This window comes from Lissotriton vulgaris, chromosome 1_1 (genome assembly GCF_964263255.1).
Source record: "Lissotriton vulgaris chromosome 1_1, aLisVul1.2, whole genome shotgun sequence".
In the NCBI taxonomy this organism is placed as follows: domain Eukaryota; kingdom Metazoa; phylum Chordata; class Amphibia; order Caudata; family Salamandridae; genus Lissotriton; species Lissotriton vulgaris.
In genome coordinates, this window is record NC_141685.1 from 126,758,860 (window position 1) to 126,830,948 (window position 72,089).

At 46.9% G+C, this 72,089-nt stretch overlaps 1 protein-coding gene across 1 annotated transcript; it reads right to left on the bottom strand.

Annotated features, from left to right (window-relative positions):
* Positions 1 to 47,538: 47,538 nt before the first annotated feature.
* LOC147737745 (uncharacterized) lies at positions 47,539 to 49,316 on the bottom strand. Its single transcript, XM_086943170.1, has one exon. The coding sequence runs from the start codon at positions 49,314 to 49,316 to the stop codon at positions 47,679 to 47,681; it is 1,638 nt and encodes a 545-aa protein (XP_086799296.1). The 3' UTR covers positions 47,539 to 47,678.
* Positions 49,317 to 72,089: the final 22,773 nt, after the last annotated feature.

Below are 72,089 nucleotides of genomic sequence, written 5' to 3' on the forward strand. Positions count from 1 at the left end.
ATACCTCACGAGGGACAGGATATCCTGCTGCGTACTGTTGAGGATGGACAACACGACGGCAGTGCAATATGTCAATCAGTTAGGCAGTACCTGTTCACGGGCTCTGGCAGAATTAGCCAAGGCCTTCTGGCATGACTGCCTCCAACTACAGATCTCGGTGATGGAGGAATACCTTCCAGGAGCAATGAACATAGTGGCAGACTGGAACTCCAGATACCTCAGGGACGCAAGCGACTGAAGGCTCTGCCCTAGAGTATTTCAGGCTCTCATGTCATTTTGGGGTCCTTGCCAAGTGGACCTCTTTGCCTCGAGATGGTACACCCAACTTGTGCGCTATGTCAGCTGGAGACCGGATCCGGAGGCGGTGAATGCCTTCCTGCAAGACTGGTTGACAACTCAAGTCTATGTCTTCCCTCCTTTCCTATTTATTCACTGATTGGCGGGCCAAGCCAGGCGTCAACGGGTCTCTCTGGTGCTGAACACTCTGATTTGGCGTGCACAAGCATGGTTCTCTTCCCTTCTGGAGCTTGCATGGGCCACGCCGGTATGTCTTCCAACCATTGCCAAGATCTTGACAAATCACCTGGGCCAGCCACACCCACTGGTCCTCGAGGGCCATCTTCATCTCATGCATGGCGGCTTTCAGATGACACTGGCAGGACTTTGCAAATCAACAGGAGAGAGTAAGGGTTTTTCAACCAATAGGTGAGGTGGGAACTCCCCGTCCCCTGAACTCCCGGTCCCCTGCTTAAGTTTTCTACAACAAATGGAGGAGTACCCAGGTCAGTCACACTGGTCCTGAAGAAAACCAACAATCGCTAAATGGTTGAAACATGCAGACCAAACTTCTTTTTAAAAATCACATAGCACACTTCGCTATTTTTAAACACTACACGTCTTAGACACCGCAGCCTACCTAATTAGGCATAGGTGTCACATTCCTTTTTATGGGGGTTCAATCACTCGAGAATAAAGTCTTGTGGTGAGTAGTATTGGCCCCTTTTTAAATTACATATCACCTTAGAATTTCTGCACATATAAAAAGAAAAACAAATACCCGCTCCACTGTAGTCAGGTGTCGCAGCACACCCTGTTGGCACTCGGCCTTCAGGGTGGGACCCCGATGATGAAGCATGTCACCAACTAGGTTGGTGAGTGAGGGGTCTTCTAAAAGGACATGCTTTGTCCTGTGTAAGGTTGGGGCACGTTGTGCTTCACTGAGCTATAAGCTCTAGGCACAGAGGTTTTCTCTGTGACACTACCAGGGGACACTGGCAGGACGTCAGACTTTCACAAGGGGCTGAATTCCTCATCCAGCAGGCGTGGGCCCCAGGAACTACCAGGAGGTACTAAGTGGCTTGGAGATGATGGGTTCGTTGGTGTGTGGAGAAAAACCTGGATCCCGTGGGCACCAGCGTTACCTGTGAACTTACTGGCAGAACTCTTGTAGTGCGGATACAGTTCGGCCTGCACACATTGCTTTGTTAGCATAAGTGCGTTAGTTGCTCAAACGCCATTTTGCTGCTTTTGCACACAGCACTACATATCTCAGTTTTTATAAAAACAAACTGCTTGCTTTCATTCACATGAGAACAGTCTGTTTTTCACATCTCTAGACTCACACTGCGACCTCAAGTCTGTACACTGCGTGCAGAAGTCTTCAAGGTCATAATAACAATGTATGCTGTTGATCCAGGTTGATCGGCCCACGCTCTAGACACAACACGCACACAGCTGCAAATATCTGAAACTGCTTTTAATATTACATTGCAGGCATGTTTTCAGGCACTTGGAAGAAACCCTTCTATCAACAAAGAGCTGTGCTGATCTGGAATGTGATTCACTTCACCTGATTTTGGAGGTATGGGGTTCCCCGTTTTAACCTAGAGATCTTCTATTATTATAATACATAGCTCCTAGCCAAGGGAGGGTGGTACACAAGGCACTATAGAGCTGGTTCCACTATCATTATAATATGATTTTTCCCTTTGTATTTTATGGAATTGTAGTAATGCTGATTGTATTGATTTTATGCATCTTTTTACTTATGTTGGGAAAGATACTGCTTCTTAGAGCACTTAGTTGAAATAAACATTTTAAACTATACCGTGTCTCTGATTACTCAAGTTGTGTACTTTTATGAGAATAAAAACTGAAAGAGTGTTCTTGATTCCCACAATCCTGAGAGGTTCCTAAGTCGCTTGTTCTGGGTTGTCTAATCATTGGTAACTTTGCTGTAGTACGGAGAACGAATAAGACACAGATGCAAGTCGGATTAGGGTTCTGGGCACTGAGGTGGGTTTTTGGTACACCGTAATACACTGAGGTCCTGGTTTCCTGCGCATACTTCTGTGCACGAGCAGAATCCCAGCAACATGGCACACCTAACGTTTGGTCTTATATTCGAGACAATTGCTTAGTGCTTGTATCTGTCCACAATACCCTCACTACTGTTTCCGGTTAACAGGAGTGACGGATTAACCTACATATACAAATGTGTTATAGGTTCATTCAAGCTTCAGATTTATAAAAAGGTTCACGTTTTGAATTACTACCCTTTTTGTGCTACAATTTATATAAATTGTTTTTCTTCTCTGTGTTCTTATGGGCGACATTGATATAGCTCGGCATAGTCACGCAGCGCTCCGGCATCATTTGATGCAGTTTAGAGTGCCTGACAATGATATGTCTGTCATCTCTGTGGTGAGTGCCGATGCAGCGTTCCCTTCTGACCTTTTCTACTCTTGGGTTATGTTTCCTACAGTAAATGCGGATGATCATACATTCCATACGTACTCTCACACTGTGATACCTGTGAACTATTCTCCATATAGGACATAAGAGATTCTGATTTAGGCATGGCAGCATCGTGCTTGGTTGAATGGCGCCCTCCCCCACACCGTGACTCCGGTTCGGTTAGGTCCCTTGTCAATTCCTGGGGCCACTTGGCCAGTCTTCCGGGTTCACACCACATCCACATTATCTAAATGTCCAGATTAACGACTTGCGTCAACTTTATACCTCTTTGATTGGGGTACATGGGGCTTTAGTTCAATAAGTTTCTCGCAATGTCCAGGTGGGGGCACCTGGGGTTGCGGCGCAACCAGTTGGACCAGGCGGGTTGTCAATTAGTCCAGTCATGGTTAATTAGGTAAAGGGCAAGCGCCCCCAAACTAAGGACGATATGCCTTATTGGCTTGCTGAGAAACTTGACCAACTGGAAGCAGTATTTCCTAATACCACTCCTGTGGAAAAACACAGGATGCTCACAATTAGTTTGCAGAAAGACTTAGTGCCAGAGGTAACAGATTGTGAGAATTGGGGTAAAGTATTTGCAGCAGTATATGCGAAGTGCTTCGACACACCGTCTATGACTGTCCTGCCCTCCGTGATCAAACATGTTCAAGATGAGCACGGTCCGGAGGCGGGTGTCGTGTTGGGAATGAGGCTTGTTGGAGTGTTTGACGTAGTTGCTGATCTCATCCTTTCGAATGTAAAGGGAGCTGCGGTTAACTTTGAGGTGTCAAATGCTTTGCGCCTTGTCCCAGACGTCGACAAACCCTGAGCGTTACCGAAAATTATTGTGGAGGCTTATAAGACCATTGGCCGCAATAGTTTGGGTGTTTTACTAAATCAGCAGCACAACCGCAAACTCAGACGGCAAAGTCTACTAAAGACGACCGTCCAAATTTTCCAAAACAGAATTGGAAGAATAAAAAACAGGGGAAGCAGCAACAGAAACAAGGGTCACATCCTGCGTCACCTATACCAGTGTCTACTGAGCACACTTATGATTTGTGCGGCTGCACGAGAATGAGGTCTCCTGATAGATTTCAGGTTCCTGATCAACGTTCTCCTCGTTCTTCACAGGAAATATCAGGCATGTAAGCCGGTGGAGGAGAACGCAGCAGAAGTTGGGGCGCCCAACAAGGTCGTGAGCAGCCCCGCCCGACTGATGGTAAAGGCAAGCAGGACGACTTTCCATGTCAACGCCCTCAGTTTCAGAAAAAGAAAGTTGCTACGTTAACTGCAAGGTATGCCACAGATAGTGAGAACACAGCTTCGGAACCTGACATGGGCATTAAAAGACTATATGACATTGTTCTTTTGATAGAAGGTGACATACAACGTGTAATAAAAGGAGTAGTTTCTGTCCTGTAACTCCAGTTCTGTAGTAGGGGTATCTCTGTTATAGTCATAATCTAGTGAATAGTCCCGCTCATGTGAGCGGACCCCGCAGCAATCAAAGATAATCTCTTAAGGTGTCAAAAAATGCAAACTGCATAGACACTTAAGAGAGAATTTAAAGACAGATAATGCAGCCTATACAAAAGGCCACACTGTCCAGTACTTCAACTGGAAATTCCACCAGAAACCACAAACAGCACAGCCTGTACAGCCTTTTCCTCCAAAAAAAGCTTTCCTTTTCAGCAGAAAGCCTCTGGAATGATAGAGAGGAAGAAATGGACAGACAAGCCCCATAGGCTGCCATTATGTGGCTTAAACAGGATACTGTGCCTTTAAGAGAAACTTCTAGAACCTCTCCCAGTATCCCAGAATGCACTGCAGGTCCCTTTTACCTTCAGTTCTTTTTGAAGGCGTAGCACGCCAGACCTGTAGCACTGCATCCTATAATATCTGTCTCCGCCGGGGAGGAGGGCGGGCGCTTATGACTATAACAGAGATACCCCTACTACAGAACTGGAGTTACAAGACAGAAACTACTCCTTCTGTAGTAGGGGATCTCTGTGTATAATCATAATCTAGTGAATAGAATGGCAAGCCCATCCCCACAACAGGCGGTGGAGACCAAGAAACAACCACTAATGCGCAAACAAATTCCGCAGCGAAGCCTGTCCAACCTGAGCATCTGCCCTGGCATCAGTGTCCAGACAGTAATGCTTAGCAAAGGTATGAACCGACTTCCAAGTGGCCGCCTTGGAAATTTCCGCAATAGGAACATTACGCAACAAAGCTGTCGTAGCAGCTTTGCCTCTGGTGGAATGAGCCTTAGGCTTACCTCCTAAGGTCTTATTCGCTTTTTGGTAACACAATTGTATGCAGGACACAATCCACCTAGAGATGGACTGCTTAGAGGTCGCAAGACCTGTCCTGACCGATCCATAATTGATAAACAATTGGTCTGACCTACGAATATCTTTGGTCTTATCAAGATAAAATTTCAACACCCTCCTAACATCCAGGGAATGCAAAGACCTTTCCGCTGGAGATGAAGGATTCTGAAAAAACGTAGGCAACGTTATGGTCTGGTTTACATGGAAATCAGAGACAACCTTGCGAAGAAATTTAGGGTGAGTACGCATAACAACCTTAGCAGCATGAAATACAGTATAAAGTTCTTGGCAACACAACACCTGAATTTCACACACCCTGCGGGCTGATGTGATGGCCACAAGGAATGCCGCCTTCCAGGACAGGTGCTGCAACAAAGCCTTATGAATGGGTTCAAAAGGCTCCTTCATCAACCTGGACAGCACCACATTCAATTCCCATGAAGGCGAAGGAAGCCTGACAGGAGGGAACAATTTCTTCAAGCCTTCCAAAAAGTCTTTGATCACAGGGATCTGGAAGAAGGAAGTCTGTGAAGTCAACGCAGCAAGATGAACCTTAATGGAATGAACATTAAGGCCAGACTGCGCCAAATGGAGAAGGTACGGAAGGATGACATCTTCCTGACATTTTGGTGGATCAAAGTTCTTGGACTTGCACCAGATGCAGAATCTCTTCCACTTGTAAGCATAAGACGTCCTAGTGGAAGGCCGCTTTGCCTCCTTTAGTATGTCCATACAATCCTCTGGAAGATTCAGATGGCCACATTGCACTATCTCAGGAGCCATGCCGCCAAACTCAAAGACGAGAGGTTCGGGTGCACCATCTGCATTCCGGGGCGATCAGGATCATCCATGCCCTGGACTGGGACAACTTGACCAGTACCGCTGGAATCAGGGGGATGGGTGGAAAAGCGTATAGAAAGCTGTTCGACCAGTCGATCCATAGTGCATTCCCCAGCGTCCCCTGCTGGTAGTACCTGGAGGCGAAGTCTCTGCATTTTCTGTTTTCTGTGGTGGCTGTGAGAAGTTGACCTGATATATAATGTTCACTAGTTCTAGTGAGCACTTTGTATCAGTCCAAACAACCCTTATGGTAATTGGTTGTAAGTCAACCTTATAGACCAGCTATCCTAGTAGCGTGGACAAGAGCAGTCTTTTGGCTAAACTCTGAATGGCATGTGAAGCCAGCTGTTTTACCACATATAACCTTTGAATACCAAATGAAAAGACACCACACAAGATGTTATAAAAATAAACTGTCTATTTATTTAGTAACAATACCTCTGAACTCTTGATGAGGTCAGAGGCCTAAGCACATGACAATACTACAAAAGAAATACGAGTTTCCACAATAATTACACGTGTGCCTTAGGGGCACGACAAACCACATACTGTAAACAATGGAATGCGAGGAAAGAAAATACTGTAAGGAGATCGAGAGGCTGGAGGATCGCTGGGACTACGCTACAAACTAGGTGAGTAAGGAGCAAGAGGCCCACGGGACCCACGTGCAGAGAGGAAACTCTCACGCGGGATGCGTACCAACGCCTATGGATGCTACAGTTCAAAGAAGTAAGGATTCCGGACGAACCGAAATGGATGGAGGAAAAACAATAGTGGACCTAGAAACTAGGAGAGGGAACACAGACTTCAGCACCTAGAAGCTTTAGTTACCTAACCCACAGGCTGCTGCGGGTGCATAGGGCTGAAGTTGTGTCGGGTTTGCTGCGTTGGTCCTGATGATGCCTGAAACAAGAAGTTGCTGGCAGGCAGCCAGATGGAGGAGTCCGGTGGTTCCAAGGATGGAACGGGAAAGAAGAAGTCCTGAAAGGGAAGGGGACAGAGTCTCGGTCACTAGCCAGTGACGGTGCTGGAACCAGGAGGGAACCAGGTGCTGTCGCCGCGATCAGGTGAAAGAAGGGACGCTTCTCTCTGCAGCTGCACGGACCAGGAGCTGTTCTTCACGACCAGGCTGGAGGCACGAGCTGTCCCACGAAGTCTGCTGCTGTTGGCGGTGTTGAGTCGTCGATCTGGTCAACAGGCCTTGGCAAATGCAAGCCACGCGGTGGAGCAAAGATGGCGTCTGGCGCGGACCAGGAGGGTCCGGGGTACTTCCCTTTTACAAGGAAGCAAGGGCCAGTCTGGGGGACCGGACTAGCAGAGTCGAAATCTTCGGGTCGTCGTCTCAGAGGTCACAAGCCAGCCGGCTAGTGACCAGACAACCAGGGAAGCAGGAACCAAGCAAAAGAGCCCCATGCAGATCACGTGGATCCTGGGGGGCTGGTCTTTGATGCAGGGGCTGCTTCGGTGTGGGGCTTCTCAGACCCCGGTGCACTCACATGAGGATCCCTCGGCGGTCGTGCTGGAAGCGCTGTGCAGGTTTCTTCGAGATGGCTGTCTCCAAGTTGCTCGTCGCACCCACGGGTCCCAGCTGTGCTGTGGATGTAGGTAGAGGTCAGAGGCGTCTGGAGGTCCGGGTCTCGTCCAGCTGGGTCGTCTGTTTCCGGGATGGAAGGACTTGCAGAAAACCGCACAGGAGCTTGATGGTGCCTGCAAAGCAGGATGGTCACTCCCTGACCATAGGGGAGATTCTTCAGTTCTGATGGTCAGAGGGCTGAAGGTCAAGAGTTTCTTCGTGGAAGTTGTCAAGATTAATCTAATGTTAGCTGAGACCAGCTCCTACCTTTATGCGACTAAAGGGGGCTGCACTACGACTAGGTCCCTCACCTGGGTGGGACCAGGAAGGGGGGTGGTTACACCCCCTTTCCTTTGTCAGGTTTCGCGCCAGAGCTGGGGCATGAGTGCCCCAGCGACTGGTTTGAACCGGTGTATGCAAGGGACACCTTGTGTGCCCCAGGCATGTCTCATTCTATTCAGCCTGGTCCTCCCTAATACACAAGGGTCCGTCTGGGGTGGTGCTGGCACCTCCCCGGACAGGAAACCCTTTGTCCAAGCCTCCCTCGCTGGAAGGACTCCCAGCAGCAGGAGGTCAGACTTGTGTCTGGTGGCAGCATCCATTTTGTGATGCTGAGGCTCTGGTTAAATTTAACTGGGTTTCTGGTTCTGGACATGTCGTGTCCCTCTAGAAGGGTGGAATGCTACCCCCGTCGCCAGAACTGGCGAGGGGGTAGTATTCCAAATCGTATGACACCTTACTCGACATGTTTTGATAATGCTATACCAAAGTTGGCAATAACCGCGAGGATTATAATGCACTTAAGAGTATATGGTATAGCGTTATCGTGGAAACAGCTAAAGGACATGGTTCCAAAAGCTGCAGACAGGCTCAGCTCATGCTAGAGCACAATCTCACATATTTCCAAGCACTCTGCCTCCAGGATTGATGAGGCCTACCATAGGAGTGACTTATAGGAACATATGTGCCCACTTTAGGTTAGATATAGGAATACTATATCTATAGCAAATGGTGATTACACCACCTTGCCCCAGCTGTCTAGCAGCCAGTTGTGTCAGTTTTGGATGGCCAGCCAGGGGTGGCATAATACATGCTGCAGCCCCTGGTAGGCCCTGGGTACACCTATGCCCTGGGTACCTAAGGTACACTGTACAGGGGCTGATAAGGTGAACCAGCATCCAATCAAATTATGTACCTAGGGTACCTGGAGTCCATTTTACAGAGAGAGCAGGAAGCCTGGGGCCCTGGTTAGCAGGATCCCAGGCCAACTATGTTGAAAAACCAGCTAAACACTAGGCAAAAAGTTGGGGGCAACCATAATCAGGTATCCACCTTCCTACAGTGGCGAACAGATCTATGTCTGGAGTTCCCCACCTTGCGAAGACCTCTCCTAGCACATCGTCGTTTATGACCCATTCGTGATATTCCTGAATCAGTCTGCTCAGCACGTCTGCCTGAACATTTTGCACACCTGGTAGATGAGTGGCCGTTATCGTCAGTCCTCTGGCCAGAAGCCTTCGCCAGATCGTCTGCGCCTCCTGAGACAGAGTGCGCGATCTCGAGCCCCCCTGTTTGTTCAGATAATACATCGTGGTCGTACTGTTCGTCTGAACTAGCAGAGAGCTGGTCTGGAAGGACGGAAGAAAAGCCTTCAGGGCCAAGTGAACAGTGCTGAGTTCCAGGAAGTTGATGTGGTACGTGGCCTCCGTCTGGGACCACGTCCCTTGAATCTGTAATTCTCCAGAATGCGCTCCCCAGCCTTGGAGAGACGCATCCGTCACGATGGTCTGCGTGGGAATGTCCTTGTGGAAAGGAATCCCTCTGAGGAGATTCTCCGCCGAACACCACCACCTTAGAGACTGAAGAGCATGAAGAGACAGCCGTATCCTGTCGTCCCAAGATCCTCTCTTCTGATCCCACTGGTCCTCCAAGCACTCCTGCATAAGTCTCATGTGCAGCCGTGCATGAGGTGAGAGGAAGATACAAGAGGCCATCGACCCCAGTAGAGAAGACACCGTCCTCACTGTTGTAGATGGACCGGTCATAAGAGCCGAAGGAGACACGCTTGCGGACAGCGTATTGATGGAGGCTCCCAAGTACTGAATGCACTGGACCGGAGTCGGGACAGACTTGGACATGTTGATGTGCAACCCCAGCTTGTTCAAGAGAACGCACGTCTTCTGGAAGTCCGCTTGAGCTTCCGTGAAGGAGGATGCCTTGATTAACAAATCGTCCAGGTACGGGTAGACAAACACCTTGTTCTTTCTGAGGTGTGCCGCTATCACTGCCATGCACTTCGAGAATGTCCTGGGCGCTGACTTTAGCCCGAATGGAAGTACTGTGTACTGATAATGATTGGTGCCGACTTTGAACCGCAGGAACTTCCGGTGTTTCTGTGCAATGGGCACATGGAAGTACGCATATTGTAGGTCTATGGCACACAGCCAATCCCCTCGTTGCAGCTGAGGATAAATCTGATGCAATGATAGCATGCGAAACGTTTCTCTGCGAATCCATTTGTTTGCTTGCCGCAAGTCCAGAATGGGGCAGAACTCGTTATTGTCCTTCTTGCGAACCAGAAAGAACCTCGAGTACAGACCCCTTCCTCTTTGAGACCGAGGTACGTATTCTATCGCCCGTTTCCTCAACAGGGTATCTGCCTCCGCCTGAAGCTCTCGCAGCTGGAACTGCTGCTTACCGGCGGAATCGCTGGAGGCGGGCTCGTGAACCGAAGACTGTATCCATTGCAAACAATATTCAGCACCCACTTGTCTGAGTAATTTTTCTCCACTCTGCCAGAAAAAATTGAACGCTTCCCCCACCGGAGTAGGTAACTGATGCAGGGGAAGTAAGCGCTCAGGGCCTCGACCCGGCCTGGCCTTTAGTCGCTGCTGCCGACTGCTGGCCACCTCTGCCCTTCTGGCATTTCTGGAAGGGTCTTCGGTACTGCTGCTGGTGTTGTTGCTGCTGCTGTTGTCCCGAAGATTGGCCACGACCCTTGCTCTGTCCTCCGAACCGCTTTTGGAACGGTCGGTAAGGCTTCTTCGCCTCCTTGGGCTTTTCCAGCCCCACAGCCGTGAGTGTCTCAGCCTCAGCCTTCATGCGGGCCATTTCATCATCCGCATGCTTGCCGAATAGGGTTTCGCCAGAGAATGGAAGGTTGGCAACCCTTTGCTGTGCTTCAGGCTTGAGTGAGGTGAGGCGAAGCCAGGCATGCCGTCGCTGGTAAACTCCATGTCAGTAGCCATGCGCAGCCAAGAGGGCAGAATCAGCCGCAGCACTGATGACCTGATTCGCCACCAACATCCCTTCATTCACCACTTCCAAGAAGTCCTCCTTCTTGTCCCGAGGCAGCAGGTCTGTAAACTGCTGAAGGGATTCCCAGAGTGAATTGTCATATCTTCCAAGCAATGCTGTCGCACTTGCAGCCTTCATTGATGTTGCTGAAGCTCCACAGACCTTTCGCCCCGCCGAGTCCAGCCAATTAGAGTCTTTATCTGCGGGACCATGGACGATGGCGAGGTGGCATGCAGCTTCCGAGCCGCCGTGACTATAAACGAATCCGGCGGAGGATCCACCCTCGGAAAAGCCGGATCCGAGTCGGGAGCCCTGTATTTCTTCAGGAGGCGAGAGGGCGCCGCCTTAGTAACCGCCGGGTTAAGGAATAGATCCATGGCAGGTTCTTCCAAGCCCGGCACCAGCGGTAGCAACGGTCGAGACAGGTGTTTTTTATGTAAAGTTTCGAAAATCACGATGTCTTGGGTGTGGGCACCGTCAATGTGATGCCTAGCTTCACCACACCTCTCAAGAGGACGTCCTGGAAGGACACCAGATCATCCACCTGTGAGACCCTTGTATCCGGAGACTCTGACAAGGTCGGCAAGTAGTCCCTGGAAGACCCCGTATATGAACGGGACCTACGTCTCCTGTGACGTCGCCTAGAGCGTGACCTGTCGCGACTCCGCGATCTTCCCCTTCTTCTGGAGCGAGATCGCAAACTCCCTCCTTTCCGCCGCTCCACAGGCCTCCGAGGAGGCATCTTCCTTGGCCTCTCCAAGGGCTCTGGCTGAGGCGTCCCCTTCGGAGGTGTAGGAAATCGGGGTAACGACACCGATCTCGGAGGAGCAACTGGAGGCATATCCTGTGGCGGAAGAGGAGGTTTGACGGGAGGAGCCTCCTTCGGGAGAGGAGGAGGTGGTGACTTCGGACGATGAGGAGTAGGAGGAAGAGAAGGAGTAGGTGTCCTAGGTCGAGGTGGTGTATAAACCACTGAGTACACCGAGTCCGGTGACTTCTTCGGAGGAGGGGACTGTGACCCAGCCCCTCCAGTAGGTGATCGCCGTCTCCGGCGTCCTTCCCCCGATCCAGCGTGACTCACGGTGCCAGAACTCCTTCTGCGCCGCTTAGGAGAGCCAGAAATCCTCTGAGACGCCGATCTCTTTCTCCTCGACGTCGAGCGTCTCTTCTTCGACGTCGAGCGTCGCCTCCGCGACATCGAACGTCGCCTCCGCGACATCGAGCGCCTCTCCGACGTCGAGCGTCGCCTCCGCGACGTCGACCTCCTTATCCTCGACGTCGACATTGCCTTCGACGACGAGCGTCTTTTCTTCGACGGCGAGCGTCGATGGCTCCTCGACGTCGATCGTCTCGACGCCCTCGACGACGAGGATCCCCTCGACGTCGGGCCACTTCTCGATGGCGACCGGCGGTGTCGCCTTGAAGGCGAGCGCCGATGCCTGCTGGACTCTCTTCGGCATCAATGCCTCGACGCTGACGTCGACGACGAAGAATCCGTCGGCGGGAGGAGGAGCCTAGCGACGAACAAGGATGGCCGCATAAGCTCGCGGCTCCGTCGACCTCCGCCTGTTGCTTGAAGATCCTGTCGATAATCCTGTTTTCACGCCTCACCCCCGTGCGGGTTAACCATTGCTGATACTGGCGGTGTGGTCCCGGGAACTTTACCACCCGGATTGGCGGAGTTGTGTCGTGCGGAAGTTCTTGGCCTAACGCCGTCCGTGAGCCGGGACCTCGAGTACTGGCCCTGCCGGGTTACAGTGCAACAACAGCGGCTGGGGGACCCAGACACGGTCCGGACGATTGACGTGGAGAGCAACCTGTCCCTGAATTGGTGGAGTGCCTGCGGTTCTAAACGCAATACGGAGGTGCATTAATCCTGAAAGTGGCTGTGTGGTCGGGGGTCCCCTTCCCGGCGGTAGCCCGCCCTGCCGGGTTGGAGCCCCCGCCCGAGAGGCCCCATCGCTGCTCGACAGTGCGCCTCCTGTCCCCGCCTGCCCTGCTCGCACTTCGGTCCCCGGGGGAATCGGGTACTCCGAAGGGCACACAGATGTCTGGAGCTGACCAAGTGGAGACGGTGCGGGGTGAAGAAGAGCCGTCTTTGAGAACCGTGATGGCCGCCATTAGGGAACTGCAATCCTATACGGTTGCTCTGCTCCACAAGACGATCGCGGATAACACCGTAACTGACCGATCGTGTAAGGACCCTGATCTGTCTGGTGCCCCTGAGCTGGCTGTTTCTCCTACGCTAACCCCGGAACCAAAAGATCGAGACCCCTCATGTGTCGAAGCCTCAATACCATCGCCCGGATCACAGGGTGTGGCCGGACCCGTTGTTCTGGAGAATCGCCCACCATTATTGATGCATCCGTCTATGGTCGTGTTCATGGTCCTGTCCCTTACTGGAACTATGGATATTAAGACCCGACGGATGCTGCAAACGTTTTCCGACCGTGTGAGCTGTGTCTTGTGGGAGCTTGAGATGTTCGAACTTTTGTTTGACGGCGGCGAGTGTCATGGCGGCTGATGATTGCGGAGGACTGAGGATTTTGATCGGACTCGCCACACGGATTCGTGGACTGGCTGGGACTTTGATTCATCCGGGAGATGTGCTAGTGCAGTTTGTGGAACTCAGTGTGCACATTCGCAGGGGTCAAGGGTGAGACTGATGATCGATTTGGACTTTTGGGGTGTGTGAAGGACCGGGGATCCGCCATTTTCTTGCTGTCGGGTGGTGGGGCGGTGTCAGACGTCTTCCCTGGGTGCTGTCGTATATAAATTTATTGTGTGTTGGTTGGATTCAGGACTGGGGCTGTACGTTGCAGGCGGGGGGTAGTGTGGCCGGGGGCATGTGTGATTTTTCCCCTCCTCCACTTTTTCTTCTTTTTTCTATTTTCCTTCCTTACACTGATCCCTTTTCTTCTATATTTCGGGTTTTTGGAAGTTGGGCGATAGGCACGCTGCTAGGGGGTAGGCCGTAGCCATCTGCAGGGGTGCAGGGTGGGGGTTGGGGGGTGGGGTATTATTGTTTTTCCGTTCTTTGTTTCTATGGCCCCCTTTTTTCTTCTTTTAGTTTAATTGGACTATCTCTCCTTTTTCTTTTTCTGGGTTTGGGATCAGTGTGACAGGTTATCGTTTGGATTCTCTATGCTATGCTGTGACTTTCGCCGTTAAGTTTCTCCTGTCATTGGAATCATTGCGCGGGCATTAGCCGGGTGTATTTAGCGATGGAATGCCTGCATATACTGATTGCTTATTTTATTGTTGTCGTTTATAATGATGGACCTGCTTCCTCACCCGCCCATTGGTTGAATGCGATTTAGACCCTGTCGCCGGCTCCCTCCCATTTCTCTGTTTCTATTTCTTCGTTATTATACTGAAATTCACTATTTTTTCACCGTATATATCCTGTATTAATCATAAAATTAACCTCTTTTATCCGGTGCTATTGTCCGTGTGTGCCGTAAACATTTGAGTTTCTAATTTGCTGCCGTGCCTCCGGGATGTTCGGCTAAATAGCTGTGTGCACCCTTTGTATAAATAAAGGTTTTCAAAAATCTTTAAAAAAAAAAAGAATCCGTCGGCGGTGACTTTGACGGCGGCTTCGACGTCGAAACCCCTGGTCTTCTCGACCCAGAGCCCTGGGGAGAAGGGGAACACACCACAGCCATCCCTCTCGACGCCATCGATGCTGACGGAGACCGGGAACGTTTGCTGGTCTTCCTGCCTCTGGGGAGCCCTCCAGAGGCCTCATTAGAAGCAGAGGGAGCCTTCCCAACCTGGCCAGACCCACCTGCAGCCTTCCGACGCCTTTCCTCCAGGCCTTGCAGCCTGTTCTTCAGTCTTTCCTTCAAAGTCCTCGAGGAAAAAAGATTGGCAGATGTTGCAATCTTCAGGCACATGTGCCTCAGGAAGGCAGATCACACAGACCTCGTGTGGGTCCGACTTGGCCATCTTCCTCCCTCATACTGGGCATTTATCGAATAAAGCAGGCATTTCAGAGCCCTGCAATGCCTAATAAACACACAGGAATGAAAGGAGTTAACCAAGTTCACAATAACTAACACTTTTAAAGTCCAAAAAGTGCTAAAATAATCCCAAAACCCCTTGAAAAGGGAGAGCTCAAGCTCAAGGGTCCTGCTAGCAGGAGCCAGAAAAAAGAACTGAAAGTAAAAGGGACCTGCAGTGCATTCTTGGATACTGGGAGAGGTTCTAGAAGTTTCTCTTAAAGGCACAGTATCCTGTTTAAGCCACATAATGGCAGCCTATGGGGCTTGTCTGTCCATTTCTTCCTCTCTATCATTCCAGAGGCTTTCTGCTGAAAAGGAAAGCTTTTTTTTGGAGGAAAAGGCTGTACAGGCTGTGCTGTTTGTGGTTTCTGGTGGAATTTCTAGTTGAAGTACTGGACAGTGTGGCCTTTTGTATAGGCTGCATTATCTGTCTTTAAATTCTCTCTTAAGTGTCTATGCAGTTTGCATTTTTTGACACCTTAAGAGATTATTTTTGATTGCTCCGGGGTCCGCGCACATGAGCGGGACTATTCACTAGATTATGACTATACACAGAGATCCCCTACTACAGAAGGGATTTTTGGGGAAATTTTGACCTCTACATATGACATTCTGTTAGCTGAGGCAGACTGGCACCCGCCTTTCATTTTGGCCCCTCCAAGAGGGGAGGAGGTGATCCTCCCTAGTTTTTTGCACACAGCGCCCAAGGAACAGGCGCAGAACTTTGCAGAAGAGTGGGCTCTGGTGCTTGCACCAGCGTTGTATTGTACTCAGGTCGTGTGGGATAAACTTTCTCCCAGCCACGAGATTCCATTGCGGTCTATGCCACAACCACAACCCGAATATCCCATGCGGGCGATAGGCTAAAGCTCCTGTTGCAGAAATCCTTGAACAATTAGAATACCAACGTGTGATAGAGACATGTGTGTCACACATGAATAATCCTCTTTTCACTGTTACTAAACCTGATGGGTCATACCGCCTGGTTTTGGATTATCGACATTTAGATTCACAGTGTCGTACATGTGCGGTACAGAACACCCACAGTTCAGCTCTCATTGACAGTCTGGTGCCAAAAAGATTTAAGACCACACTAGACATTTCCAACTGCCTTTTTAGTAATAACCTGTCCTCTGTTAGTAGTCAATGAACAGCGTTCACTTGTGGCGGCAAACACAAACAATTTAAAAGATTGGCCATGGGTTATAAAAACAGCCCAGGCATCTTTGCCGTGTGTGTCTTCTGTATGTTAGATGGCATTGACCCTGATACATACTCATATGTTGATGATATTTATCTCACAGATGACGAATTATGGCCGCATCTGTGTCGCGTTGACCGCATCATAGTTATGTTCGCGGACTTCAGTTATAAATTTAACTTTGCAAAAATCACATATTGCAGAGTACACAGTGTTGTTCCTGGGCTATGAGCTCAACAATGAAGGTAAGGGTCTTGCACCTCACTTCCTGGAGAAATGTGCACGTTTGCAATCTCCTACAACACTGAAAAAGCTACAATCCTTGCTGGGATGTTTGAATTTGGGGGCGTACTTACATTCCCGATTATGCCCAGCGTATCAAGCCGCTATATGCTTTGATAAAACCAAAATTTACCAAGTCATGCTGGCTTCCTGAACATTCAGCTATTCTGCAATCTTTTCAGTCATATCTTCTTGAATCTAAGTACTTATTGACTCGTGATAACCACACTTACCTGGTAATAAGAATTGTGCCAGGTGCCGTGGGTTTCACGTACTTGACGTTTAATGAAGGAGACACAGTGCCTATCGCATACAAGTCGCACTTGTGCACCGGCTGAAATGCGATTTTCTTCTGTTGAAAAAGTCTTGACGGCTGTGAAGATGGCGATTCTAAAAGAGAGAGCGCTGTCACAAGGAAAACGCATGTTGGTTGTTACACCTTTCCTGCACTTGAAGCAGTCAGTGTACCAGATTCTAAAGCTTTACATCCTCGTTGGATACAATGTGCCACCTCGCTGACATTTCGGGATGTCACATTTATCTTAGACCCCTCATTGCAGACTCAGGAGTTCTTACAGTATGAGTTTGTTCATTCTGCTCCCTCTGCCCATGCGCCCACTTGATGATTACCATTGTATCATTTACACTGACGGTTCTTCGCAATCGGCGATAGCCTCTAAGCATTCTTATTCAGCGACCTGCACAATAGTGGCTGGTACCATAGTGAATGGTGAATTAAAGTCCGATGTCGTGCACATGCAGACATTAGGAGTCTGTACCGCCCAGACTACTTTAATTGTGAGTGACTTCTACTACTGTGTTCAGTCTTTCAATGAAGATGTATTCTTTTGGACGGCACGCCGCTCTTGTGGTGACATAGACTCTGCTGGGACCCTGTGCTGGTCATGGGATGAACAGCTCAAACGAGCGGGGATCCCGTTGCTATTTGCCCCTTTCATCCCATTATCTCAGAACCCAATGATGCCTTGCATAAGGGACAGTATGATTAAGGCTTTAGCTCAGTAAATGATTCTTCAAACATTCGAAAGACCTATACCCTGGAGATGAATTCTGACCTCCCCTGTGGCACCCGAGGGTCAACTGGTCCCGTTTACTGAGATCTTTTTGTATCATAGAATACGCACAGCATGTAGTGCCCTCTGTGAGGAATTCCTGAGGGTGCCGCCGACCCTGCCTGCATTCGAAAATCTGCTGAAATTCCCGTCTCCCCATACACTTATTACACGCCTCTATTTCCGCATGCAAGACACTGCTCCGATAGTAACGCCAAACTCTTTTAAGCATTGGAACGAGAAACTAGAAACACCACTGACTGAAGCCCAGTGGGACTATTGCTGTGGCAGCTGTCTGAAATTTCCCCGAATTATGAATTGAGGCTGATCCACTTTAAATATTTGCATAGATACTGCAGGATCCCAGTGGGCCTCCACCGGATGGGCATTCGCGATGAGGATACCTGTTGGAGATGTGGTTGTGCTTCATCTACGTTCTTACATGTTGCATGGCAATGTTCCAAGATAGCCGACTTCTGGGTGCAGATTTTCAAGTCGGTGAACAGCATATTGGGGGTGTCGCTGGCCCCGTCTCCCATCCTTAGCCTATTAGGGTACGTAAAGGACATTCCGCCAAAGTTGCGTTAACTGCACGCACTCCTCCTACTGTTTACTAAGAGACAGGTTGTAGTTAATTGGGGCAGACAGCGAGTGCCTTCCCTTAAAGATTGGGTTACAAACGTCACATATGGGCACGCACAATTGAGGACATTTTTGGAATTGATGCCACCCTCATCCAGACCCCGCAATATATGGGAGTCGTTCTTAACGTGGAATGCTGCCTTACAAATAACGACTGAAGTAACAGATGCGGAGGGCACGCAAAGTGCTCCCCAGACGCGATATATCCACACCCAATTTCAATGCTAGAGCACATGAAGAGATAGCTCCGGCCAGAGGCCACAATGTACAACTCTAGCAAAGGCCGTATCTGGGAAGATATGTGTAACATCATTACATTTGTGTTAATAATTGTTGAAATGTATGCAATATTCCTAGCTTGATTATTATCATGCCTGAGATTTGTTGTAGGTGGGTACGATGTGAGCTATTATTAGCATATTGTACTGAAAAGACAGACTGTAGACGCTCCTTTTCAATCCATTTCGTACTGGCTTGTTGGAATGTAACGGAATTGTTTTGTTGAAAATGGCAATAAATAAAATAAATTAAAAACTGTGTTAATAGGTCCAAGCTGTGGCAGTTTATGTCCTCCATTGGCATTGACAGTAACATCATTTTATTTCTGAGGGATCTTCAACGTGATTAAACTGTGGTTGTCCGCTATTCAAAGGACCTGAAAGTGTCCAGTCAGCTTGACATCAAGAGAGGGGTGCTTCAGGGGTGCATTTTAGCACCGTTTCTTTTTAACCTATATATTAATTCCTTAGAGAAGGCCCTTTTGGCCACAAATGCGGATTGTCCCCAGGTAGGCAAGCTTAGCCTGCCAGTCCTCCTATACACAGACAACGCAGTCCTCTTGGCGAGGACAGCTAGGGGCCTACAACTTCCTCCGAAATATTTTGCCCTTTTTATGGAGGACTTGAACCTTTTGTTTCATCATGCCAAGTCGTTCATTATGCAGGTGGGACCTCGTAAAGCTAAGCAGTTCACTTTTAAACTCTGACTTTCATCAATACCGAAGACCAATGTTTTCTACTATTTGGGAGTTGTGTTTGACGATTCCTTGAGTTGGTGCCCTTTGCTTACTTGGAAGAAAGGGGATCTAGTGAAAGCTTTTGCAGCTGTTTTTAACTTTGCCAGCAGAGTGTGAGGGAAGCCAATAGGGGCTCTTTTGAAGACATATGAAGACAAATATACCTCAAAGGTTAGTTATGGGAGTGAGATGTTGGGCCACATTGGGGTAGGAGCAGTGCAAAGTGCTGAAAACTCTTTCCTCCGAAGGGCCCTTTCTGTCCCACAAAGTATTTTGTTTTATGTCATGCACGAAGAGTTCGGAATCCCTTTCCTCTTAGATGTACTAGCTTTCCGTCCCCTGGCTTTGTGGCTTAATATTTGGGCTAAGCAAGAAAATACACTCAGCAAAGACATCCTACAGGAATGCCTTTCACTTGACCGTGTCTTACGCATCCGATGGCTCAAGTATATAAGAGTTGGCCTCTCCAGGGTGAGTGCAGATGTAAGAGGGACCTTTCTCTGGTCAGAGTGTTTTTTAAGAATGAGCCACTGTGATAGAGGGAAATGAGCGGTGTAAGGCTAGTGTGCGTAAGTACACCGTGTTAAAAACTGTACCTACCAGCAAACCTTATCTTCTAGGGCTTAAAAGCAGCCAGTCATTTTCTATTGACCAGGTTTCGGCTCAACCTCATCCATTACCTCATGGCACATCCTCGCGGCTTCCACATAGGCCAGTGCCTCCTGCCCTGTGGCTGCAACAGCGATTCTCCTCAGGACATGATGCACTTTATAATGTTTTTTATAGTTTTTATGCTGTCCCTAGAAAGTTATTTATTATTCCTATTCTCAAACAAGCATTTACAATGCAATGGTCTCGGCATTGTTAACGTTAGAGCTATTGACATTGCTCGTGACATTATTTGTATTTATGTTTTTGTTTTTAAAACATAAATAAACGGCATTGTCATTTACAATGCCAATAGCTTAATCATGCGCAAATGCAAGACCTATTGCTTTTGCACCCACACACAAAAAAGCCACCCACACACACATACAGAGCCACCCACACAGTCATTCACATAGAGCCATCCACACACACACAGAGCCACCCACACACACACACAGAGCCACCCACACACACAGAGCCACCCACACACACACACAGAGCCACCCACACACACAGAGCCACCCACACATAGAGCCACCTACAAAAAAAGCTAGCCACCCAGACAGAGCCCAACACAGACAGAGCCCCAACACAGACAGAGCCCCAACACACAGAGCCACACAGACGGAGCCCCACACACATAGACAGAGCCACACACACACAAACAGAGCCACATACACACAGAGCCACACACACAAGGCAAGAAAAACGGCACAATCAGGGGCAGAAGGCAAGAAAAACGGCACAATCACGGGAACATAGGCAAGAAAAAGGCACAATCAGGGGGCAGAAGGCAAGAAAAGCGGCACAATCAGGGGGCGGAAGGCAAGAAAAACTGCACAATCAGGGGGCAGAAGGCAAGAAAAAAACAGCACAATCAGGGGGCAGATGTGAGGAACAGCCTCAAAAATGAGTTTCACTTTACACCCTCATCAACATTAATTTATTTTTTCATTCAGTAAACAGCACTACTTTTCTTCTTTTCTGTGGTGTGTTAAATACATGGTCACTCGTACATTAATGATAATCTCTTTCGAATAATCATTGCAGTACATCAATCATGCTCTACAAAAAGAGTACAGACACCTATACTTGTTAAGGATTTAAAAGAAGGAGATATAAATGAAAAAAAATAGTGATAATGATCAAAGAAGAAAGTACAAGTGCACGAATGGCAACTAATCACACTGCCTTAATAATGAAGACCCTGAGCCAGCCATAGCAAGCTTAAGGTTATCCTCATCATCTCACATTAGAATCACAAAAGGCTACAAAGTCATCAAAAAGCGGGCTCTCATTCCCTGTCGCCAAACCACTTCCCTGAAATATCTTCCCCATCACTTCTTAAAGGGTTCGTCACATGTCTACAGTAACAATACTGAAAAAGCCAGCACTTTTAACTTGGCTTCCAGCGAAATCAGAAAATTCGTAGAGACGTAAGAGTGAAATTGACTAATGAGAAAGCTCAGAGGGGACTCGGAAACCTCCACAGAAAAGCTCTCACCCAAAAGGAGTGAAGTGGCAATAGGTAAAGTTGAATGATAAAAACCCAAAGCAATGAATTCAAGCTGAACAGAATGAAGACCAATGGGAAAACAGAAAAGAAACACATTTAAGATTCATCTTCTTCCGCCACTCTTTATCTTTTAATTCCATAAAAAGGTGCAATTTCCTCAACTGTGTGCTTTTCCTGCATTTGCATCTTTTACTTCACTATGCCTCACCTAACTGCCAGGTGCCACAGTATGCTCATTGAGATTACAATATGTTTGAAGAAAACAGGAGAAGGAAAGGAAAGTCCATGAATGAAACTAATTAGACAAACTCTGAGTCAATGTATTCATTTAGCAAGGAGGCATTACTGCAAAGAAAGAATGTGGCAAAATGAAAGCTCCACTAAATAGAGCTCCTCTTTTGTGGCTCCTTTTTTGAGCGGACGTTTAAGAAAAACTGGAGGCAAAAGAAACAAGGGGGCAGTCTGGACTCACCGGGGGCAGGTGCAGGGTGGGTGCCGCATGCCGGGCTTGGGGGCAGCTGCAGGAGACAGACAGCTGCGGGTCAAATCCAAAATCCAGCGGTGAGGGGGCCCAGGCAGAGACACCACCAGCAGCACACGCGGCGATCCCGGCAGCGCTCAGGGTGCAGATCCGGGGGGCGAGAAGGCAGGTCCCGGGGTAAAATGGCAGATTCTGGTTTAGCGCGTGTGCTGGAACAAACGGACAGTTTAAAGGGCCAGGCCAGATGATGGGGCAGTGGTAAGAGCGCTGAGATAAAAGGGCAGAGGAGCAGCGCCGGGCTGGGTTTCTTCAGACGGAATGAAGCGGTTCCAATAAATCCACAAGTATAAAGTCGGAGAGGAGGAATAACAGGACCGAACCTGAACATCGGAGCTGTTCCTCACAAAAAAAAAACAAGCATGACGAACGTGGGGGGGGGGGGGCAGGACAGCAAGCACGAACAAGGGGGGGGGGGCAGGACAGCAAGCACTCACCTGAGGACGATTTCTTCCGGCGGCGGTCGGGGGAAATGGCAAAACAAAAGCGCCGCCAAAAAAAACAAACAAGTAAACGCCCACCTCTGAATGACGAAAAAAAGGGGCGGGCTTAAAAAAAAGCAAGAAACGCCCACGAATCTGCTCAAGCCGGGGACAGAACTAAGTGAAACACATCTCTTCCAATGGCTAGCCTTCATTTATGAAGAGAAGGCGGGTTCAAGCCCCAGTACTAGGGAAACAAGATCTCGGCTGTGCGACACTGCTGCGCAGTGTACGCTAGGCCGAGCCCTAAAAAGCGGGTTTTAGGCATGTGAGACGAGCTCTTATCTTTTTACAACTCCTCTCTTATAACACTGTTTTGCATATGCTATACTTTTTACGGGTCGCTGTTAGACCCAGGTCAAGCTGCGATTAACTTCTGTACTGTAATTCATGAATTTGTATTTTATGTTTTGATTAACTTGGACATATTATATTTGTCAATCTGCAACTTGGAAGATGTTTTATCATTTTATACATGACTTTTATGGTTTTCCTTTATAAAACCGAATAAAGTTTGTTGATAATAATCACTAGGTATTCATTTACAGGGTAGCATAGTATCCCTCACAATAACCTCAGGAGTCACAGTTCACACAATGTACATGCTTTGTTCCCCCTACTTCCAACCTTACATATACCCCCAATCACCTGCCCAAACCTCCCCCTGATGATGCCAATGTCGTCCTCCGTCAACCCACAGACCATATGTTTGGCCCCTTTGAAACTGCCCATACAATAAAAATGCTGCAGTTGTAAATACATATTAACTGCCATTTGTTGTGTTTGAAACATTTTATTGAATAATAAAACCTAATAAACATAATCTGATTATTAAAGCAAAACAGAACATCAGTTGCCATACACATAAGAGACAAACAGTGTACATAAAAATCAACATACTGTAACACAGCAAAGTTATGTAGAGCACAATTCCTAATTTCGGGCAATCTTTAAAGTTCAACTATAGAAACGTTCATAAAGAACAGGAAAGAAAGGTGGTAGGATACAGAAATGTCATTAATGTAATGCTTTTACATATAGAAAAACAAAATTAATTATTGTGTAATTTGAATTCAATTTGAATATTTTAACCTCCTCAGCTTTATTTGACTCATGATTACAACCTGAATGCTTTCTGGAAAGGAACCGCCTCATGGGGTTCAAAAGCACATCTTTTCCAACAATAGGATTACAATGATAAACTTGAATTTCAATTCAATTAATTGATTTAGGCCTTTTTGGAGATCAGCAATTTTAAATATATACAAAATCCATACACTTTTGTAAAATTGTCACCTAAACTTGAATTCAATCCACCTTTTGATTAAACACTTCCCATTTCAGCAACCACCACAGGACCACTTGTTGTTATCTTCCCAATTAGTGATAATGTTTCAGATGGCAACAACAATAAATATGTTTAGAATTTTACCTCTGAAAGGAAAAACATGCCATTTCTGAATCATGGTGCACAATAAAATGTAGGAACAGAAGGGCGTCTTTAGGTATATCATTCATTAAGGTTTGACCAGGCTTGAAACTAGAGTTCATGAACTTTTGGACATTTAAATGTCATTTTAAAAGAGCTCAAACAGACCCAGCACGAGCTCCACGAAAAACTGAAGATGAGTGAATTGTACTTAGAGAAAATGTGCTGATTAGTAATCTATTGATGTAAAATGCAGTGGTCAGGCAATGCTTGTGGATCTAATCTATTCAGATTTTAACTCCATAGTTTGTTCAATAAATTGACTAGGCATAATACTTGAAAGTCCATCTCTCAGATCAGTTCTATTACAGTTTTATTTGCGATAACACTAAAAGAGATCAATGATAAATAGATTTTAAAAGCCATGGATAGAATTGATCCTTGGTCTAAATCTAGATTATTGTCGGCAATAGAAACCAGTATACACAGATCAAATCTAAAATGATTGAATATGTTTATTATAGTGGTTTAGAGTAAACCCAGAAGACACACTTTGGTCCTAAAACTCAGAAAATGTATCTAAAGATTATGATTACATCCAATTTATGTCCAGTGACCGCTTTACATGCTTTCCTGTTTAAGTAACAACATTTGCAAATATACTTAACAAAACATTAAAGCTGGATGTCAGAAATTCTGTCTTTAAGTATTGTGTAAGAGTTTTGTGTGATGATTATTATTTGATCTGAAGCAACACTATCACTAAATAGGCATGTGCACAGGTTATCATTCAACTAACATTATTAGCAAACTTAATTTGGAGAGAATTGAGAAGAATTGCCTCATGTACCAAGGGTTTTATTGTTCAAAAATTCACTGGTTCAGTAATTCACAAAGTTTGCAAATGCTAAACCCCTTTTTGAAATGTACTAAGCCCATTTAACAATCCATAATTTGGAAGGGGAATGTTAATAGTGTCCTTTCTGAATATGTTATACATCCTTAAGGTATGTATTAAGCTTTGAAACCGTATGTGGGCTGAAAAAGAGTAACAGGAGGTAGTAACCCAAGGGGACATTTGTGAATCTGAAAGTAAAATGGGGTGCATTAAAAATGCCTTTATTCAAAAGCAATCACAGACACAGTAGTGTGCTGACTCCACAAACAACCACTTTTACCAAATGGATTATTAATACGTGAACCTCAGTATTTCCTATATTGCTGAAATTTAGTCTCTAATATTTTTGTCATGTGGTGTAAATATTTGTTTGTGTTATTTTATTTCCCATTTCAATATTGTCATGAAATGTACCTATTTTTTTTGTCAAACATATTGAAATATCTTTATCACAATTTTTGGGGCATTCTAAAAAATGTTTTCACTCTAACTTAAAGTTTCCTATGAAAAATACTGACGCGCAGTCCTAGTTTCTCCTGGATCACTTAGCTTTCTCACTAAACCAAGCACAATATTGATTTGAGAGCAGTGGTTATTGTAGTCATACGCACTGGGGTTCATTTTAAAAAGACACATATAGGCCTTCCTTTATCTTTAGAAATAATACTTGCAAACATTTGTTAAATAATTTCAGATCATTTACTGATAAAGATATCAGATAAAGATCCCGTAATTTCTTATACCTTGTGGTATCAAAAATCTGCTAGAATTAACAGACTTCTCTTCTAGATAAATCCAGGTATGAGAAGGTATTAACTGCGATTATCAACTTTCCGTTATTTTAACAAATTTTCTCAGTGCACAGAGTATTTTTCCTACAATGATCACAACATTTCAAGCAATGGTATGTGCTTAAACGTACAATGAAGGGGTAAAAATGTATTTGTACCACAATCAAGAAACTCTTGGGTCTATGAGGATTACTGTTGCAAATTAAGACCTAGCTAAAATGAAATATCCTTTTAAAAGGAAGATTTCCCTCACCCACCATAGTTGGCATGCTTCCTCATTCGGAAGCTCCTCGCTCAGTTATACCTAGTCACGGTACGGGGTACAACCCCCTCACTGAGAGGGAGGAGTTCAGGCATGTTTTGTTATAGAGAAAGGTATACTAAATACCACAATAATGAGCTCAGGGTAGTGGAGGCAGCAGAATGAAAGTTAAAACTTGGTAAAGGGTATATGGTTTCCATTATTTGTACTCCCTTGGGCCACGATTAAAAACAGGGCACTGTGGTAGAAAAATATATGCACTGTTAGTGTTAATAGGAGGTCAACATGTTTCAGCCTATTAACCCTTCAAAGAAGTGTTTGCTGCTTTCTTCAGGACCTAATCAAAAGTGCTGCTGCTCATTGTACTCAATCAATAACAAGCATTGGCATAGCCAATAGGTCTCGCCTTTGGGACCTTATAAGTGTTTAGCAATGCAGATCGAGTAACAATGTGAAATAATTTCTATTAAAAAAAGAAGACTTTATAACTGGTTAATCAAACGTTTCTGGAGGTTTAGTATATAACAACTCCTTTTTAGGTCTCGCCTGCCAATGCGCTTGCGCATTGCTGGCGAGAGATATAGGGGCTAAACCAGGGCTAAACCATCGGTGGATTTCGTACAGTGCCTGTGGAGCAGTCAAGCAGAAAGCGCGTCCACATCAAAGGCATCTGAAGCTTCCCCCCAGCGTGCGCTCGGCCTCAGGCATTTCTCCTCCCCTAATTATTCACTGCCCATGGCCGGCCAGCGGTATTTTCACTTTCACGGTCGCCAAGCTGCGTCTCATATTTCTCCTCCCCCCTCAGCAATGCCAAGAGCTTGTTTAAATTTGTTTTATTATTGCAAACATAAGGCTGACACTTTAGCAGGCACCGCGTTTTCTTTTCTTCTTTTTTATTCAGTGGAATATGATTTCAAAATATAAAATAAATAAATATCGCACCAGCTTTCCAAGGACCGATTTATTATTTTTACCAATGCTCGATTCTTTTTTAGTCAGAGGAGGATGGTTTAATGTCAAGCAGTTACGCTATCTGTGGGAGTCTCATGGAGTCCTCACTCTATTCGCGTTATTTTGAGTAACACTTATCTGACAAGACCTTTTAATTGGACAGGATTAGTAGGAGAATAGCTCCGTAGCCTAGCCTTTGTGCCCATAAGAATCAACACATTTCTCAATAGACAGACTGTTAAAAAGCTCTCTGATGCATTTTGAAGTAGGAACCGGAGGAAAAACAAATAACCAGCAGATGGTGGTGCTGAATCACATTTGTAAACCCCAGACGACCTTTCTTTACCGCTAACTCGCCGGACGTTCCTTACTGGCCATCCAGGCCTTTTTGGCAGCAAAATGGACCGGAATCCTGGTGAACTGTGCACATTTATTTTCCCAGTCAGCTTCTCTCCGATACTTTGTGCAAAAACGTTTTGACAAGAACTGGGAGTGACGGTAAGATTTTGCTGCCCTGAGCAAAGTGACAATTTGTCGTAACGTTCACTCCTCACTTCAGTTCCTGAGCAGACGCCTAGTAACGTATATAGACAGCATAGGCGAGGCACAAGCTTTGATTCTGCCTGTTTATTAGAAGAGTAAAGTGTGAACAGGTCCGCCCCTCTATTTGTCTTACACTTCACGTTTAACAGGCCAGTCTGGGAGTGAGTTTAATTAGCATATGAGGGAAAGTGGACTTTAATGCCATGAAAATGAATCTGTGTCACCTGCAGGTCATGTGTTTAAATGCTGAATAGGTCAATTTAGATTTTCATCCTTACGAGGTTGATATATTGAATACTTTTAAGTTGGTTAGCATTAGCATCACCATCTTAAAAAAGGAAAACTTTGATATCAAGTGCTATATTAAAGAACCAGTTATTATTTTAAATAAAGCCACCAGTCATATAGGGGTGTTCATGGGCTTGCTCGCAATGAATATTCAGAAATTACGTACTTTGCAGGCAGGGAAATCCACCACTTTGGAGTTGAGTGCTATGCTTAAAGTTGGGCTAATCGTCATGTTTCCACTGATGAAGCCTCTGTTTTCTTTACCGGTGGAAATCTTTGATTTTGACCAAGAAGCTTTCAGGGACCTTATGATGAAGGTCAAATCTGGCTCCCCTGAAGATTGCTGCCCCCGAGGATCCTAAAGGAAGCCTTTACGGCTTGCCCAGATCCACCCATGGCCTTATTAAACCTCTCACTATCTCAAGACTATGTTCGCAACACTTTAGAAGAGGCGTCAGTCATCCCTCTCCTGAAAAAACCAGGAGCAGACCCCGGGTCTCTCACAAATTACCGTCCCATCTCTTTGATCCCTTACATGGCCAAACTACTTGAAGCTCATGTAGCCAAAAACTTGTCGGCCTTTTTGGAGCAGTCAGACTACCTGGACACTCACCAAGCAGGGTTCGGCCCTGCACACTCTACAGAAGCAGTTATATTATCAGTCTTGGACCAATTACTAGCAAAAGCGGATGGAGGATCCCCCCAAGCACTTGTGCTTCTGGATCTCTCCGCCGCGTTTGACACGGTCGACCACAACACCTTGGTCGATCGGGTCATGGGCTGGAATCCAAGGACTAGCCCTCAAATGGATAAGCTCCTTCCTATACAACCGCTACCAAGCGGTCCGTCTGGGAAACTTCACAATCTCCAAGATTAAAAATACATGCAATGTCCCCCAGGGCTCCTCCCTATCACCCCACTTATTCAATCTATACCTTCTCCCACTCATCCATGCACTTAAGGAAGGAAAAATTCAAACCTTTAACTACGCGGATGATTTTCAGTTAATCTTCCCAATCAATAACTCCCCCACTACTGTCCGCAAATTCCAGAAAACAATGCTGTTCATCCGTGACTGGATGAACAGCAATCACCTTAAGCTTGAATCCAATAACTCCCCCAGTACTGTCCACGAATTCCAGACAACAATGCTGTTCATCCGTGACTGGATGAACAGCAATCACCTTAAGCTTGAATCCAATAACTCCCCCAGTACTGTCCACGAATTCCAGACAACAATGCTGTTCACCCGTGACTGGATGAACAGCAATCACCTTTGAATCCGGACAAAACGGAAGTCATCCTCACAGGTGGCCTAACGAACCCCTAGAGCCCCGTTTTTTGTCCTAAAGATCAAGGACAATCCCCCACCCCCTCTACCTCTGCTAAAACCCTGGGGGTAATAATCAACAGCGATCTTACCATGAACAAACAAATTGGAGCTGTGGTCTCTACTTGCTGTTTCCAGCTAAGAAAAATAAGAAAAAATAGTAGATTCCTTAGCCAGGAAGCAAAGATTAAGGCAGTCCTTGCGATGGTAATATATTTAGGCATCCCGACCTACCTCATCATCCGCCTTCAAATGGTTCAAAATCAGGCAGCCAGGCTGGTCCTTCAAGCAAATAGGAGCCAACACACCACCCCACTGCTAAAGAAGCTACACTGGCTCCCTGTAACCCAGAGATGCGCCTTCAAAGTGGGATGTATCATTTTCAAATCCTTGAATAATAAAAATCCTAAATTCATCGATAATTTGATCAACAGATACATTCCCACTCGCAACCTGCGATCTGCCCATCTGCACCTTCTGGCCGTACCCCCCTTCAGGCTAAAACGCGCTGGAGGGTCAAGATTCGCCACCCTAGGCCCAAAATTGTGGAACTCCTTAACTCTGGAAGCTAGAGCGTGCACAGACCTCATGAGATTCCGGAAACTACTAAAAGAACAAGTTACTTACCTTCGGTAACACTTTTTCTGGTAGATACAGTATCTGCCTGTGGATTCCTCACCTTGTGAATATCCCCTTGCGTCAGCAACATCCGGAAATTCTTTTTGTAGCTTCGCGCCGACGTGGACGACGTCACAGAGGCACGGCATCGCGGGCGACTCCGCTGACATCACCAACACCATAATAGGCCCACGCCGGCGTGATGACATCAGTTCCGCTCTTTTTCCGTGCTTCCGAGGCACACGGACGGAGCGATGACAGTAGATACATACAGAGAATACACAGTGCACAAATGTCAAAATAACACAAACAGTGTGAAGCCAATGCAGGAAAGCAATTGAAATAAAACATTTCCTTTGACAATAAAAAATATTTACATTACAGTAACTCAGGTATAGAGGAGTGGACAACGGGGAGGCTGGTGGGTCAGTGAGGAATCCACAGGCAGAAACTGTATCTACCAGAAAAAGCGTTACCGAAGGTAAGTAACTTGTTCTTCTGATAGATACATCTGCCAGTGGATTCCTCACCTTGTGAATAGAGTCCCACACCAGTCCCCACTCCCGGAGGAGGGTGTCCACTCTCTTATACCAGAAAATCCTGCAGGACAGAGCGAGCAATGTGGCCGTCCCTCCTCATCTCAGCATCCAAGCAGTAATGCTTCGTAAAAGTGTGGAGGGAGGTCCAAGTTGCCGCCCTACTAATGTCCTCAACAGGTACACCTCTAGACAAAGCAGATGTTGATGACTTTGCTCTAGTAGAGTGAGCTCTTATGCCTTCTGGAGGTTCCTTACCAGCAAGAGTGTAGCATATCTTAATGCACAGGATAATCCATCTTGATAGCGTGCCCTTCCTTTCTTGCAGCCAGCAAAACCAACAAAGAGCTGGTCATCCACACAATAGTCTTTAGTCCTATCAAGATAAAAGCTCACCGCCCTCTTAGGGTCCAGACGGTGTAGTCTCTCCTCCTCCTTGGAAGGGTGAGGGGGAAGATAGAAGGTAGGAAGGGAGTTACCACCTTAGGCAGAAAAGCAGCCCTGGTCCAGAGTACCATTCGTTCAGCGTGAATAGTCAAGAATGGGGGCTTAGAACTAAGAGCTTGAAGCTCACTTACCCACCTTGCCGAGGTGATTGCTACAAGAAAAACAGTCTTAAAAGACAGAAGCCTCATGGGACACCTGTGTAATGGTTCAAAAGGTGAACCCATCAAATAGGTCAAAACAAGATTCAAGTCCCATTGAGGCACAATAAATGGAGTAGGAGGGAATTTGTTAGTCAGAACTTTTATAAAACGTAACACAATAGGTGATTTAAATAAAGACGGCTGGTCCGGCAAACAAAGGAATGCCGACAAGGCCGATAAATAAACTTTTACAGTTGAAACAGAAAAGCCCTGCTGGGCCAAATCAAGAGCAAACTGAAGTATGTTGGACAAACGAGCCCTCAAGGGGTCAATAGATCTCTCTCCACAACAAGAAACAAATTTGGACCACCTATAAGAGTAGATAGACTTGGTGGAGTCACGTCTGGCTGATAAGATGACATCCAACACAGTAGGTGGGAGAGAAAAGGAATTCAGGTTGCCCCATTCAATCTCCAGGCATGAAGGTGTAAGGTCTGGAGGTGGGGGTGTAGAACCTGCCCCTCCATCTGAGAGAGGAGATCTGCCCTGAGAGGGAGAAGGAGCGGCGAGCAAGAGGAGAGGCGGAGAAGATTTGTGTACCACACCCTTCTTGGCCAATCCGGGGCGACCAATATGACTTGGGCCCGGTCTTGGCGAATCTTCCTCAGAACCCGAGGAATCAAGGGTATGGGAGGAAACACGTAAAGTAGTTTTGAGTCCCAACTCAACTGAAACGCGTCCCCCAAGGCTCCCTGTATCAGAAACTGGAGACTGCAGAATGATGGGCAGTGAGCATTCTCGAGAGTAGCGAACAGGTCCACCTGAGGAGTCCCCCACATCCGAAAAATGTAACGAACAACCTCTGGGTGAAGCCTCCACTTGTGGTCGGCCAAGAACTGCCGACTGAGACTGTCTGCACGCACGTTCAGTACTCCGGCCAGGTGATTTGCCATCAGACAAATCTAATGGTTCTTAACCCAGAACCAGAGACGCAGTGTCTCTCTGCAGAGACACTGCGACCCCACACCTCCCTGTTTGTTGATATACCACATCGCGGTGGTGTTGTCCGTCAGGACTTGAACCGACCGCGAAGGGAAGGGAGGAAGGCCTTGAGCGCTAGACGTATTGCCCGCAACTCTAGAAGGTAAATGTGAAGCAACCTTTCCTCTGGAGACCAAAGACCTTTGACCTCCAGATCCCCCAGATGAGCACCCCACCCTAGAGTGGATGCATCCGCTATTACTGTGGCCACCGATGGAGGCAGTTGAAAAGGCTTTCCTTGTGACAGATTGCCTTCCACGCCTCACCAAGACAGATCCGCTGCAGCTTCTCTGGAGATCCTCACAGACTCCCTGAGATCCCCTTGATGTTGATACCACTGCCTACGGAGGCACCACTGGAGCGCCCTCATGTGCCAGCGTGCATGGTTGACCAACAGAATGCAAGAAGCCATCAGACCGAGCAGACGAAGGACCTTCAGGACTGGAACAACCGCTCCATTGTAAAATAAAGGAATCATTTCCTGAATCCTTTGAGGTGGAGGGAATGCACGACAAACAGTTGTGTCCGGTACCGCACCTATGAACAGGTTGCGCTGGGAGGGCACCAGGTGAGATTTGGGTACATTTATCGAAAAACCCAATCTGTGCAACAATTGAGTTGTCTCTTGCAGATGATGGAGCACTATCTCTGGCGACTCTGCTTTGATCAGCTAGTCGTCCAGATAAGGGAATACCGGAATCCCCGACCTTCTGAGATGTGCTGCCACCACAGCCATCACCTTGGTGAAGACTCGAGGCGCAGTAGTAAGACCAAACGGATGGACCATAAACTGGTAATGCTGAGATCCCACCGTAAAACGGAGATACTTCCTGTGAGACTGCAGGATAGGGAGGTGAAAATATGAATCCTGCAAATCTATCGACACCATCCAGTCTCCTTCCATCAGCGCCTGTAGAACCTGCACAAGGGTGAGCATCTTGAACTTTTCCTGCTTCACGTAAAGGTTCAAGATCCTAAGATCCAGGATTGGACGAAGTCTGCCATCCTTTTTGGGAATCAGGAAATACTGGGAGTAGCATCCCTGGCCCCTTTTCTGCTCCGAACCACCTCCATCGCACCCTTTCTTAACAGTGCCAGGACTTCTTACGGCAGGAGCAACAGGTGTTCCTCCGTGCAAAAACCTTGGCAAGGAGGGTAATTCGGTGGAAACTCCTGAAAAGGAAGAGCATACCAATTTTCTACAAGATTGAGAACCCAAAAATCTGATGTAACTGATTCCCAATCTTGTAGAAAATTGGTAAGCCAACCCCCCACAGGACCCGCATGATCCGGAATGGCAGATCTAGGGCTGCTTTGCTGTGGTTGGAGGGAGGTTAGAAGAGGAAGAGGAGGAGGAGGAGGAGGCTTGACGCCCTCGAGGACGAGCTCTTTGTCTGCCCCTGTATGACTTATACAGCGTATTTTGCTGTTGCTGCTGCTGCTGTTGAACTTGACGGTAGGGACGAAAGGAAGCACATTCAAAACCTCTATCCCTTTTAGTCGTTGAACCTCTGGTCTGCAGCCCTAAAGATCTGGTAGTAGCCCTACAGTCCTTAAATCTTTCCAAAGCCGCATCAGCCTTTTTACCAAATAACCCAACACCATCAAAGGGCAAATCCAACAACGCAGCCTGAACATCCGCAGAAAAGTCAGATGACTTCAGCCAGGCAGCTCTTCTAGAGGCAACAGAAGTACCCATAATACGAGCAACTGAATCAGCAGTGTCAAGCCCACTCTGAATCACTTGGCGTGCAGCCGCTTGCGTATCGGCCAATACCTCATTAAAATCCTTCCTGCTGTCCTCAGGAATTTTAGGAGCCAACTGGCGTACTGAGTCCATCAGGGCATGTATATACCTCCACAAAAGACAAGTGGCATTGGTTGATTTCAATGCCATGCTTGCTGAAGAGAAAACCTTCTTAGCAGTCTGATCCTGTTTCTTGGATTCCTTAACCCCAGGCACCTGAGGAAATGCACCCACAGTCTTTTTTGAACAGGCTGTCTGAATAACCAGACTTTTAGGCAAAGGATGCGAGGATAAAAATTCAGGATCCCCAGGTGCAACCCTATACCTCCTTGCAACACCTCTGGCACTGCAGGAGCTGTAAGAGGCTTGCCCCAAACCTCCAATATAGGCTGAGTTAACGCATCATTAAAATGGAGCAACGGTTCGACAACAGAACTCAGAGAATGAAGGACCTCAGTCAAGAGATTGGATTTATATTCAACTGTAGGCAAGGTTAAATTTAAAAGTTCCGCAGCCTTCTTAATAACCACATGGTATGGCACATTGTCTTTTGAAGAGGCGTCAGACACAGATGGAAGTTCCCATTCCGGAGAAAGCTCTAGCCCACTTGCTTCTCTTAAATCATCAAAATAGTCCTCCTGAAGCTCACCTTCTTCCATATCAGCCTCAGCTTCCCTATATATTTGCTCCTCAACAAGGCGCTGAGCATCCCTTCTGGATCTCTCCTGAACAAGCCTCGCCGTCGGATCCGTGAACGACTCCGACGGAGCCGGTATCGGTGTTGAGATCGAATCCAGAGGAACAATGCGCTGCTCTCGAGGTCGAATCGGAGCCGGCGACTACGGCATCAGCGTCGACGACCTCGGCGGCGCAGAAAAAGGCCAAGGCGGATTCGACGCCGGCATAAATGGCATGAAAGGAGCTGGAGCATAGGAATGGGGAACTCCTAAATTATATGCCATAGGACCCATGGGACCCGAAGGCGCACCAGAGGGGTACCAAGTAGGCATGGGCGGAAAATCCGTTCCGCTCGCGGATTTTGCGGATTTTCGGGAAATCCGCAATCCGCGAGATTTGCGAATTTCCTGCAAAATCCGCAAATCCGCGAGCAGCGGATTTTGCTCGCACTGCTCGCACTGTTCGCGTGAGTTCGCGCCCCGCGAATAAGTGCGAAATTGCAGAAATATGATCTAAGCAAAACTGAAAGTAACTATTTACCAGGTTCAAAAGTTCAGGCACATCATTAGTAGCCATTTCCTGTAGTGCTTCCTGAGGGGCCCCTCCAGAGTTCAGTTGCCAGTTGAAACTATTATGTGACCCTGCTCTGAACCTCAGAATAGTTACACATATGCCACAAAGGTCATGAATTACAGCTAAGGGAGACAAGCAGGAGCCAGGCTGGAAGTTAAAATCCATTAATCAGCCCCTAATTCATTATTGTCAGTTGGGGCAGGGCAGGTGTTGTAACTAATTTTGCAACAATGAAAGCACTTAGCAAGTGCAAAAGATCACTAATCAGGGCGCACTAAGGAAGCAGGTGCCAGCTAAAAAAATATTCTGTGACACATTAATCAGCCCCAAATTAATTCAGGTCACTTGAGGCAGGGAAGGTGTGCTTTGCTTTGCCGAAAATAATGTACACTGGACAACCAGAGGGTGTGGTGATGAAACAGAGGGTGGCATGGGTGGGCCAGAGGGTGGCATGAGTAGTCAGAGAGTGGCAGTGGTGACAGAGAGTGGCAGTGATGAAGAAGAGTGTCCCAAACAGGTTGGACACGTAGAAACAACAAGTTCGCAAAACTTGCGACCCGACAGGTAAGTTCGCAAATTGCGAAATTGTAAAAACCCTCGCGAACTGGCAGAAACACGGGCGAACACAAAAAAAAAAAAAAAACCGCAAATTCGCGGGAATTCGCGGATTTTGCGGATTGCGAGTTCGCAAATCCGCAAATTCGCGGATTGCCAATCCGCAAAATCCGCTCATGCCTAGTACCAAGCTCTCGAATAGACTCCATACAAAGCGTTTAAAAAGGCAGTAGGGTCTTGTCCAGGAGCTGGGAAGGGTGGGTAAGAACCCGCTGGCTGAACCTCGGGAGGTACCGGATTCGCCTCTTCTTCCACAGGTGGCTGGGTCGGAGTCATCGAGCCCTCTGCCAATGGAACCTCCTCATCCTCTCGAGCCGGAGACGGCGCCTGAGATGGATTCGAAACCGGAGCCTCACCTTCTGGATCCAAGACCTCGGGCAACAGAGACACTACATCCTCTCCATGTCTCCTCTTAGGCGACTTCGGCCTCGAGTCCGACTCCTTACCGGAATGATGGCGAGATCCATGCCTCCGCTTCTTATGCTTCTTTCTTGACTTCGAAGCATGATCGGAAGAAGACCTCACAGGCGACGCCGTACGGGATCTCGACCTGGACTGCGACAGCGCCTTTGACTTCGACCTCGACTTTCTCGAATGCGATCTCGAAATCTTCTTTTCCTTTCTACCTTTCAACTTCGCCACCAGAAGTTTAGCTTCTCTCTCTCGGAGTGCCTTCGGGTTCATCTTCTTGCACGAAGAACAGCTTTCGACATCGTGGTCTGAACTCAGACACCAGATACAGTCATCGTGCGGGTCCGTGATCGACATCTTTTTGCGCACTCCCCACATGGCTTGAACCTGGTCTTCTTAGTCGACATCTTTCAGCGAGACAAAGAAGCAAGAAAACAGAGAAAACAGTAACAAAGTTACTACACCTACAGAGATTCCCAGAAACCGTTAGCGTCGACGACGCAGAAAAAAGGGAACTGATGTCATCATGCCGGCGTGGGCCTATTATGGTGTCGGTGACATCAGCGGAGTCTCGCGCGATGCCTTGCCTCGGTGACGTCGTCGGCGCAAAGCTACAAAAAGGATTTCCGGATGTTGCTGACGCAAGGGGATATTCAGCCATGACCTGCTCCTGGGAAGACTGGAGGCCTTTGGAATCAGAGGCTTGGCCTTTAAGTGGCTGCAATCCTTCCTTTCGGGAAGGACACAGAGGATACAACTGGGGGACTTGATATCCGAGGTGGGGTTCTTAGAGTGCGGGGTACCACATGGCTCCGCACTGTCCCCACTTCTGTTTAATCTTTACCTACAACCTCTGATTGCATCCTTGGCCGAGATGGGCTGTAAAATCTTTAACTATGCTGACGATACTCAGCTTGTGCTGAGTATCGATAACACAGGGACAGCACAAATCCAAGCTCAAAACATCTTGAGGTATACCGTAGGGTGGATGACGGAAAACCTACTAAAGATCAACCCGGATAAGACCGAGGTATTGGTGATCCCATCTACCACCTCACCGTGGAGTGATCTGTACTGGCCTGCAGAGCTTGGATTAGCCCCAAAGCCAAGTGCCAACGTAAAGAGCTTGGGGATTAAACTAGACTGTGATCTGTCAATGTGCAGCCAAATTTCCACCATTGTTGGAAGCTGCACGAACATCATCAGACAACTGAGAAAGCTAGCCCCCTTCCTCTCTCATTCTATGATGCGCTCAATTGTAGCAGCAACCGTCATCTCACGGATTGATTATGGGAATGCCCTGTACCTTGGCCTCCCAAAAATGCTTACAAACAGACTCCAGGTCGTAACGGAATGACACCCCACGACTGATCTTCGGATTACCCAGAAGAACGAAGGCCTCCCCTCTACTCCAAAATCTTCATTGGCTCCCTGTTAAGGAGAGGGTTGAGTTTAAGAGCCTCTGTATAGCGCACAAGGCGATCTACGGCCATGCTCCGGCCTACATGAAAGCTCGTCTGGAAGTATACAACCCAAAGAGAATACTTAGATCATCGGATTCCCAGCTACTGGTCTGCCCTCGCTACAAATTAGTGACTAAGGCAGGGAAAGCCTTCTCTGTTCTGGCCCCCCAGTTATGGAACAAGCTGCCTGAGGGGCTACGCAGGGAGGTGAATCTCCTACGGTTCAGGAAATCGCTGAAAACACTGCTGTTTGGAAGAGCCCTGAGCACAATGTAGTCTGGAAGCTGTGTCTCTCTGAGGTGTTGAGCCAAGTTATTGTAATAACATCGATTTCCAAGCGCTTAGAGACCTGCAGGTGATTGGGCGCGCTATAAATCCAAAATAACAATAACAATTCACAAGTTGAGAATCCACTGGCAGATGTATCTATCAGAAATGTGGTTATTCAAGCAGGCATACTATTAACACCCCAGTTTATCACCTCTAGATCAGCGCCAAGAAACCAACCTGGTGTACGACCGCTCTCAAATAAAGATTAGCATAACATAACATAACAAGACTGGCGGGAAAAACCACGTCAGGAAGGGGGGGTGTGCCAGCCTTGCCAACTCCACCCCTCAGGTGGAGGAGGCGAGGTGAAGCACAACCCCGGGCTCCGGCCATCTTGTAGATGGGGGGCCCTGCACAATCCCAGCTAGGCTCCTGCCCCCCTCCCCCAGGAGAGGAGCAGGCTACGGGGTGTACTCACCCCAGGACAGGGACGCATTGGTCCCTGTCTTTGTCCTACCTGTAACGCCCCTAAATTTAGTAGGGGCACCCTGAACAGATTTCGATAACCAAAGAAGAAAGAAGATCAAGAAGAAGAAGATCCGCCGTGCAGCTGCTAACAACAGGACAACAACAACTGACTTGGCCCCAGTCCTACCGGCCTGTTGATCCTGGAATCTGATCCTGCCTAACCCTGGCAACTCCTGTGGACAGCAACCTTGGGACAGCCAGAGGACCTGCCTGCCTTGACCCTCTTGAAGATTGGGACTCCCTTCAGCAGAGGCTCTGCTGCAACAACCACCCTGGTGCCAACCAGGAAGCTCCGGACCAGCCGACTCTGCACCCGCCGAGCCCAGGCCATGCCCAACCGAACCAAGACCACGAGAACGCCCCCCCATGACTGGGACCCGAAGTCCATTGCCAAAAGACCCTCCTCAACGACCCAGACGACGCCTGCAGACTCAGAACCAGGGGCCACCACGAGGGTAAGATTTTCCGACACCCAAAGACACCCCTGCACCCGGCACCCTGCGGCTCCCTGTGCCCCCCTTTGGGGTACCTACCTGGGCTCCAAGACCCCAACTTACCTCTCGAAGTGCTGGTCGCCCCTGGAGAGTCTCCGTCCCCGAGCCTGCAGCCTTTTTTCCTTTTTGACCTTTCCCATTGAATAACATTGAGCGCCGACGGCTCAAAAGCACCCTGTACCCAGCCGCCCGAGGGCCGCTGGCTGTGCCACCTTTGTCCTAGCCTACTTCCCCCTTGCCCTGAGCAAGTGACCAGGAGCCCAGCTCCCACAGCCGCGTGGCCTGCTAGCCAGCAGCCACCAACCGAAGGCTCCCTTTCCCTCATTGGATATCATTGGGCCTACCTACCTCTGCACCCGGCCGCCCCTGTGCTGCTGGGATTGAACTAACAGTACTTACCTGACCCTGGGGGACCCCTGAGTCTATGCCCAGAACCTTAACTTCACCAACCACGTAATCACCTGGGCACCGGTAGCTCATTTACCTGCCATTGGATAACATTGACCAATTTTGAAGTTTTGAAAACTGAAAATATTCACATAAAATCAGCCAAAGTCCGAATTCCAAAGTACTCAACTGTGACCAGGGGAGAAGTCAGTACTGTACCTTTCAGCCCAGTAGTGAACCGTAAAATTAATCCTTTCCGGGTTTACTATTAATCAGTATTATCTCCATAGGAACCCATTGTCTGCTTTTCTATGAAATTTCTTTTAAGTGTCTACTTTTGAAAACTTGAAATATTCTTTAAAAATCACACGAAATACTGAAACACAATTAACTACCTGTTTTAAGTCAAGACCCCAGTGCTGGCCCTAGGAGACCAGTGCTGGATTATAAAAGTAACGCAATCGTAATTTACTTGCAACCTGAATGTTCTCCCATTGAATAACATAGTCAGATTTTCATTGAAAAGTTTCTAAGTGTTAACTTTTAAAAAAGCTTTATATTCATGAAAATTCACTACAGTAACTTAAACGTTTTTGCTAATCTGGTTTCAGCTTAGACCCCAGAACTGAATCTAGGATCTAGTCCTGGAACTACCAAAGTAATCTATAAAGTAATCAACTGTACTTATATGTGGAAAACCCATTGAAGTCAATGCTGTAGTGTGTTTTAGGTTTGTGTTGCTTACTTCCAATACTGTATCCATTGTGTGCACAACCTTTATTGCTCCTTTGCAAAGTAATTACATGAGAGTACTCACAAGAAAAGTATATTTTTATAACTGTTGGTTCTAAAAATAAAACAACTATAACTGTGGATATAAAACAATTGGCCTGGAGTTCAGTCCTTGAGTGTATGAAACCTTTTGCTGACTGAGTGTGTACAACAAATGCTTGCTCGCAGCCCGACTTTGTTGCTGCTGGGTGTTATAAGCTACAAGGAAGCTTGGGGAACAACAGACACCAGAATCCCCTTAACTGCACTCACCTGGGCTGAAGCGTAATCCCACTCACCGCACTACTTTACGGCTCGCGGCCCCCGCTTCGCGGGAGCCGCTTGCAGCCGGACTTTGTTGCTGCTGGGTGTTCTCTGCTACAAGGAAGCTTGGGGAACTACAGACACCAGAATCCCCTTAACTGCACTCACCTGGGCTGAAGCGCAATCCCACCCACCGCACTACTTTACGGCTCGAGGCCCCCGCTTCGCGGGACGCGTGCAGGTGCGCGCCGGGCGAAGCCCGGGCCAAGGGAGGGCCTGTTTGAGCCCGTACAAGAACGACCGAGGACGGGACGGGGTTCCCCCCTAATAGGGAAGGCAGTAGTTAGGGAAGGCAGTGGCAGTGTCTCCCGAGCCGCTTGACGCCATCTAGCTGGCACAGCACCTCTAAAAACGGACCGAGCATTTAAACGGTGAAAATTCCTGCATATTGATATTTTAATATTGTCCATTCGTATATAGATGGTTTTTATATTGCGCACTGAATATTTTTAAACACAGTTAGTATCGCCGTTTTAATAAGCTATTCCTCACGTTGCTGGGACTATTGGGGTATTAAATTACACTCACACACTAGGAAGTCTGTTTTCGATGGTGTAGCTTGACAGGAAAGAGACAGGCATTGACTCCACTTCCGCTAACACGAAGCGGGTAGCGGTCTAGTGTTACACAAGGAGGGGCTATTCAGGCAGCGAGGAGCTGCTGGCCGACCGTGGTTAGGGAAGGCAGTGGCAGTGTCTCCCCGAGCCGCTTGACGCCAGCTAGCTCGCACAGCACCTCTAAAAACGGACTGAGCATTTAAACTGTGAAAATTCCTGCATATTGATATTTTAATATTGTTCATTCGTATATAGATGGTTTTTATATTGCGCACTGAATATTTTTAAACACAGTTAGTATCGCCGTTTTAATAAGCTATTCGTCACGTTGCTGGGACTATTGGGGTATTAAATTACACTCACACACTAGGAAGTCTGTTCTCGATGGTGTCGCTTGACAGGAAAGAGACAGGCATTGACTCCACTTCCGCTAACACGAAGCGGGTGGCGGTCTAGTGTTACACAAGGAGGGGCTATTTAGCCCTCTCGTCGCTCGGAACGCGCAGCAGTCGCGCGCAGGGGAGCGCCTGAGGACGCGCCTGAGACAAGCCAGAGAGAAGCCCATCTGCGCCCGTCCGCGACCGGACGAGGCCAGGGGCCATGGCGCCAACATCCACAGGAGGAAGTATGCCCTCTAAGGTTACAGTGAGTTATTCTTCCCAGGCATTGATGCATTTAATGGTAATACCACAGATTACTTGTGGGACAGAAGAGCGACCCCCTCCCGAGGGGCCGTCCTCATGTAGGCGCTGTCATTTCCAGACAGTAAGCGATCCCTCTTACAGGAATATGGATTACTCCCAAAATTACACCACATGTACAGTCATCGAAACAACTCAGGGAGGGAGAAACCTGTTATGTAACATAAGGTCTATGCCCAAACATTACACTGAGGTGTGGGATCTTATTTCTACGCACAAACCTGATCTGTGTTTCCTTACTGAGACAAGGCTCAAACCCCATTCGGTCCCTGTTATCACCTATGGGATCCCAGAAGGGTATAAGATTATTAGATTGGATCGGCCTATTAACGCAGGAGGGGGCATAGCGATTGTTCATAAATTCAGCATACCTGTCTCTATTCTAGATCAATGTTGTACCTCTGCTTTTGAAATGATGATTTTTAAAATTGGTACGTCTGCTAAATATTACAGGAAGGGAGCTTTAGTCTATCGCCCTCCGCGCCCTATGAAAAAAGTCTCCAGCTCTTTGGTGGAAGCACTGGCTCCCTATGTTAACACTGATAAAGACTTCTTACTGCTTGGAGACTTTAATATCCACAGTGAGCTAAAAGATAATATGGATGCCCAGTCATTCCTGAATGATGTTTCTCTGTTAGGGCTAAAGCAGTGCAATAGTGGGCCTACCCATCGGGCGGGGCATACTTTAGACTTGATCTTTTCCAATTTTCCTGACATTCAGTGTTTTGCACCAAAACAGACTAACTGGATAGATCATTTTATTTTGGAGTTTTCAATGCCTAAAATTGATGTACCTCTCCGGTACAGCGAAGACAATGGCATAAAATATCTCACGAAACTTTTAAGGAGATATATATTGCGCCAAAATTTCCGCCCACAGAAAATATTGATTCCGCTTTACTTAAATATGAACTTGCGATACTCACAGCAGTGGAACAGATTGCCCCACTTAAAACTTTCAAAAACCGTCCTGCCAAAAAACAGGAAGTCTGGTTTTCTGAAGAACTGCGGGTCCTTAAACGAACCGCTAGGAAACTAGAAAAAGCTTGAAGAAAGTCGCACTTGGAGGTGGATGAATCCAGCTATTATATGGCACTAAGCACCTACCATAAAGCCATCCGAGTTGCACGTAAGAGTCATGTTACCTCACAACTGGAGGCGGCAGGCAATGCTATATCAAATTTTAAACACCTTCCTGAAACCAGTGGCGTGTGAAAGTACGGAAATGTCGTCTCAGCAATTATGCAACGACATTTCTGTTTTTTTCACTGATAAGATTGACATTATCTACCGAAAAATCAGGGCATCTATCTTATCCACAAGTAATATAACTTTTATACAGGCGAGAGTGGATGTCAATCCTGACCCATTACTCAAATTTTCTAATATCACCCTGTTAGAAGTAGAGGGGCTGATCGACAACATAAAAAGTGGGAGTCCTTCAGATCAGTTACCTGCGAGAACAATGGGAGTCGTGGGCAGGGTACTTGCTCCCGAAATCCAGAACCTTGTGAACCTCTCGTTTAATACGGGTTGTGTTCCACAAGAGTGGAAAAAGGCTCTTGTAAGACCTATTTGGAAGAATACCTCTGTTCCATGGACTGGTATGTCCAACCTTAGACCTATCTCCCTGCTGCCATTCATGGGCAAAATCATCGAAAAGCATGTTAATAAGCATTTGTCTAACTTCCTGGAACAATCAGCCAGCCTAGATCCCTCTTAGTCGGGTGTTAGGCCGAAATATAGTACTGAAACGGCCTTGCTGTCGATAACTGATGACCTCCGCATGTACCAGGACAAAGGTATTTCAGCTGTCCTGGTACTGCTGGATTTATCGGCTGCGTTCGATACTATTTCCCATAAGATCCTGATCGAACGACTGGCTGAGAGTGGACTGGAGGGCATGGCACTGGCCTGGCTAAAGAGCTTTCTCTCCGACCGGACTCAATGTGTCACCAAGGGTGAGTTTCGGTCGGATGAGGTTAAGATCACCAAGGGGGTGCCACACGGCTCTTGTTTGAGCCCTTCTCTTTTCAACATCTACGTTGCCCCCCTGGCAAACATTATGAGAGCCTTTGGTTTTTGTCCAGTGTCCTATGCGGACGATACCCAGCTGCTTTTTCCATTTAAATCTTTAACCCCGGAGGTTAAACAATCTTTCTCCGAGGGGATGAAAGCAGTATCCCAGTGGATGTCTTACAACTTTCTTCAGTGTAACGTTGGTAAGACTGAGGTTATGCTTTTCGGTGAGGCCAAGATATTATGGGCCCCTGATTGGTGGCCATTAGATCTGGGGCCAGTTCCTGAACCAAAGCAAGTAATTAAGAACCTTGGGGTCTGCTTAGAACAGGACCGACTTCAAGTGATACAGAATACCGCGGCCAGGTTGGTCCTCAACGCTCCCTCCAGATCTCCATCAAAACCTCTGCTAGAAAAACTTCATTGGCTATCTATTCGCCAAAGAGTGAAATTTAAGACATGCTGTATAGTACACAAGGAACTGCATGACCTAGGACCCTCTTATCTGGCAAAGAAGTTTGTTCCTTACGTTCCCACACGAGCCCTTAGGTCAAGTAATCAGCCGCTTCTGAGGGTGCCTAAGATTAAAAGGGCCAGACAGGGTAGCAAGGTTCTGTCAGTAGTGGGCCCAATTCTGTGGAATAGTCTTTCACTCCAAATTAGGCGTTGTTCGGATCACTTGGTTTTTAGGAAAAAATTGAAAACTTTTTTATTTCAGGTTTGAATTAGCTTGGTCATGATTTAGTCATATATGATTCTTTGTGCTGGACTATCGCCCTTTGGTTGGCTACTGTCGTCTCTGGAGAGCGGAGATACTCCTTCGGGAGTTTATTCAAGCGCGTTACAAACCCGCTAATAATAATAATAATAATAGTAATAATATCTCCACTACAAGGTCGGTGCATGATTTGTACCCTGCCATTTGTTGTAGATGATCTAATTACTAGCTATCATTTACACAATGTAGTTGTTCTAAACCTCATCGGAAATTACCACTCCTAAGGCTGGGAGAGGCAGGAAACTAATGGTGGGTCAATAGTGGGTACCCTGGACCTGTTTCTCGCGAGGGCATCTTCCGTTCTGGCCCACGAAATAGAGCTGACAGAAAGAAGATTGTCACTTGACCCTGCTTTCAACAAACGGGCATCACTGGGAAGTTTGGCCCAGGCATCTTCGCCAAACTCCCTACAAAATATTGATCTTACAAGGCCAGAAGGCAATGGCGTGCGAAAGGGCAACCAACAATTGCACATTGCTGGAGGCTTGCCTTGCAAACCAGTATGTGAAGCCGCCATGCTAAATACTAGAAATGCCCCTAACCTTCACACTGTGCATCCTGGACCTCCAACATTAAGTGTCAAAAGAAAAGCTAAAATTCAGAAATCTGATAAAGTAGGGGTAAGTACAATAACACTGACTGACTGAACTGATTAAAAGTTTTTTTAAGCGCTCGAATGCCGCGGCGTCTTGGCGCTGTAGAAAAGAAGACAAGAATGAGACAGATCAGGGCAGAGAGAACAGCCACGTCTTCAATGATTTTCTGAAACTTAAATTAGAAGGTTGTGACCGGAGCACAGAGGGTAGTGTATTCCAAAGTTTGGAGGCCTGATTGGAAAAGGATTTTCTACCCCAGCGCGCTCTCCAAATTCTAGGCACACAGATCAGGTCTTGATTGGCAGATCTTAGGGTTCGGTTAGGCACATAGCGTGGGAGGAGTTTGGCCAGGTCATCTGAACCTTTGCCATGAATGGACTTGTGGACCAGGCAGAGGGCTTTGAACTGTACTCTGCGTCTGATTGGGAGCCAGTGTAACTCTCGTATGGCTTTAAAGGTGGGGTGGCGCCTTGGCAGGTTCAGCAGAGCTCTAGCAGCCGCATTCTGGATAGCCTGCAGTTTGGTCATTTGTTTTTCTCCCGTACCCAGGTAGAGAGAATTACAATAGTCGACCTGAGACATTACTAGGGCAGCTACGACGGTCTTCTTTAAGGTGGAGGGAATGTAAGGTAAGATTTTCTTGAGTACCTTCATAGTGTGGAAGCATGCTGAGGTGACTTGATTAACTTGTGCCGTGCAGGAGAGGTTTTTGTCCAGCAGAAACCCGAGGTTTCTGACCTTCTCAGCTGGAGTCGGGCAAGAGCCAGCTTCCGAGGGCCACCATAAGTGACTCCAGATCGAAGGCTTCTGACCGAATTCTATAACTTCAGTCTTCTCTGTATTTAGTTTGAGAAAATTTTGACTCATCCAATTTTTCACGTGAGAAGGCAGTCTCTGAAACGCCCTGCAGTAGCTTCAATAGATTCAGAGACAGACACAATAATTTGCGTGTCGTCGGCGTAAGACACTAATTTTAAACCATGGGATTTTATTAGGTCGGCCAAAGGTGTTACATACAGATTAAATAGAGTTGGTGATAATGCCGACCCTTGCGGGACACCCCCAGGGAGAGTAAATTCCTCAGATGAGTCCATCCCAATGTACTTGTTGGATTCTGCCAGTTAGAAATTATGCTAGTAGGGCCAAAGCGGCATCTGAAATGCCCAGTTTTTCCAATCGACTCAATAAGACCGAATGGTTGACGGTGTCGAACGCCGTGGTTAAGTCGAGTAGTATAAGGGCCGTTCTTCCACCGTCATCCATCGTCTTCCTAATGTCCTCCGTTGCCATAATGAGTGCTGACTCAGTTGAATGGCACACTCGAAAGCCATGTTGTGTAGAATCTAGAAGGTTGTTATGCGTTAAAAAAGTTATTAATTCTAGATTCATAGCTTTCTCGAGGATTTTAGCTGGTAGAGGTAGGCAGGATATGGGCCGATAGTGTTTGGATTCTGTGGGATTAAGCGATTCTTTCTTGAGAATCGGGCGGATGCAGGCTTTTTTCCAAGTTGAAGGAAATTTGCCCAGGCTGATAGCCTTATTTAATAAGGAGGTCAGAACTCCAGTTATCACTTTTGGGATTGAGTCTAATATGTGAGGGGGACATGGATATAGAGGAGATCCTGACTTCATCTGTGGGAGAAGATCAGCGACCTGCGGCTCCTTTAGGGCGGGAAAGCTGGAGTAGGCAGGGAGGGTGAGTGAGGGTCCTTCCCTAGTGTTCGTGATCAGGGGCTGGGTTGGGATTGCGAGGGTGTTAGGGCCAGTGTTGGAATTCGTGGCCACGATGTTGAGACCATCATATACTGCCTACCACCAACTCCGCATAGTCCTGCTACATGCTAGCCCATCACGGAAGAGCCCACATCGATATTGAGTCCTGGTGTTGTTTTCCCCGCTGAGTTGGGATTGGACTTTTGGACCAAACTTGAACACATTTTTTAAAAGACATGTCTCCCCATTTATGACAGACTTAACTTGATAGAAAACAGGCTTGCAAGTCGTTTAGTTCGGCTCAGGCACGGGTGGGAACCGGGATAAAGCGATAACAGAAAAACAAAAGAGATTATCTAAGCAAACTAATGAATCTGAAATTCCCTCTACCCCTCTGCCTACGAGTAATGCAGCTGATATCAGTGCCCCTGTTCTAATCCTACTTCATCTCATCTAATGATATTGCAGTGACTAACCACATTGTGTTGAGTGGAAGGGCATTGATAGAAGATGGGAGCAGGGCTATAATTGAACAACGCCAAACGAACAATAATATTTCTCATGTTCCATCAACAAATGGGTTACCGCGTATAGATCTTCCCCTGGTATCCACACCGTTATGTGTGGTTCTTGCGGGGGTCCCACCATTGAGCCAGGGTAGAAGGGAGGAGTATATGGAGCTTAAGAACAAATGTATCCATTGCCTTAATTACAACAGGCCTCTTACCCCTATGGTATCTACTGAAATTTTGTTTGCAAGGCGCGTGGATTGGATTGGGCCACGGAAAAAGTCTATCGAGGGAGGCTGTATAATTATTAATTTTAGGGACAGAAGGGCTGCCTACTGGCACCAGGAGTCGACTCGACTCGAAAAAGATAGACAAAAATGTCCAAAATGTTAGTAAAAAAATGACTAAAGGTACGTGCTCTTCCCGGATCTGCGCTAGCTGGCGCGGAAAAAAGAAGAACTGACGTCAATACGCGAGGGTGGCGTCTAAGTACTCCAGCGACATCATTCCGGCGATCACGACGCCGACGACGGACACGGAGCCGCAGACGAGGCCTACCGACGTGCAGGGGTACTGCTGACGAAAAACTTTCCGGATCCAGTCTGACACGTGGGGGTAATTCTAAGGTAAGGAATCTAACAGATTATGTCTTTCAGATACAAGCTTTTTTGGCCTAAAGATTATCTCCAGTGTGGAGTTTCTCATGGTGAGATAGCGTTTTTCTCTCCAGCTTTTCTGGCATTCAGAACACTCATAAGGTTTTTCATCAGTATGGAGTCGCTTATGGTTAGTGAGGCTGTGCTTATCAAATAGGAATTTCTGGTATTCACAGCATTGGTAATGTTTTTTCCCTGTGTGCGTCTGCTCATGTAGAGTGAGATTGTGTTTTAAATTGATGCTTTTCTGGCATTCAGAGCACTAAAATATTTTGGTGTGTTTTCTTATGGCGCTTGAAATGATCTCTTCCTCTGAATCTTTTCTGACATTTAGAGCACTGATAATTTTCTTCCCCAGTGTGGATTCTCATATGTTTAGTGAGATTACATTTAAGGCTGAAAAATATTTGGCATTCGGAGCACTGTTAAGGTTTTTCCCCAGTGTGGGTTCTTATATGCTGAGTGAGTCTGCCTTTTACACTGAAACATATCTGGCATTCAGAGCACCTATAAGGTTTTTCCCCAGTGTGGGTTCTTATATGGTGAGTGAGACAGATTTTTTCACTGAAACATTTGTGGCATTCAGAGCACCGATAAGGTTTTTCCCCAGTGTGGGTTCTTATGTGATTATCAAGACTGGTTTTTTGGCAGAAACATTTTTGGCATTCAGAGCACTGATAAGGTTTTTCCCCAGTGTGGGTTCTTATATGCTGAGCGAGATGGCTTTTTTCAATGAAACATTTGTCGCATTCAGAGCACTGATAAGGTTTTTCCCCAGTGTGGGTTCTTATATGCTGAGTGAGACTGAGTTTGTATATGAAACATTTTTGGCATTCAGAGCACTGATAAGGTTTTTCCCCAGTGTGGGTTCTTATATGCTGAGTGAGATGGCTTTTTTCAATGAAACATTTGTCGCATTCAGAGCACTGATAAGGTTTTTCCCCAGTGTGGGTTCTTATATGCTGAGTGAGACTGAATTTGCCTCTGAAACATTTCTGACATTCAGAGCACTGATAAGGTTTTTCCCCAGTGTGGGTTCTTATATGCTGAGTGAGACTGAGTTTATCTCTGAAACATTTCTGACATTCAGAGCACTGATAAGGTTTTTCCCCAGTGTGGGTTATTGCATGTTGAGAAAGACTTCTTTTGTCAATGAAACATTTCTGGCATTCAGAGCACTGATAAGGTTTTTCCCCAGTGTGGATCTTTGTATGCCGTGTGAGAGTACGTTTTAAACTGAAACATTTTTGGCATACAGAGCACTGATAAGGTTTTTCCCCAGTGTGGAATCTCACATGTGCAGTTAGAAGTGATTTAAGTTTGAAATGTTTTGGGCATTCAGAGCACTGAAAAGGTTTCTCCTCAGTGTGGGTTCTTACATGAAGAGTGAGACTGTTTTTGTCAATGAAACATTTCTGGCATTCAGAGCACTGAAAATTTTGTACCCCAGCGTGGATCTTTACCCCAGAGTGGATCTTTGTATGCCGTGTGAGAGTACGTTTTAAACTGAAACATTTCTGGCATTCAGAGCACTGAAAAGGTTTCTCCCCAGTGTGGGTTCTTACATGAAGAGTGAGACTGTTTTTGTCAATGAAACATTTCTGGCATTCAGAGCACTGAAAAGGTTTCTCCCCAGTGTGGGTTCTTATATGAAGAGTGAGACTTCTTTTCTCAATGAAACATTTCTGGCAATCCGTGCACTGATAAGGTTTATCCCCAGTGTGGGTTCTTATATGCCGAGTGAGACTGTTTTGGTCACTGAGACATTTCTGGCATTCAGGGCACTGGTAAGGTTTTTCCCCAGAGTGGATTATCATATGTTCAGTGAGATAAAATTTACGGCTGAAACTTTTTTGGCATTCAGCACACTGGTAAGGTTTTTCCAAAGAGTGGGTTAATGCATGTCGATATAGACTCGCTTTGACACTAAACCTTTTCTGGCATTCAGAGCACTGATAAGGTTTTTCCCCAGTGTGGATTCTCATATGCTCAATGAGATAATATTTACTGATGAAACTTTTTTGGCACACTGAGCACTGAGAGAGGTTTTTCCCAGTGTGCATTCTCTCAAATTCAGTGAGATGAGATTGATGGCTGAATTTGTTTTGGTACAGGTAACTTATTTCCCCAACTTGGGTTATTTTGCTTTGATTGAGGCGGGTTTGAACACTGAATTTGTTCTCACAGCCTGTGTTTTTATAAGGTGTATTTCTAGAGTTACATTTAGTTTTCTCTTGCTTATATGCCACCGTAAGATTGAACTAGATTTTAGAGTCTGGCTTGTTTAGATAATGTTCAGTATTTATCTCTAAAAGAAATTGTGTGTAATCTGCTTAACATTTGAATTAAGCAAAATATGTCTCGAAGCAGCCCTGTAAAACCTGTTGAAATGTTTCTAGCAGATAAAAGTCTTTTGGTTATAGCCTCTCCGGCAGCAACTTATTTTGTGACTTAAGTTTTTCTCAAATCTATTTGTATAGGTTCTTAGCAATGCAGTGATAAGGTGTTAGTCTGATATTTAATGATTAAACTGAGAAGTACCTTTTTGCACTGACGTAATGGCAGTAACTGAGAACATTAGAACATGCACAGTACTATTGAGGCTCACCAGTCGCAGAACATCAGTTAATTTTACCCTTTCTATGTTTGGTGTAAGGTGTAGTTCTGAAGACGAGGATTTATTTACATTAGCTATAGCGCAACGGTGCTCATTTAATCCATTTTTATATTTAACAGTTTTACATATCACTCCTGCACAACAGAATGTTGAGGCGATTTACATAGAATTACAGAACAGTACACATTAAAAAGGAAACAATCTGAGATGGTCATGAAAACAATAAAGTTGTGAATTTTTAAGGTTTTCGCCAGAGTGAGCAGAGTGGGTCGAGGTGTTATATCCAGAGGCAGATAGTCTCAAACTTGTGTAACTGGTTAAAAACGGTTGTTGAACAAAGGTGATTTTCCAATCTTATGGTTGTTAACGCGTCAGCTTCGGAGTCTTCTTGGAGCGTCTTTTCTTTGATGGTATGCAGAAGAAACCTTTTGTTGTAACTTTCTTTTATGCAGTGTGTGCTTCCTCTCTAGAATTACATGATGCTTTAGATGAACGTTATTCTGTCATGCTGAGGCAATTTGTCTTTCTGATAATATTTCAGATGAGGATGCTGAAGTGGTCTTTCTACATTATTTCTGATGCTGTGTGCACAGATATGGCTTTGCTCTGGGTTAATGAAATGCAAAATTAGAGACTTCACTTACAGGTAGAGTACTTTCCTCGCCACACTTAGATTTTTGGAAATGATTTAAATGTAGAATGCTGGATGTCCTTCAGTTTTTCAAAATAATCCTTCTTATGGCACTGACATTTAGTGGCTTAGAGCTAAATCTTGCTTTCTTCGTCCGTAATTTCAATCACCTATAGTATTAAAATTAAATAGTTAATACATGTACATTTCCAAAAATAATAATTCACAAGCCAAATCAATGCAGGATTTTTAAAATGTTGAGCTGTTTTTCAGACAGAGCAGAGTGTAGAATGGTAGCCTACGAGTACTTGGATGTAGGAGTGAGGATTTGTAGAATTTTTAGCATTTTATTAAGCTCACAAAGGATACCCTATAGAGTTGTAACATAGAATCCCAAATGCAGATATTAAAGTCATATGGACTGGCACCAAACTGATATTAAAATAATATACACTATTAATTAAATTGTAATGCAGATTTCTGGGACGGGAAGGACTCCGCCACGGACAACAGGCATTCTCCCCTGCCCTGAGTTACCGCCTACTTGTATCTGGTATCCTGATTTTTGAGTTTTGGCCTCTGCCTCAAACAAATCTATTATGTGCTGCGAGGACTATGCCTAGACCTATCCCTCGACTATGGTCCAGAGTATGAATCAAGGGCAATAAAATGAAGGCGTACTTTCATGTGTTCATTTTATTCCACCGGATTATCAGTTGTTAGGTTTTTCTGCACCTGGAATTACTGGGTGCAGAAAATCAGGACACATTATTTTCCAGACAGAAAAATTAGACTTTAAAGACGCATAAGACTCTGGGTGTGCATCAGAAGCAGCCAAGACTTATGCTGTTTTCTTTACTAACTGGGGGAAAACCACAATTCTTCCCTCTGTTGGTGTTCACAGTCGTTGTCGGCCTATGATTCGGCATTGAGTGCAGAGCGTATCGAGTAGAGCCGAGGAGGAGTTAACGAGCAAGAGGAGTGGAGCCTGGGACGACTGCCCGGGTTTGTTTTGTGACCAGTTCCCGCTCCCGAAGGTTTCTCCCGCTTCACCCGCGTCCTGTTATACGGGCGCTTTAAGTTCGACGGATCTGTTTTGGGGGCAGGAACGGCCACTGCCGGCACCGCAGTGCTAAGGCACTGCTGGTGCTGCTCGTGCGGCGGACGCTGCAGGGGTCGAAGGAGCCTTGGCCTGCGGTGCTGCTGGAGCGGCGGCTGTGACGAGGGACATGATTTTCAAGGACCACAAAAAGAGGAGTATAAGAACCTATCATTCATAAATGGGCAACAACATAGCCCAGGTATTCAGGTACCTGGAAGTGGGAACGCGGGAGCAATTTGGGATTTATTCTTCAAAACCTCGCAATTAAATCTGGAAGCTTTAACATATCAGTCCAACAAAATGGAGGTCCAAATAGATCTCTTGAGGGCTATGGCATCCTCTGTTGCCGGAATTGAGCAGAAGATAACAACGCAAAATAATCTAATAGTAAGGGCACAATCTCAGCCAATATCTACGTATGCAGAGTGTAGTTGTGCCCCGCTAATTAACAAACTTGCTATCATTCCGGATATTTTAAAAACGATAATTGACAATGTAAAGGGAATTTTCCTAATGTGGGAATTCAACCCATCAAGACCGACTGCCCCTCTAAAGATGCAATAAAATGTAAAGACAATACTGTTGTTGTTAAAGAAAAAATAGATGATAAAACAAAAGATCAAGAAGTGATACACCTATGATGGACACAATCAACATTGACAAACGCAGCTCCAGAAGTTCATCTATCAAAAAGACAGAGGAAAAAACAACAGAAAGCAAGAAATAAAGCTTCTAAAAGTATAAAAAATACAACTTCATCAGATATAGTGAGATTGAACACTGGAAACAACCATGACCAAATATCATATTGTGAAGGTGAGGGTAAACAAATGTTACCAACAACACCCTTTTACCCTCTATTTAATAAGGATATATCGGAGGTAAAAGCAGTTATGAATATGGCCGGGATGCCCGCCACCCCCTCCCAACACCAATTCCCCATGGGAGGAGACAGACACAAGTTTGAGCTTTGGAAGGCTGGGGGGAGTTACCCCCCCGGCCGTATTTAATAAAATATGAAACAAAATTTAAAACTTTAAATAAAAACGTTTCATACATTATGTACAATTTTACTTTCATTACATTTTGATGAAGACATGTTCTTTGGCTAACCTTAACAGATCTCTAATACAAAGGTTTCCTAGCCGAGTCTACCATCCTGAAAATGCATACATTCTAAAATAAAATTGTACATCCTAGCATTAAGGGCCAACGGCAAGGTCTTAACCGGTGTCAGATCCCTACTACCAAACTCCCGCCCTCACGGTGTGAGTGGCACATGGGCAGAGGACTTTACCCTCGTTGCCAACTGTAACTTCCCTTGTCGTGTGGGCCCCCTTTCACTCGACGCCATTTTAAAGGTCGTCCGAGTTCCCGTGTGAGGTATCTGTAAGAAGGACAGCGTGGACTCCCCCCCTTCCCCACACACTCTCCGCCGGAGCGGATATCCGGCCCCCGGGAAATTCGTAGGAGGGGCATATATCCGTCTCCACCCTTGGGAGGGGCCTATGGCCGTCTCCCCCTAGGCGACCCATCCGTCGTGGGTGCCGCCTCCCCATGGGAGGGGCCAATGGCCGCCTCCCCCGGGCGCCCCCATCCATACTGGGTGGGGCCCCCACTAGGGACCTTGAAATTACTGCTCACCGATCATGACCTTACCGCCCGACCAAAATAAATACGACAGTTGTTTTACCTACTAAGGAAAGAAAATACGCCTAATCTGCAACAGCTTGGCGATTCATCAATCTTTTCATTTCTACAAAGGAAAAAAGTCCTAAAGCACAAGACAATTTTATCATGTGATACACTCCTTCACTTTTTCTACAAAGGAAAAAAGGCCTATGCACATCAATTCAATCCAAGGCATACATCAATGCTGTAAAATGTGACTGCATCTCTTTAATACATTCGAATATCACCAACAATTACTTTATTTAAACAAACATTGCAAGATGGGGCTGGTGGGTGGGTCAAAATTGCTGCTTGTTCCGTCGAGGGCTCACGAGCAACGAGTGGTGCAGCCTTCAGAGCACTGGAACAAGAGGCCGCTTCCTTGGATTCCCGCTCTATTTATCTGTCTGCGGAAGGGCGGGGGCCCTCCTCGGGTACGCCCATCTGGGCACGTCTTCCGGGCGGGTGTCTAGGACAACCCCTTCTGGGCGGGAAGGGCGTGCTCCGGCTACGCCGCTTTGGGCATACCAGCCGAACCACGCCCCCCGTCCAAAACGGTTTCCCGGGGGGAGCGGGGCACCCATCCATACGTTCGGGGGGACCGAGTGGTCTTCCCTTTCCATATGGCCGGGATGCCCACCACCCCCTCCCAACAACAATTCCCCATGGGAGGAGACAGACACAAGTTTGAGCTTTTGGAAGGCGGGGGGGAGTTACCCCCCCGGCCGTATTTATTAAAATATGAAACAAAATTTAAAACTTTAAATAAAAACGTTTCATACATTATGTACATTTTACTTTTATTACATTTTGATGAAGACATGTTCTTTGGCTAACCTTAACAGATCTCTAATACAAAGGTTTCCTAGCCGAGTCTACCATCCTGAAAATGCATACATTCTAAAATAAAATTGTACATCCTAGCATTAAGGGCCAACGGCAAGGTCTTAACCGGTGTCAGATCCCTACTACCAAACTCCCGCCCTCACGGTGTGAGTGGCACATGGGCAGAGGACTTTACCCTCGTTGCCAACTGTAACTTCCCTTGTCGTGTGGGCCCCCTTTCACTCGACGCCATTTTAAAGGTCATCCGAGTTCCCGTGTGAGGTATCTGTAAGAAGGACAGCGTGGACTCCCCCCCTTCCCCACACACTCTCCGCCGGAGCGGATATCCGGCCCCCGGGAAATTCGTAGGAGGGGCATATATCCGTCTCCACCCTTGGGAGGGGCCTATGGCCGTCTCCCCCTAGGCGACCCATCCGTCGTGGGTGCCGCCTCCCCATGGGAGGGGCCAATGGCCGCCTCCCCCCGGGCGCCCCCATCCATACTGGGTGGGGCCCCCACTAGGGACCTTGAAATTACTGCTCACCGATCATGACCTTACCGCCCGACCAAAATAAATACGACAGTTGTTTTACCTACTAAGGAAAGAAAATACGCCTAATCTGCAACAGCTTGGCGATTCATCAATCTTTTCATTTCTACAAAGGAAAAAAGTCCTAAAGCACAAGACAATTTTATCATGTGATACACTCCTTCACTTTTTCTACAAAGGAAAAAAGGCCTATGCACATCAATTCAATCCAAGGCATACATCAATGCTGTAAAATGTGACTGCATCTCTTTAATACATTCGAATATCACCAACAATTACTTTATTTAAACAAACATTGCAAGATGGGGCTGGTGGGTGGGTCAAAATTGCTGCTTGTTCCGTCGAGGGCTCACGAGCAACGAGTGGTGCAGCCTTCAGAGCACTGGAACAAGAGGCCGCTTCCTTGGATTCCCGCTCTATTTATCTGTCTGCGGAAGGGCGGGGGCCCTCCTCGGGTACGCCCATCTGGGCACGTCTTCCGGGCGGGTGTCTAGGACAACCCCTTCTGGGCGGGAAGGGCGTGCTCCGGCTACGCCGCTTTGGGCATACCAGCCGAACCACGCCCCCCGTCCAAAACGGTTTCCCGGGGGGAGCGGGGCACCCATCCATACGTTCGGGGGGACCGAGTGGTCTTCCCTTTCCATATGGCCGGGATGCCCACCACCCCCTCCCAACACCAATTCCCCATGGGAGGAGACAGACACAAGTTTGAGCTTTTGGAAGGCGGGGGGGAGTTACCCCCCCGGCCGTATTTATTAAAATATGAAACAAAATTTAAAACTTTAAATAAAAACGTTTCATACATTATGTACATTTTACTTTTATTACATTTTGATGAAGACATGTTCTTTGGCTAACCTTAACAGATCTCTAATACAAAGGTTTCCTAGCCGAGTCTAGCATCCTGAAAATGCATACATTCTAAAATAAAAATTGTACATCCTAGCATTAAGGGCCAACGGCAAGGTCTTAACCGGTGTCAGATCCCTACTACCAAACTCCCGCCCTCACGGTGTGAGTGGCGCATGCGCAGAGGACTTTACCCTCGTTGCCAACTGTAACTTCCCTTGTCGTGGGGGCCCCCTTTCACTCGACGCCATTTTAAAGGTCATCCGAGTTCCCATGTGAGGTATCTGTAAGAAGGACAGCGTGGACTCCCCCCCCTTCCCCACACACTCTTCCGCCGGAGCGGATATCCGGCCCCCGGGAAATTCAATAGGAGGGGCATATATCCGTCTCCACCCTTGGGAGGAGCCTATGGCCGTCTCCCCCTAGGTGACCCATCCGTCGTGGGTGCCGCCTCCCCGTGGGAGGGGCCAATGGCCGCCTCCCCCAGGGCGCCCCCATCCATACTGGGTGGCGCCCCCCCTAGGGACCTTGAAATTACTGCTCACCGATCATGACCTTACCGCCACAGGCCGGATAGTTGACCGACTATCCGGCCGCCCCACACCTCCTAAAGGTCATGCCTCCTCAATCCCCTTAGCCATGCTATGAAGTCTCCTATGAGTAAATCATTCCCCGCCCTAGACAGGTGAACCCCATCATTCAAGTAATAGTGATCACCCCGAATACACCCATGGGGAATGCTTTGCAAATGGGCGGAGCGAAACAATTTCCCAATTTTATTGTTGACCCTCTTTACCGAGTGGTTCAACGTCGTCACAGAGAAACCCCCCCGCCAAACTCTCCTGGGGATCATGTGGGACCAAGCAATTGTGCACCCCGGGAGTTTCCTAGCCAACCAGCTGACTGCCGACAATATGTGTTCCACTAACACTTGTCTTCCCAGTCTTACCAAGTCATTGCCCCCCAGGTGCACTATGATCACAGATGGCGGTGACCTTTGCCGCCCTAAGAGACCCTCCACAAACGATTGAAATTGGTCAAAACAGAGGCCTCCCTTCCCATGGAAGGTTACTCTAAACCCGTATTCCCCAGATGCGTGAGTCGCGTCACCTGCCATGAATACTTCCCCGGCGCGCCTCCCGTATGAGTGGCCCACAACCCATACCACTTGATCTCCAGTCGGTGATCCTCGACCGCTGGTCCTCTGGTGTTGGGTTGATCCCAGATTCCGCCCCGCGTCACAGGCTTGCGAAACTGTAATTCAAGCAAAAGACAACAAGCGTGAGTGCATTTCATCAGTCTTTTACAACATGTGCAGTCGCACATACCTCTTGAAACAGTTCGAGGACCAACGGCCTAACTGTTTTACTTCTTCCGCACCCAGACCCCGAGCCGTAGCCTCAGTAGCGGTTCCTATTCTGAATGAGTGGGTCCCAAAATCGCACGGGTCCATGCCCGCCGCAGCGATTGTAAGTGCCAGCACCCTCTGAAACTGAAATTTCGTCAGAGGGGTGCCATCCTTGTGTCTAAGCAGGCTCCCTCCCCTGTGTTGCCGGCCTCTGGGGCCTCTGTGGGGCTCCCTCGAGCACGCTGCACAACAACACTACTCCCTATAGCTTCCTGGTCTGTCTTGGACCTGGCTATCGAGATCAACATCGAATCACCCCGTATTTGAACGTGATCCCTGCATAAGCCTCCCTCCATATCTTTCTTGTTCCTCGCCACGAGTTCGCTTACCCGCATGGCCCCATGGAATGCCAAGGCGAAAGCTGCCCGGAACAGAACTGCTTCGGAAGGGGAGGAGCATGTCTCATCCAGCTTTGCCAAAAGCAGAGACAATCTCTCTAAACCAATCGGGTGCCTCGTATCTTGTCTGCGACCCTCAAGGCGTTGCCAACCGCGGAGCGCCTTCCAGACTAAAAAGGAACCAGTCGGGTCCCGTATGCCGTGGAGCTGTGCCATGAATGATATGGCCGCCCTATGTCTGTTGGCAGTTGCCGCTGATCGGCCTTCTCTATGAAGCGCCACTAAGAACCCCAGGAAGGATTCCTCCTGCCCCCAGCTATGTCTCCCTGCCGGGCCTAAAAAGGCGCAGTAAGAACGAAACGCTCCCTCATAGGCTTTCCTCGTCCTGGGCGCTAGCTGGCTGCCACGAGGTCCTGTAATCCGGGGCACCGATCAGCCATAGTGCTTCGGGGAACGGTGCCGCCACTAGATCCGCTGTAGGTAGATAGCCCCTGAAAGCCTGCATATGTGAACGAGAGAGTGCATCAGCTGCATTATTCAGTACACCCGGCACATGTTTTGCCCTGAACTGTACATTCAATCTCATGCAACGTAATACAATTTCTTTCAACAGCCTCAAGATCCACTTGCAGCGTGCTGCCTGCTGATTAATGCACTCGACCACTGTCATATTGTCCGACCAAAACACTACTGAGCGGTCCCTAAAATCATCTGGCCATGCCAACAGAGCAACCCAAATGGGAAACAGCTCCAAGAACCCAATGTTACCTGTTAGGCCACTGGAGTGCCACCACGTCGGCCATACTTGTGCCGACCATCGGTTACCAAAGATGGCGCCAAATCACACGCTCCCAGCTAAGTCGGTCCACAAACCCAGTTCGTCAGACGATGCTGGGGGTTTGTTCCACACCACTCGACCGTTGAAGTCCGCCAGGAATGCCAACCAAATGCGCATATCCTGGCGAACCTCTGCCGACAGGCTTGTGCGGTGGCGTCCCTTCTTGAGGCCGGCCATAGCCTGTGCAATGGAACGTGAGAAGGGGCGAGCCATCGGTATTACTCTCAAGGCAAAGTTAAGCTGGCCCACCGTTTGTTGTAACTGGTGCAGGGTCACTTTTTCTTTACCCAGGCATTGTATTAAGGAAGCCCTGAACTTGGCCACCTTCTCCATTGGCAGACGGAAGCATCCTTCCACTGAATCGAGCACAATTCCCAGAAACTTCAGTGAAGTAGATGGCCCCACTGTCTTACCTGGTGCCAATGGGACCCCGAACTCCTGCATGAGAATGCAGAAGTCCTGCAGTGCCTGTGCACATTTCGTAGTGCCTGCCGGCCCTAAGAACAGGAAGTCGTCTAAATAGTGCATCACCTGTCTATGCCCTGTGGCCTCGGCGAAAGCCCATTCTAAAAAACAGCTGAGCATTTCAAAATAAGCACAAGAAATTGAGCAGCCCATGGGCATGCATTTATCCATGTAATACTTCCCCTGGAACGTAAATCCTAACAAGCGCGGGTGTACCGGGAGCAACCTAAATGCTGATTCGATGTCTGATTTCGCCAGCAGAGCACCGGGGCCCAGGTGATTCAGTAGGTCAACGGCATCGAGCGATGCGTACCGAACTGAACAGACATTCGGGTCAATGGCTTCATTCACCGAGGCCCCCCTCGGGGCCGACAGATTGTGAATGAGTCTATACTCCCCTGGGTCTTTCTTCGGAACGACTCCTAAAGGTGAACACACAAAATCCGCCAATGGCGGGCATGGAAAAGGTCCTGCTACCCGTCCCAAGCTGACCTCTTTGGTAATTTTCTTGGCTGCCACTGCAGGGTTGTGTTGAACGGATCGCTGATTTTTACAAAAGGGGCTCCCCCGAAAATTCCCCGCCGAGATGTTGAAGCCATATAGGAAACCATTCCTCAAAATCCCGGCGGATACATGATCAGGGTATTTGTTCAGCCAGGGAGTCAAAGCCATGATGTCGATGGGTGAAGACGATTGCTTCCCAAGCATCAATTCAATCCTGCTTGGATCCCCCCTTTCCTCCCGAACTACGGCTTTTGGACCTACAGCTACTTTCCGGGTGTGAGGAGTTCCCACAGCCCGCACATGCATGCCGGAACCTACATGTTCCCTGGGGCCTGTTACAGTTACCTCTGTTGAAACCCCAACAAACCCCGCGCTTGCCCCCATTTCCGCCAGTCTTGGGCTGTGATTCCCCACCGGCGCTTGCTCGAAAGGGCTGCGCCGGCCTTTGTTGAAATGTCCCAGACCCGCTCCCGCCCGGCGAGGACGTACCCGCCGATCCAGGCAAGAGCTGTTTGTGCCATGATACCGTGTCGAGGCAATCCCACGTTAAAGTTGCATCAAACTCTTTAGACTTTCGAAAGTGAACATCATAACCTTTCCACTCATTCCCCCCGTACATGTTATAAAAATCCATGATCCTGTTCTGGTAACAGGATAGATCGGGCAACACTTCAGGTTTACGTTCCCCCATTACTGCCGTAAATATAGAGAAGGCCTTCACCCAGTTCGCTACGGTCTCGTCAACCCTAAATTCCGCCATCTTGGCCCGCCATACGCTGGGGTGCCATAAATCTTTCTGGGTCTTTGCGTTCTCTATCTCACGATGGTCAGTCAATAGTGAAAACATATTAACATATTTGTCCCCCCATATCATTTCCTTCGTGGCCGCCGGGATGTGCTGGGCTACCCTTTCGCGCCTCGAAGGCACTGAACTCTCCCCTACCATTGGCAATGGGTTCTTACCGGGTTCAACCGCCGTGTCTGCTGTCTTTTCTCGGCCAACCGTCGTCACTCCCGGTGCCACCTGTGGGGGAATAGAAGGAACATTCGCTGTCCCGGCTTCTCTTGACTGCCGTAACTGCTCGATTATTAATCTGGCTTCCTCGGCCAGATCCCCCGCGGCCACTGCCCCCCCTGTTTTCTTCTTAAGCCAGGGTAATACTGCCGCTAACTGAAGGGCCAGTTCTGGGGGCATCTGATCATCCTCGACCGGAGTTATTACAACAGGGATTGGTAAACCCACATCTGGACTCGGTACCGGGCTGTCCACCGGTGTGACGGGGTCTGCTGGGGGTACCTCCGGGACCGGGCCCTCCCCGGAACCCGCCCTCTTCTTACTACGTCTCCCCCTACCCTCAGGGGCGACTCCCGGCAAGGCCGGACCTATCACCTTCTCAGGCCGCCCCGAAAGGTTGTTCTGGGCTGCTATCTGCTTTTTAACCTCTGCCAAACCCCGACCGATTGAATCTACTTTACCCAGTTTTCGGTCCATGACCGCCATTCGGTTCGACAAAGTGCGCAGTATCTTCTCCAACGCGGAGCTCTTTCCCGCTTTTTTGCCTGACATGACTTTGTTCACTCCGTTCGACTTGATCGACGAGGTCCTAGATCCTTCACACGCCTGATACTGAAAAAGAAACAACAAAGATTACAAGTTCTCAAAATTGCTGCTTGTTCCGTCGAGGGCTCACGAGCAACGAGTGGCGCAGCCTTCAGAGCACTGGAACAAGAGGCCGCTTCCTTGGATTCCCGCTCTATTTATCTGTCTGCGGAAAGGCGGGGGCCCTCCTCGGGTACGCCCATCTGGGCGCGGTCTTCCGGGCGGGTGTCTAGGACAACCCCTTCTGGGCGGGAAGGGCGTGCTCCGGCTACGCAGCTTTGGGCATACCAGCCGAACCACGCCCCCGCCCAAAACGGTTTCCCGGGGGGAGCGGGGCACCCATCCATACGTTCGGGGGGACCGAGTGGTCTTCCCTTTCCAAAATAAATGCTTAAACAAGCAAGCTGATAGTATGGAAATGATAGAGAATGCGAAAATTCAGTCCTTAGAAATGCTGCAAGTGGAGGAAAGTAATAAGCAGGTGGAGAATAAGCCATCACAATTGGAATAGAGCAAAGAGTGAGAGTATTAGAGAAGATGAAACGAATAGAGATTTGTTAAAAACCTGGAAGGATATTAAATTACCACAAGATCTGGGAACCAAAACGAAGCAGTTACATAAACATCGACAATCATGGTCTCAGACTGTTAGTAATCATAATGGAACGTTAATTGAACATACTCAAGGTGAAAATAGTCTGCAACAAATTAAATAAAATAACCCAGATAAAAAAAGAAGGAGTGGTGCAGGTAATTTTTACGCCAGAATATCAATCTAGGGGTAATAATGATATCTTGACTCGTGGGAACATATTAAAATTGTGTAATGCAGTACCCTCATTAAAGAAAATTAAGTGTACCTGCATAGAATCAATTGAATTAGACACATCAAGAATAATAATCGCGAATCAACATTAGTAATTTGGACATCTTCTACTGCCGCCAGCCGTATTATGCAAAAACATAATCTCTTTCAGAACTGGGGATTAAAAATAACTCCCCTGCAATCTTCCTATCCTAGCCCTTTTGTTTCAACAAAATTACAAAATCATAACCAAATGAGAACCGAGAATAATAAGAAATACTCCATATTAAAAAACCCCATAGGTATGACCAACAGGCATCTTTTAAAATAATTAGAGGGAAAAAATAGGAGAATTATTATTTGACACTGTCAAATTAGGTTGGCTAACAGCAGCCCTCCATAATGTCAGGCAGGATTGGCATCTACAATCTGAAGTTTCTTTAAGGGGGCCAACAATTATGAATGAAAGGGTCCGATTATGTTCGTGGAATATAAATGGCGTTCAAGCAAAGCTCCTTTTAGATTAGAAGGGTATAGGTTTATTACTCATTAGCTAAGAGAACAAGTAACTATGGCAGACCTTGTGGGGGTCTGGCTATTTTTTATATCAACTGAGCTAAAAATGGTAAGTGAAATGGACCTCCCAAGTCAAAAGGATGATCTAATTGTCAAAATACGATACAAGGAGCAAAATATAATTAAATCTCTTGTAGTAATCAACGTATATAATCACGAAGAACAATGGCGACCAATTTGATAATTATGAGAAGGCAGCAACTGGACAATGACACCCAACCTGAGATTATTATTACCGGGAAATATACCATGAACATGCTATGGTCTTACGATAGAGATGTTGAAATACAATGGCAAAATTACTTATGGTCAATTCCAAGATTATCATCAACAATGGGTATGAGGGAACAAAAGAATGAAAAAATCGGCAAGACTCTTGTAAAAGAATTATACATCATAGGTCTAAGGGTGCTAAATGAGCAATTTCCCCAAGATTCGCCATCAGCATGGACTTTTCAAGAAGGGTATCATAGGTCTAGAATAGATTATACCATAGCATTGTTGCATCTATTTCATACATTTCTGTCTTATCAGATAGTGGGAATAGATATAAGCGACCACGATCAACAAATAATGGAGTTAAACCTAAATGGCCTAAGATTTGAAAACTATATGACACTTCCGGGAGAAATAACGACAGTAAATTATAAGAAACTTTATTGGTCATATAACACCAAAGATTCTATTACAAACACTGCGCAGGCAATTGTTGATTTTCACTTCGAAGGAGATTATTCGAATGCTGTCGAAAAATGGTCTTTCTTCACACAGCAATTAATTACCAGTCAATCTCAATAATATGCTAATAAAGGTCAGTGGAGGAAAAAAACAGCATGTTCATTGGTGAAAATTTAGTTTGAAAGCCATCAATTAAAAAAAATACGTAACAGAATCCTGAGATTGGTAAAAAAGTTCCCAGTTAATTTAATTTACAGAGTAAAACTTAAAAATATAAATACAGTAGTAAGGAAAATGGTCTGGAAGGACAAAATGCAAGAAAAGCAATTGTTGTGGGCAAAAGCTCTATATGCTTGCAAAAGGAGTAATTCAAGAGCCTTCTGGATTCTAGTAAACAAACTGAGTAGATCTAGTAGGAAATCTACTTCATCAACAGTAACTGAATCTGAATGGGTATCATTCATAGATATGCATTTGAATCCTGCTCCTAAAATGGCTGTGAATTCTACTGATTGGGCTATGAATTGGAGGAGAAAAGAAAGATAACTCAAAACCAAGTATGTAAATTAACAAAGAATCAGAGATCCAAAGGTGCCCCAGGCCCAAGTGGGATTCTCGCTGTGTTGTATAAGGAGAAAGCATCATATTAGTCGAGCTATCTAACACCAGTATTTAATCATGCTCTCCAATCAAGAACAGTCCCCGAGGCATGGAAGGGATCTATAATTTCTCCTATATATAAAAGTGGGGATTGGTCCCTCCCATCCAATTACAGATTAATTACGCTCCAAGATACTGAAGCTAAATTAGTTGCATCGGTTCTACTTAAGGAGTTAATTGATTGGGCTAATGAAAACCATTTAATTCCACCGAACCAATCGGGTTTGTACACAGTCAAGGTACAACAACAAATGTGTTAACACTGGGAATTTTAATGGAAAAATATCAAACAATAAAATAGCCATTATATTTATGTTTTGTTGAGTATAAAGCTGCCTTTGACTGTGTAAATAGGCAGATTTTATGGAGGAAACAGGATTGTTATGGCATTAGCTTCAGCCTTGTAAATGCAATAAAATTGTTATATACTGATACCTGGACAAGAGTCCGGCTAGGGAATGGCTCAAAACTTTCAAGGAAAATTAAACAAACTTTAGGCCTAAAGCAAGGGTGTGTTTTAGCTCCATATTTATTTAATTTATTTTTATCAGACTTTACCCTTGCAATGAACAATGAGTTAGCAGACTCACCAAAGCAGGCTGAGAAACAAATATCGAACTTATTATACGTTGATGATGTCATCCTGCTAAGCCAAACAAGGATAGGACTGCAGCAATTAATAAACAAAACATCAATGTGTTCAATTGAGAACAAAATGACAATAAACGAAACAAAAACAAAAGTAATGAAAGTCAGTACCAAGAAACGGAAGGGCAGTCAATACAAATGGTACCACCAAAAGAGGTAGCTAGAAAAAGTTAAATGTTCTAAATATCTAGGGATACGGTTTGAAGAGAAAAAATCTTTTTCATACCATAAAATGGAGATGAAGAAAAGAGCCAAAAGTCTACAAGGGGTTTTTCGCCTACTTTATAGCTCCTCGGGAGGCCCAACTTATACCCCATTAATAAAAGTAATAAAAGCGAAATTGCTCCCGAGCCTTATATGGAAGTGAAATACTCCGTGTTTTGGATTCTGCATTATTAAATGATGCTATTACAAATACATTTGAACATCTGTTTCGGCTTCCACTTAATGTATCACCTGCTCAGATAAGGCTGGAATTTGGCTTTTGTAATCAACAATATGCAAGAATGGGTCAGTATGTTAAGACCTGGAGACAAATCAAAACTAATATCAATAACCCAATGTGCACATTTTTGTGGAAAGAAATGCAACAAAATGAAAAAATTGTCCTTCTGTAAATATCTGCAAAAAGCTCTTGAAGAATTGTCAATTGCTGAGATCTGGGAAATGTCTTTAACAGTACATAGTTTAAGAAAATAATTAACAAATCAGTTAAATATTTGTCACTTTTAAAAGACAACGAACTGTTTATTAAGAGATCCCACGCATGCATGTTGGTCCAGGAATGTACAAGTCTTAAGGTCCAACCATATTTATAAATACCATGGTCTCTACAAACCAAAAACACCTTTATGAAAGCACGATTCGGCAACTTACCTAGCTTAAAACATGTAGTGCCCTGGTTGAGACCATCTAAGCCGACTATGTGCAGAGTATGCAACCTATGGGACGAAAGTATTTTGCATTTTGTTTGTATATGTGCAGTAATGATGGAGGAAAGAAAACGATATTTGAAAAACTGCTTCATTGACAGAGGTGTTCGTACCTGCAGACATGCCATGGTAGTTTGTTTTAGACCGTTGGGTATTAAAATGAACGCCAATTTTACAACATTTTTAATACTTGTTAAAAAGAAGATGGATACTTGTGAGGTGCCCACAGGAAATCTAAGATAATTAAGGACAACATTTAGGACAATTTTTATGATATCACACATAAATTACAGAAATATTAATTGACACTATTTATATTAAGTCCTGGAAAGATGACGGTCTGATGTAATGTCTATAAATTGTGTTTATGTTAATCAAACTTATTTGGATTTTTTGAAATGTTAAAATTATTGGTCTGTATTTTAAAGTGGTGTGTTTTCTTTAAGAATGTAGTAATTGTAAGATTTTTGTTAATCATGTAAAAACAATTTTCCTTACTCCCTCTGTTAGAAAATGCTTTCCCCTTCCCTCCCCTGCTTCACCTATCTCCCCCAACCAACCACATGCATATATCTACCACCTGCTTAAAATAAGTGGCAAATAAAAGCAGAAAAACACTATGAAATAGTGAATGGCATGTGGTTTGACAGGCAGAAGAATCTGTTCCTCGTGGCAACTCTTCAGTCCATTGTGTCAAACTTGTAACTGGACGTTACTGGGGTAAATCTACCACAAAGTTAAAAAAAAAAATTACATGAGATCTTTCTGCCACTCCAGTACTGTGCAACTTCTAACAAGGGGCTATGAGAGGTCTAGGACGGGTCCTGTGACCTGGAGGGTCACACAAAGTGTGCCCTTATTTAAGGCAGAGGACTGTCATGGGTTTACCAACTAGAGAGGTGGTGGCAATGTACCTTGTTGTAAGGATCAATAGCCTGATGAGATCTTTGCATTATGGTCATTGGAGTGGCGTCCTACTGACACACCCATGTAATGCTCCATTTCTATGCCTGTGCCCAGACTTTGCGCTACCATCAAGTGCGTGTTTAGAATGTTGGTGTGCGTAGGATAAATGCAATGTGAGAGTGCGACAGAGTAAACCGCTAGTCTGAGGGACACCCCCCACCCCCAAGACTCTCACAACAGTTCAAGGCAGAATCTAATACTCTACGACAACGTGATTGTTGAGGCCCAGTTGGACGATTGTGTGCTGCTGCTGTGTTCAAGGTTGCTTTGGCCAAATTCCTAACGCAACTGGGTCTGAATCTATTGGTTTACTGGAAAGCCTGTGTTGGCCTTTTAGCGGCTGAATTCCTGACTACTCTGTGTCAGAGGCCCATGAGGGACTACAACTACCCCAGTGTTGAACACCCTGTCTGAGCCGGCCACAGTGTGGGCTCAATTGCTGACAGTCAGGCCTCCAGAGGGGCTGCACTTACCGACAGGCCAGGTGTGACTGCTACTTTGGGACTGCTGATCTTCAGGCAACTGCAAAGAAAAGACAGAGTGGGTGCTCTACTGTATGCAGCCCTACATCCAGGACAAAAGCGCTCCACAAAAGCCTGCTAGTGGGTCACTGCTCTCTCGAGTGTTCGGGCATGCCATTCAAGTGCCGGGAAACAGGAAAGAGACCCAGACAAGACTGACTCATCTTGTGAAAGGGTAAGATGTTTACGACGGAGCATATACCCATTGGGGTGACTGGAGTTACAGAACTGCACCTATACTATATTCATGATACTTCTAAATGCCCCTAGAGGGGAAGAGGGTATCAGAACCGGAGCACCTGTCTGCAGCACAAGGTTGTCAGGCATGCCTGCACTATCTTTTCAGCCAGACTGTCTATAAAGATGATTTTAGAGCCGCTACGCACATAGCAGGGGGAATCTCAGACCATTCGCTGGTGGAGGTGCAACTCGGTGGTCCGGTTGTGGACTTCATGCTACCCCCAAGGTTTGATTTGTGATATTTATAAGACAAGATGTTCAAAGCTCGTATGAGAGATGGAGCAGACTTCTATTTTAAGGAGACCGGGCGGCCTGTTGAAACAGCTTGCGTGCTACGGGATGAATTCAAGGCAGTAATTCAAGTCAAGCAACAAACCTTGATTGGGAGAATGTCGAAGGAACGTAAATTGAAGTGCGAGTCTCAGGACAAGGAATGTGCTTTCCTGGAGGTTCGGTTGGCAAGTGGGGAATCAGTTTCTCTCCCATTACACCATCAACTGAAGCAGCACACATTAAGAGCACTAATGGAAAATAGCGGGCACTCATGCGCTGGCTACTCAGCATTGTCTCTATGATGTCGGTGATAAAGCCAATGAGTTGTTTACATGGTTAGAGAGACAAGACAAAGGATGGAACTGGATCCTTGAGGACACTGACAACAAGGGGACGGAAATACTGGGAGAGACTTCCTGAAAGACCTGACCCTGCCAATGCTAACGAATGAGGACCGAGACACACTAGACCAAGACCTGACAGTAGACTAAATAAATAAGACAATAAGAACCTTGCAAACAGGGCAAGCGACGGGGGCCTGATGAGCTACCGTTAGAATTATATAAAAGCATGATGGATCAATCAATCAATCAAAAACATTTATATAGCGCACTACTCACCTAGAGGGTCTCAAGGCGCTGGGGAGGGGGGGTCCGCTACTGCTCGAACATCCAGGTCTTGAGCTGCTTCCTGAAGGCGAGGTGGTCTTGGATCAGGCGGAGGTTGGTTGGGAGGGAGTTCTAGGTCTTGGCGGCCAGGTAGGAGAAGGACCTTCCTCCTGTTGTGGCTCTTCGGATGCGGGGGACGGCGGCGAGGGCGTGGCTGGTCGACCGAAGCTGGCGGGTGGGAGTGTAGAAGTTGAGGCGGCTGTTGAGGTATCTTGGGCCTTGGTTGTGTAGGGCTTTGTGAGCGTGGGTGAGGAGACGGAAGGTGATTCTCTTGTTGACCGGGAGCCAGTGCAGGTCTCTCAGGTGTCTGGAGATATGGCTGTGTCAATAAAATCAGAGAGTGCCTCCAGAGTAGGTTTCAGACTGCCGTAAAATAAGGGTGTCTCCCGGAGGACCAAAGAACGTCTGAGGTGGCGGTCATCCCAAAAAAGGACGAACCAGCAACTGCGTGTGGGTCTTATAGATCTATCTCCCCGCTTAATATTGAGACTAAGGACTTGCGTAGGCCGTGGCGATCTGCCTGCGGACAGTAATTGCAACAGTGGTTCATCGGGATCAATCAGGCTTTACGCCACACCAGGGAACGCGCATAAATCTCTGACACCTTATTGGAGTACCATATGCAATGGGGATTCCTCTGCTGAACCAGTGGCGCTGCTGTTAAGCTCTTGTATGTGGCCCCTCTAGCGAGCATGCGCCGATGTTCCTTGTCTCCTATGCTCTTCACACATGTTTGGGTTCACCAGGACCTCTCATATGGGGTAATCCACTTGATCAGGAGTGGGATGTGAGAATCTCCGTCTACTCTGACGTTTTGTTATATGACACGCAACCAGCCTTCTCGAGTGAACGAATCCTACACATTTTTCACATACTTGGAGATTATTCAGGATATAAGATCAACTGGAAGAAGTCCTTAATATTCCTGCTGGTTGCAGGGACCTGCGACTGCAGTTTAGGTGCACAGTTCGAGTGGCACTACATGGCTTTAAATATTTGGTTGTGTTCATTACAAGAGAGCACAGGCAGGAACATACTCCTGAAATTAGACCGTCTTCGCTGGGATGCCCCACACTTGCGGGCACGCCCGCTCTCCTCACTGGGCAGGGTGGCCTATTTAAAGTGATCACCCTCCAGGGTCTCCTTTGCATTGGGCAAAAAATGTCCTTTAAGATCCCACCAGACATTTTTTTTCAAAAGGTAGTCTGAGAACTTTGGCTACTGTTATGGGATGGTGGCACGTCACGCTGAGTAAGTTGCAGAGGGGAGTTTATTAAGGTGGACCGGAGGTCCGCAGCATTATCAAGTATTACTGGGCCTCGCAGCTGGTGGCAGTCAACAACTGGGTTTTTGTAGACTGAGAGGATCCTGCTTACCGGGTAGATAGATTGGCCATGGGCAAGAGAGGTTACCCCACCCCGGTGCTGTATCCTACCTACTCATACCCAAACAGTGGTGAAGGTGTGGAAAGAGGCTACCAAGTATTTAGGCTGGGAAGGTAAGCTGACTGAAATTACTCCACTGTATGATGGTGATTTCTTAAGAGCAGCAGAAGGATTGCAGGGCTTCACAAAATGGGGATTGATTAGCTTAGAACGGCTGGGGGAAGGGGGGCAGTTGCCTGATGCATCCCTACTTGAGGACCAGCTGCTAACTAATCCCTGACTGAAAAAGCAATCTCAACCATGTATAGGAAGTTGATCTACAGTTCTCTGGATCCCTTGGGGACGCGGAGAGCTGTGTGGGAGAGGGATCTAGGATCTAGGCACGATTGGCGATGGCGATTGGGTTGAGGCCATTCAGGGTGTCAGGGAGTTGGCATTTAGAACTCATTTTTGTCCAATTTAACTAAAGATACTGATACTGCCAAATCTATAACCCTGTTTACCTTAAAGGGCAGCTTGAACTCAGAGCTCAACAACAGACTCGATTCAATAAATGACCTGCACACTGCTTATCTTGCCAAGACACAGGTACTTTGTAAAACTCTTTTTATTGAACAAGTGCTCAATCGATGGTGTTGACACCGTAAATACGGTGCACGTTAGTGAGAGTGATTAGACCAAAAACACAAAGTCTGCAAATATAGAGTGAGTAACATAGCTTGGCTTGTCCTAACACTGCAAAACAAAGAAGGGAACCAAAATGGACAATATTTACTGGGGTCCAGTGTACATGTCCAAAGCCAAGGGTTCACACGGGAGTACAAAGTTCCCCAAGGGAGGATTGGATACAGGGCAGTAAGTGTACGGTGGGAGAGCCCATGAGTCAGGGAGCTGGGAAGTCCCTTGTCGGAACTAGAATGCCTCACACACCCAACAAGCTAGATGTCATGCTTCATCACCGGCTTTCTGCTCCTCGTCAGACTGGCGCTGCAATGTCTGACCGAGTGCCTCGAGAGGCACTCTTTTGGCGGAGATCTTCTGTTCCTGCCAACGGTGAGAGCGGGTGTGGGTTCAAGTGAGTGTAGTCGTGGTGAAGTGGTGCGTTTAAAAAGAGTAGGACAGTCCACAAATGAATTTAATGGCATCCAGTCCAGGGCCGTTGTGGAGATTAAGCAAGCTATTGCCCAGAGTTGCAGAGTGGGACTCCATGATTGGAATAGGCACCGAGGCGAGAATTATCAGGTCCGTGGAATTTTTTGAGCCCAAGACCCGCTGAGGCGGGGAATTGAACCCTGGTCCCGGGCTAGACCTCTGCATCGGGGTTTGGCGCTCTAATCATTGAGCCACACCTCTCCACTATGCCTCTACTCAATGGCCCCAGATCGGATGCGTGCAGCTCGCTTAATCTTCCCAATGGCCCCCAGCGCCGGGATGCCTCCGGGTAGCTGTGCGGTTTACAAATACTGGATTTACTAGTTACTATTTATTTTACGCAATGTTTCTTAGTGAAACATGGCTGCACATGAGCTCTGGCCCTGATGTAGCTGCAGCTTTACTGTTTAACTATGCTATAGTCAGGAAAAACAGGGACTCCAAGACAGGTGGTGGCATTGCTATAATTTAAAAAAAATGTCCTACATGTGCAAATTTGAAGACCTGCCATTTACGAGCTGTGAGGCAGCTTTATTTAAGCTTGCCCTGACCCCTACGTTCACCTTCTCAGGCATACTAGTTTATCGTCCCCCTGGGCCATCCGGTCCATGGGCTTCATTCTTTCCTGACCTAATAACCCCTTTTCTCTTAAATGCCGCCAACTTCTCCATCTTGAGCGACCTTAACTTACGCTTGGATGACTCTGCATGTACTAATAGCGATACTTTTATCTGGCAGCATTGAATATTGCACTTTGCAACTCCCGTCCCATTCATGTGGCTGGCCACCTACTGGACCCTATTTTCTTCAGTTTATCCAACATTCAAAGCCCACCAGCTCTTCCCTTAAGTTGGTCTGATCACTTTGTGATCGGCTTGAGTTTCGAGATCTCAGTGAACTCACCTGTAGCCGCACCTAGCATCAGGAAACCAACTATGAACTGGGGAAAACTGGACATTGAAGCTCTCAATAAGATTCTGTCTTCCAATGCTCCTATCACAAAACAAATGTCTTTCACTCTTTCGGGTGTTGTCCAAAAGTGGCTTTTACATGCCATTGATAACTGTCTTCCACTCTCCATTAAGAAGGTGAACAACCACCGCCCCCTTGCCCCCTGGACGTCAATCAATCAACGCATTTATATAGCGCACTACTCACCCAGAGGGTCTCAAGGCACTTTGGGAGGGGGGGTCCGCTACTGCTCGAACAGCCAGGTCTTGAGCTGCTTCCTGAAGGTGAAGTGGTCTTGGGTCAGGCGGAGGTGCGTCGGGAGGGAGTTCTAGGTCTTGGCGGCCAGGTAGGAGATGGACCTTCCTCCTGTTGTGGCTCTTCGGATGCGGGGGATGGCGGCGAGGGCGTGGCTGGTCGATCGGAGCTGGCGTGTGGGAGCATAGTAGTTGAGGCGGCTGTTGAGGTAACTCGGGCCTTGGTTGTGTAGGGCTTTGTGTGCGTGGGTGAGGAGCCGGAAGGTGATTCTCTTGTTGACCGGGAGCCAGTGCAGGTCTCTTAGGTGTCCGGAGATGTGGCTGTGACGGGGGATGTCGAAGATGAGTCTCGCTGAGGCGTTCTGGATTCGCTGGAGTCTCTTCTGGTGCTTGGCGGTTGTTCCGGCGTAGAGGGCGTTGCCGTAGTTCAGACGGCTGGTGACGAGGGCCTGGGTGACCGTCTTCCTGGTCTCGGTGGGGATCCACCGGAAGATCTTACGTAGCATGGGCAGGATGTTGAAACAGGACGAGGAGACGGCGTTGACTTGTCTGGTCATGGAGAGGGAGGAGTCCAGGATGAAGCCCAGGTTGCGTGCGTGGTCTGTCAGTTTAGGTGCGGTGCCCAGGGCGGGGGGCCACCAGGAGTCGTCCCAGGCGGAGGGCGAAGAGCCCAGGATGAGGACCTCCGTCTTGTCTGAGTTCAGTTTCAGGCGGCTGGTCATCATCCAC

Coding starts and splice junctions, on each gene's coding strand:
- LOC147737745 (XM_086943170.1), bottom strand. CDS start 49,316: ATGCACACTGGGAAAAACCTCTCTCAGTGCTCAGTGTGCCAAAAAAGT.